Source organism: Rutidosis leptorrhynchoides, chromosome 2 (genome assembly GCF_046630445.1).
Source record: "Rutidosis leptorrhynchoides isolate AG116_Rl617_1_P2 chromosome 2, CSIRO_AGI_Rlap_v1, whole genome shotgun sequence".
In the NCBI taxonomy this organism is placed as follows: domain Eukaryota; kingdom Viridiplantae; phylum Streptophyta; class Magnoliopsida; order Asterales; family Asteraceae; genus Rutidosis; species Rutidosis leptorrhynchoides.
The window spans coordinates 27,861,513-27,933,601 of NC_092334.1; the positions used below are offsets into that span (position 1 = coordinate 27,861,513).

The window sequence follows — 72,089 nt, forward strand, 5'->3', positions numbered from 1 at the left end:
TGACGATACATATAAAGTTCATCGGGGTTGGAATTAGATTTCTCTATTTTTATGCCCTTTCCCTTATTATTTTCTTTTGCCTTTTTAAATTCAGTTGGGGTAATTTCTATAACATCATCGGAATTCTCGTCGGAATCCGATTCATCGGAGAATTGGTAATCCTCCCAATATTTTGCTTCCTTGGCGGAAACACCATTGACCATAATTAACTTTGGTCGGTTGGTTGAGGATTTTCTTTTACTTAACCGTTTTATTATTTCCCCCACCGGTTCTATTTCTTCATCCGGTTCCGATTCTTCTTCCGGTTCCGATTCTTCTTCCGGTTCCGACTCTTCTTCCGGTTCCTCTTCGGGAACTTGTGAATCAGTCCACAAATCATTCCAATTTACATTTGACTCTTCATTATTATTAGGTGAGTCAATGGGACTTGTTCTAGAGGTAGACATCTATCACATAATATCAAACACGTTAAGAGATTAATATATCACATAATATTCATATGTTAAAAATATATAGTTTCCAACAAAAATGTTAAGCAATCATTTTTAAAGAAAACACGGTCGAAGTCCAGACTCACTAATGCATCCTAACAAACTCGATAAGACACACTAATGCAAATTTTCTGGTTCTCTAAGACCAACGCTCGGATACCAACTGAAATGTCCCGTTCTTATTGATTAAAAACGTTCCATATTAATTGATTTCGTTGCGAGGTTTTGACCTCTATATGAGACGTTTTTCAAAGACTGCATTCATTTTTAAACAAACCATAACCTTTATTTCATCAATAAAGGTTTAAAAAGCTTTACGTAGATTATCAAATAATGATAATCTAAAATATCCTGTTTACACACGACCATTACATAATGGTTTACAATACAAATATGTTACAACAAAATAAGTTTCTTGAATGCAGTTTTTACACAATATCATACAAGCATGGACTCCAAATCTTGTCCTTATTTAAGTATGCGACAGCGGAAGCTCTTAATAATCACCTGAGAATAAACATGCTTAAAACGTCAACAAAAATGTTGGTGAGTTATAGGTTTAACCTATATATATCAAATCGTAACAATAGACCACAAGATTTCATATTTCAATACACATCCCATACATAGAGATAAAAATCATTCATATGGTGAACACCTGGTAACCGACAATAACAAGATGCATATATAAGAATATCCCCATCATTCCGGGACACCCTTCGGATATGATATAAATTTCGAAGTACTAAAGCATCCGGTACTTTGGATGGGGTTTGTTAGGCCCAATAGATCTATCTTTAGGATTCGCGTCAATTAGGGTGTCTGTTCCCTAATTCTTAGATTACCAGACTTAATAAAAAGGGGCATATTCGATTTCGATAATTCAACCATAGAATGTAGTTTCACGTACTTGTGTCTATTTTGTAAATCATTTATAAAACCTGCATGTATTCTCATCCCAAAAATATTAGATTTTAAAAGTGGGACTATAACTCACTTTCACAGATTTTTACTTCGTCGGGAAGTAAGACTTGGCCACTGGTTGATTCACGAACCTATAACAATATATACATATATATCAAAGTATGTTCAAAATATATTTACAACACTTTTAATATATTTTGATGTTTTAAGTTTATTAAGTCAGCTGTCCTCGTTAGTAACCTACAACTAGTTGTCCACAGTTAGATGTACAGAAATAAATCGATAAATATTATCTTGAATCAATCCACGACCCAGTGTATACGTATCTCAGTATTGATCACAACTCAAACTATATATTTTTTGGAATCAACCTCAACCCTGTATAGCTAACTCCAACATTCACATATAGAGTGTCTATGGTTGTTCCGAAATATATATAGATGTGTCGACATGATAGGTCGAAACATTGTATACGTGTCTATGGTATCTCAAGATTACATAATATATAATACAAGTTGATTAAGTTATGGTTGGAATAAATTTGTTACCAATTTTCACGTAGCTAAAATGAGAAAAATTATCCAATCTTGTTTTACCCATAACTTCTTCATTTTAAATCCGTTTTGAGTGAATCAAATTGCTATGGTTTCATATTGAACTCTATTTTATGAATCTAAACAAAAAAAGTATAGGTTTCTAGTCAGAAAAATAAGTTACAAGTCGTTTTTGTAAAGGTAGTCATTTCAGTCGAAAGAACGACGTCTAGATGACCATTTTAGAAAACATACTTCCACTTTGAGTTTAACCATAATTTTTGGATATAGTTTCATGTTCATAATAAAAATCATTTTCTCAGAATAACAACTTTTAAATCAAAGTTTATCATAGTTTTTAATTAACTAACCCAAAACAGCCCGCGGTGTTACTACGACGGCGTAAATCCGGTTTTACGGTGTTTTTCGTGTTTCCAGGTTTTAAATCATTAAGTTAGCATATCATATAGATATAGAACATGTGTTTAGTTGATTTTAAAAGTCAAGTTAGAAGGATTAACTTTTGTTTGTGAACAAGTTTAGAATTAACTAAACTATGTTCTAGTGATTACAAGTTTAAACCTTCGAATAAGATAGCTTTATATGTATGAATCGAATGATGTTATGAACATCATTACTACCTTAAGTTCCTTGGATGAACCTACTGGAAAAGAGAAAAATGGATCTAGCTTCAATGGATCCTTGGATGGCTCAAAGTTCTTGAAGCAAAATCATGACACGAAAACAAGTTCAAGTAAGATCATCACTTGAAATAAGATTGTTATAGTTATAGAAATTGAACCAAAGTTTGAATATGATTATTACCTTGTATTAGAATGATAACCTACTGTAAGAAACAAATATTTCTTGAGGTTGGATGATCACCTTACAAGATTGGAAGTGAGCTAGCAAACTTGAAAGTATTCTTGATTTTATGAAACTAGAACTTTTGGAATTTATGAAGAACACATAGAACTTGAAGATAGAACTTGAGAGAGTTCAATTAGATGAAGAAAATTGAAGAATGAAAGTGTTTGTAGGTGTTTTTGGTCGTTGGTGTATGGATTAGATATAAAGGATATGTAATTTTGTTTTCATGTAAATAAGTCATGAATGATTACTCATATTTTTGTAATCTTATGAGATATTTCATGCTAGTTGCCAAATGATGGTTCCCACATGTGTTAGGTGACTCACATGGGCTGCTAAGAGCTGATCATTGGAGTGTATATACCAATAGTACATACATCTAAAAGCTGTGTATTGTACGAGTACGAATACGGGTGCATACGAGTAGAATTGTTGATGAAACTGAACGAGAATGTAATTGTAAGCATTTTTGTTAAGTAGAAGTATTTTGATAAGTGTATTGAAGTCTTTCAAAAGTGTATAAATACATATTAAAACACTACATGTATATACATTTTAACTGAGTCGTTAAGTCATCGTTAGTCGTTACATGTAAGTGTTGTTTTGAAACCTTTAGGTTAACGATCTTGTTAAATGTTGTTAACCCAATGTTTATAATATCAAAAGAGATTTTAAATTATTATATTATCATGATATTATGATGTACGAATATCTCTTAATATGATATAGATACATTAAATGTCGTTACAACGATAAACGTTACATATATGTCTCGTTTCAAAATCATTAAGTTAGTAGTCTTGTTTTTACATATGTAGTTCATTGTTAATATAATTAATGATATGTTTACTTATCATAATATCATGTTAACTATATATATAACCATATATATGTCATCATATAGTTTTTTTACAAGTTTTAACGTTCGTGAATCACCGGTCAACTTGGGTGGTCAATTGTCTATATGAAACCTATTTCAATTAATCAAGTCTTAACAAGTTTGATTGCTTAACATGTTGGAAACATTTAATCATGTAAACATCAATCTCAATTAATATATATAAACATGGAAAAGTTCGGGTCACTACAATTCGATTCATACATATAAAGCTATCTTATTCGAAGGTTTAAACTTGTAATCACTAGAACATAGTTTAGTTAATTCTAAACTTGTTCGCAAACAAAAGTTAATCCTTCTAACTTGACTTTTAAAATCAACTAAACACATGTTCTATATCTATATGATATGCTAACTTAATGATTTAAAACCTGGAAACACGAAAAACACCGTAAAACCGGATTTACGCCGTCGTAGTAACACCGCGGGCTGTTTTGGGTTAGTTAATTAAAAACTATGATAAACTTTGATTTAAAAGTTGTTATTCTGAGAAAATGATTTTTATTATGAACATGAAACTATATCCAAAAATTATGGTTAAACTCAAAGTGGAAGTATGTTTTCTAAAATGGTCATCTAGACGTCGTTCTTTCGACTGAAATGACTACCTTTACAAAAACGACTTGTAACTTATTTTTCCGACTAGAAACCTATACTTTTTTTGTTTAGATTCATAAAATAGAGTTCAATATGAAACCATAGCAATTTGATTCACTCAAAACGGATTTAAAATGAAGAAGTTATGGGTAAAACAAGATTGGATAATTTTTCTCATTTTAGCTACGTGAAAATTGGTAACAAATCTATTCCAACCATAACTTAATCAACTTGTATTATATATTATGTAATCTTGAGATACCATAGACACGTATACAATGTTTCGACCTATCATGTCGACACATCTATATATATTTCGGAACAACCATAGACACTCTATATGTGAATGTTGGAGTTAGCTATACAGGGTTGAGGTTGATTCCAAAATATATATAGTTTGAGTTGTGATCAATACTGAGATACGTATACACTGGGTCGTGGATTGATTCAAGATAATATTTATCGATTTATTTCTGTACATCTAACTGTGGACAACTAGTTGTAGGTTACTAACGAGGACAGCTGACTTAATAAACTTAAAACATCAAAATATATTAAAAGTGTTGTAAATATATTTTGAACATATTTTGATATATATGTATATATTGTTATAGGTTCGTGAATCAACCAGTGGCCAAGTCTTACTTCCCGACGAAGTAAAAATCTGTGAAAGTGAGTTATAGTCCCACTTTTAAAATCTAATATTTTTGGGATGAGAATACATGCAGGTTTTATAAATGATTTACAAAATAGACACAAGTACGTGAAACTACATTCTATGGTTGAATTATCGAAATCGAATATGCCCCTTTTTATTAAGTCTGGTAATCTAAGAATTAGGGAACAGACACCCTAATTGACGCGAATCCTAAAGATAGATCTATTGGGCCTAACAAACCCCATCCAAAGTACCGGATGCTTTAGTACTTCGAAATTTATATCATATCCGAAGGGTGTCCCGGAAATGATGGGGATATTCTTATATATGCATCTTGTTATTGTCGGTTACCAGGTGTTCACCATATGAATGATTTTTATCTCTATGTATGGGATGTGTATTGAAATATGAAATCTTGTGGTCTATTGTTACGATTTGATATATATAGGTTAAACCTATAACTCACCAACATTTTTGTTGACGTTTTAAGCATGTTTATTCTCAGGTGATTATTAAGAGCTTCCGCTGTCGCATACTTAAATAAGGACAAGATTTGGAGTCCATGCTTGTATGATATTGTGTAAAAACTGCATTCAAGAAACTTATTTTGTTGTAACATATTTGTATTGTAAACCATTATGTAATGGTCGTGTGTAAACAGGATATTTTAGATTATCATTATTTGATAATCTACGTAAAGCTTTTTAAACCTTTATTGATGAAATAAAGGTTATGGTTTGTTTAAAAATGAATGCAGTCTTTGAAAAACGTCTCATATAGAGGTCAAAACCTCGCAACGAAATCAATTAATATGGAACGTTTTTAATCAATAAGAACGGGACATTTCACTAGAACCTAGATATTTCCATGGATATATAAATATCTAGATATTTCTACAACCTACAAATATCTAGATTTTTCTTTTACATTTCAATTTCTAGATTTTTCTCTCATATTCTAATATCTAGATATTTTCTTATACATATTAATATCTAGATATTTTACCCATATACATTTACTAATTCCATATTATTCTAAATTTGCATTGTATTTTAACACCCCATGTCGATTTGTTAAGTACATTTGCTACCAGGAGATCGAATATCAATCAAATCAAAGTAGCGACTCCATTCCATCGTATTTGTTACACATTCCCCTGGCATTATACTTGGATATATCTACCACTAGCCAAAAAACTACAATCAGGAAAACTTTCTATTAATAACAGAAATTTATTTATTAAACAACTCCCACAATTTATAAAGAATTCCATTCATATAGAACAAGCAGAAAACTATGAACTTTATTTAAGTAAAAAACCTAACAACTCCCACAATGTACTCCTATATACACTCTACTAATTAGTACTACTAATTAGTACATATTTAATCATTATCTTGAAATACATATAATTGCTCTAACAATAATTTTGTTTAAATATGTCACATTTGTTTGATACAATAATATATGGATGAAATCAAAGTAATTGAACAAAAAGAAGAAACCAAAAAAGTCTAACTTGATTATGTCATTGTTTGGTTAAAAGGCTTGAAAAGTCAATAAAGTTAAGTTTACATATATTTAGGCTCTTTGTAGATCCCCCGCGTTTTCATGTCATCATCCCTACTTAATAATTTTTTTATTCTTAATTTCAAAGATATACAAACCATACATATATGATATCTACTTTTATTAAATTATATTCATATTATATTAGTAGGTTAAAATGATTTTGATCATAGAGCTAATTTTTTAAAAAAGTAATTAACAATGTCGCTACTCACTATTGCGGATAAACGTTGACTTCTTACCATTTTGTTTGTCAAAAAGAAGATTTTTTCTGCAATGATTTCAGGGTCAAAGACTCCGTACCCCAAGTCAAAAGGTCAAGTACATTTGTAATGATGAAACTAATAAAAGATGCTATTACTATTATATTAATCTTTTATGTTTTAAATTTTTTTTTATAAGTCACACATTAGCTCCCCCCTTAGAATCTAAAACTTTGGGTAATCAAGCCTCCCGAACGCGAGACCTGGTACCGGGTGAATTGCACATTATGCGCACCCTCTAGTCACACTCCATTTTTGAACAATTTGGTATAGTCACGAATTGAACCCGAATGGTATCCTTCATTGAGCAAATCGGTGGCTACTCAGGCAAGTCTGCATGGTTTTTTTAAAATTTATAATACTAATAAATTAGGATTGTTTAGTAACAGCTTAAAGATTGTCGTTAAGATGCAACTAAGACTTTCATTTTCTAAATCGTCATGTAAAAAGTCAATAATCACTTTAACAACAAATTAATGACCAACAATAATTTTAAGGGATGCCGTTAAATAAATAATAGTACAGTAATAGTAATAGTAATAACAATAATAATAAATATTAAAGGTTGTATGAGATGCTAGTGAGAATTGTAAAGGTGTGAATGTTCTAGAAAAATAGTTGGTTTTTTTTTTTTTGTTTTTTTTTTTTTTTTTTTTTTTCCCTGATACACGTTCCCTTAATGTCAACATATCAGGAGCTTGTCCGTTATTAAGAATTGAGTCAACCCATTTTGGCTGATCATGTAAGCCCAATAGAATGCTTGATGTCTAATAATAACTTCTGTATAACTATTGTATAATGAAAATTATAACTTCTGTATAACTATTGTATAATGAAAATTACTAAATACTATCGGCATCAAAAGCTCCATTAATCAATTTTAACACTAAACTATTTCCTATGTGCAAAGGGGTCAAATAGTGTTATTTATTGACAATTAATAAAATGTTCTATATTTATGTGTACAAAGAATTCCTTGAAGAAGACAGCAAATGAATAACTAATCTCGTCGGTTGTTTTAGTTAAATTTATCAACTTCTTTGTATCTTCTCAATTAAAATAGACTATTTTCAAAATACTTTAAGCCCTAGTTAATAAATAAAGTATCTATTAGTCTATCTGTTTAGTATTCAATTAATTCATGTCTTTTGGTTATTAAAATAAATAATAATTGTCAACACTCGTCTTCTAACAAATCCATTTGCCTTGAGGATCCAAGAAAATTACTTTGCCCTTACCTTTTTTAAATTAATTTAGACTTGTGATGAAGTCAAAGTGGCAAGTGACAACATTGACATTTTATTGATAGGTACGAAGGAACAGGGCAGTTGGTGGACAGGGATAGGGAGGAGTTGAGCCGAGCTCACCATCGACCGACATCGACTCATCCCCATCTTTAAGGAAGAGATCAGTGGCCCTTTTTAGCTAATTCGCTTTCCTCCTAAAGGGTCAAAAGGGCCTATCCACTGAACTTGTTAGAAGCTATCGTTACGGGTCGTAGCACCAAAAGAAAAGGACCAGGAAAGGTGGCGGCAACACTTGATACAAGATTTATTTTATAAACAGCTACAAGCAAAAGTATACCGTTATAAAGTTTATATAAAGTTGTCACCAAAAACACAATATATTCAGAAAGTAATCACTGGGATGTTTAAAAAAGTTAATACCAGTAACGCTATAACGAATATTATTCCAGTTGATGCAACATTACATTGCTTTAAAACGAATTAAATCGAACATTGCAGTTGGTATACAACAATATAAGGCAACTTTTTCCTCCTTGTGCCAGAAGAGCAAGTCTATAAAGTTTTGTAATTTGAGAATTATAAGATCAACAATGATCATCTTAGTTTTATGCAGATATGCTTAATATATATTATTGCCTGCTAAAATAAAAGACAATAATACTTTCGTGAGTTATTATATACATACGCATTCCATAACGGGCTGCAACCACTCTCACGTCTCAACCTGCAAATCTCAAGCAGTATTGTAAGTGATGACTGATGACCATGTTGGACGATGTCCTTGTAATTTTGGATCGATCGATGTGGACAAAGTTGTCATTTTACGTTGATGGCTGCAGCCATAGTTCTCAATTTCTGAGAAATTTCAGAAAAAGATGGTCTTTCTGCAGGATCAGCAGACCAACAACTTCCCATTAAAGCTTTCCATTCAGGGTCACACCATGTCGGGATTGTTGGGCGTAATGAGTTGTTCACAATTCCGCCTACAAGATACAGACAACATCATGCTTAAAAAAAATCATTTTAAATTACAACCATCCTTTTTCTCCAAACATATTGTAAATATAGCTTATGAGCCGGTTTTGTGTTTAGTTATCAGTTGCATTACAAGTATCTCATACTGTAATATCAATTCTTATACAAAAAGGCGTACCAATTATAGAAGCACAATGCATATCTCTGTAAGGCTCATCTCCCGTGAGCAATTCCCACATGACAATCCCGAATGAGTAAACGTCAATCTATAAAATGAGGGATAAAAATTTGGTCTTGTAAGAGCCATATTATTATTTTGAAGGTAAAAATTATTATAAAGTGATTAGGGACTTGATTGTATACCTTTTCTGATACCATGTGACTTTTGCCACTAAGCAACTCAGGTGCCATCCAAGGCAATGTTCCTCGAACGCCTCCGGACACTAAAGTGTGTTGTTTTACCTTTGATAACCCAAGATCTCCAATCTAAACAGATGAATACATACATAAAGCTCATAATATTCTCGAAAGAAACATAAAAGCGAAAAGTGAATTAATCGAGCAGTATCGAGACATCCAACCATAACGTTGTGGGGTCATGTGCCGGGGTTGGACAAATGTATATATTCATGGAAAAATATTTATATGTTGGCGAGTTCGAGTTATTGCCTTTCTACAGAAAAAAAAAATTTATGTTAAAGCCAAAATGGGCCACGACAGACTGAACCAACCGGACAACGTTTTGGTCAATTATATTATTTCGTAAATCGGTGATTTATTCAACATTCTACAATAATAACAAATTAATAGCGAAATACCCTTTACTATAAGCACTTCTGCATACTTTAGGAGAGTTTTGACCAACTCCATTTTTAGCCAAATTTTTTACATTCCGCCTAAAAACATACAACCCTTATAGAATTGCTACAACTAAAGTACTAAAATAAACACCATTACATCACATACCTTGCAAATTGGCCGATGTGGATCTCTCATATTGACTAGTAGGTTTTCACATTTGAGATCAAAATGCACGATATTTTTTCCATGCAAATATTCCATTCCGAAAGAAGCATCCATAGCTATGATAAGTCTCTTACGACGATCAATAGTTCTGCAACCAAATCAATTCCATAACAAACACAATGTTTAACTGGACACCAGTTTGATAAAAACTAACAACGATAAAATAGAATAATCTTGTAGACCAAAAGCGACAATGTCAATGCTTTTGAATCAAAATCATTACTATCAATGCTTTCAATTATTTTTATATTAGCTTTTGTAAAGATGAGAGCATGATCTACAGAAGATGATAAATGGTACCTGTCCTTTTTCTGTAAGAACTGTTTAAGAGATCCGTTAACCATGAACTCTGTTACAGTTGCCAAAGAGCCATCAGGTCCATCTCGGACTATACCATAAAAAGAAACAACATTTGGGTGGTGCAATGAGCTTAGTATCAGCGCCTCCTTCCAGAAATCAGCAATCTGCACGTATAACCAAAATGCAAAAGTGAAATAAAATGGAGTACCTACAGAAAACAGTTTTTTTTTTTTTTTTTTTTTTTTTTTTTTTATGAAATAACGATAACTTTTATAAAAACTGAAAACACTCACGAAAAGAAAACAAATTCAACAAGTACAAAAGAAACACCCCGGGAAGGCTCGTAACTAGAAAGCGGCTACCAACAAACTATTTATACCAAGCCTCACCTAACTAAACCGAATGAACCAGAACCAAAAAGACGATATAAAACAAACACCATATACTACAACTAATTTAAAAACATGAAACCGGAAGGAAACTCAAATGTCTTCAATGAAATCGCCGAATCTAGCCCTTTCGGCGCCTTGAAATCAGTTTGTCATATCAAACATTAAAAGAACTGATACATTCAGTTTAAAGACTAATATAACTGAAGACACTTAGTTATAGACAGATGACGAACTTGTTATAGAAAGACGGTAATTATGAACGTGCAGAAAAAAATTACCCTGCTTCATGAAGGTATAGTTGTCTTCTTCGATATTAATAGGATTTGATTCATCGGATATTTTGATAAAAATGGTTAATGGATACCCTCACTGATAGCATCTTTTGAACAAATAAAGATGGGTAGGTTATTAAGCTTCTAAATCATAAGTGCAAAGACCATAGTAGTTACTTGTTGTACAAGTTCACGAGACGCAAGAAAATTAAAAACAGTAGCAGCATCTCCATTCAGAAATCTTTTCAAACTTAAGTACCTATTTCCTCAAATCAATATCAATCACTATTAAGGTAACTACACCAAATTCTCGTCTACAATAACTTTTAAATTTCGATTTATTAAGTCGACAGCAAGCGTCGATTTATTGGCGACTTGACTGACTCTTAGAGCCTAAATTAAATTTCGGGTAGGATTTAAAACACATGGAAATTTGATTTTACCATTTTCATGGCGTCTCAATTTTATTTTTAATTTTAAATTTTTTTTTTCCTATTTATTGGCCGGAGGTCCACTCGGAAGCAATCTCTCTATCCATCGAATAGAGAGAGGGATGACTTTCTCTATTTTGAGAGTGTTTTCACTCTGGGTGGAGAAATGACTTGTCTTTATTCTCGGATAGGGGAAGCATTGTCTACATATACACCACTTATGTGGTATTGGGTTTTGTTGTGGTATTGGGTTTTGTTGTTGTTGTTGTTGTTGTTGTAATAACTTTTAATTAATATGCAAGGGTACTTTAACACTTAAACTGATAATCAATTACTTCAGCTAATTGAAGGGAAAAATTATGAACCAAGTGCGATCAATTATGAACACAAATATAATCCAGCAGACAGATTTCAGAATTTAAAAATAAAAATGACTGAAAAAGAGCACTAATGCAATCATACCAAACGTTCTCTTTCAGAAGGCCTCCCAGCAAAACAACTGGCTTTTATTCTTTTGATTGCTACATCTGAACCCTTCCATTTCCCATGATAAACAGCTCCATATGTCCCAGATCCTAACTCCCGTACTTCCTCCAGATCATCATTCCTTATAGTCTATAGATGAATAAAAATACAAATTTAAGATATATCATTTGCTTGTTGCAAACTCAATAGACATTATAAATGAAGCTAGAAAAGAACCTGCAAACCCCTAGAAATGGCTTCCTCCTCGGCCTTTGTGGGTTCAATCTTTGTGTTGGTTAGTGTGTCGCTGTCAGAATCCAACTCCAAATCAGCAGGTGCATCCTATAATACAAAATATAAGAAAAAAATTAACTACTGCTCAAAGTTTATAACTAGTACTAGGAGGTAGCAAAACATGGGGGCGGAAATTACCAACTTTTTTAGTATAGTCCAAAACGGGTCAGTCAGGTTGGCTAGATATCAAAACACTTTTTATCCACTTTTAGCATACAGCTAATGCCTTTTAAATATGATAACAAAAACATTATTATAACATATAAAAAATATGCATAAAATAACACTCCACAAAACTTTTAACCCAAGCCGTTCCCTTTTAACCCGTTTCAGATTGAAAAAGGTCCCACATTGATCCATTTTGTAACAAAAGGGTTGAAATTGACAGCTCCAACCAGTACATTTAACTTACCACTGCATCTAATTCCTGCACAGCATCTTCTTTGACTTGAGCATCAATCCCAGCAGCAGAAGCTGCATTCTCTTGAGCTAAAACTTTCACCTCTTCAGCACCTTCTAACTCCGATTTCTTTAAAGATTCAAGAGGTTGAGGTACAAGACCCAGACCACCGACTGCAATTTTTTTGTTTTCCGGAGCAGTGGCATTGTCTTGACCAGAGTTCATATCCCCAATAGGGGAATCCATCTTTTCTCTACATAAACCATCTTTTCTGCTACTGGAATTATTCCTTACTTCTGTACTAAATGTGGTCTCAGGAGGCACTCTAACATCAACCAGAGTCGGTGTAGGATCAGCTTTTACCACTGGATCTATAGGAATAATGCTGTTCGGAAAGTCAGGACTCATTTGGCCTGCTTCGGGGGATAATTGAACAGCTTCAGGAGTAAAATGGATCGGTTCAGGAGTAATATGAACTGGGCTTGGAGTAAACTGGATAGGGTCAGGCATAAATTGCGCAGGTGCAGGCACGTATTGAACGGGGTCATTTGGTATGTGCTGTTGATTCTGATTCTCCACCCCGACTGGAAGTCTAGGACTAGACTCCATTGTAGTCCTAATGTACCCTAGGTTGTATGCACCGTTTTCTTGCAGTGGTGCACCTGATGGCTCATAAGATGGATGTCCATGCATTGGAGGACTCTGACCATTTCTCCACAAAGCGTTCGCAGGCACATGCCCTGATGATGGAGCATGGTAAAGATTCTCAGCCCCATAAGCATTAGGATAGCCAGTAGCGACAGCTTGATCGTTAATAAACTCGTTGCCAAAATCAGGGCCGTGACGAATATAGCGTGTGCGTTCATCATGATGGACATAATGCGATGCCACATGACCCCCATCCGGATATAAAGTGTGCCCTAGATTTACATTTATACCATTACCATCAACAACATAGTGATCACTAAATCTTGGTGCATTATAATAAGGTCTAGGAGGGCATTCAGCACACGGGTTAGCAACATGATGAGAACCACTTCCGTGAAGTATGTTACCAGGAAAACCAGCCTTATCGCCTGAATTAGGTGTAGGTGGTAACCATACAACGTTATCTGGTAACGCGGATGGCTGATCATATTGTGGCTGATGACTAACATTTTGCTGCCTAAAATAATCTTCAGGGGGAACTCTATCAAAACCTTTATCGATTTGATCGCCATAAGGACTGTGGTAACGTGAAGACGAAGGTGAATTCGGGAAGTCATTACCATAATGCCTTGGAGAGTAGTAAGCAGGACTCCATGGTGATTCCATTTCGCTATACCTTTGACTAAACGACTGTTGGTGAGGGATTCTCACATGCTGCAAATTACCAGGTAACATCGGTATATCAAAATTCCTATGATTAGGAGCATTACCATCAAGACTCAACTGGTTGTAATACTGTTCTATCAACTGATCATCCAGACCAGTCGGCGACTTCCCAAAATCAGGCGAATCATTATGACTATTCAAAGCATCAACATACCTCCTCTCATTATCCCTCTCATCTCGATCTACAAAATGTATCGAATCATCTTGTTCAATACTCGAGAACAAAAATATCCTAAGACGAGTAAACCCATCTCCCGAACCCAACTTCTCATACTCCTCCATCATATTCGTAACATCATCATCATTCACAACTGAAACAAGAGCATCAAGATCCTCATCAGGCTGCTGATATTTCAAAACACTTACACCATCAAACAACTCCTTCATCTTAACCATAAGTTCATCAAAACTAATATCTCGCGGCACACTAACGATCCGCGTCTCACCGCCAACGTACCTAAGTTTCCCATCTTGTGGACGTGGCAATATACTTCCATTAAAACTACACAAAAACTTTAATCTTGGTTGCTGATCCTCATTTAAACTCCGTACCGAATTAGGGCTGTCCATTTTCAACTTATTATACTATATCCTCCTCAAAACCCTAACCCTAATCTCTGAACATCTTCCATAAATTTCAAATTAACCAAACGTATAGAAAGCGTAACCCTAGAAGACGGATTAAAACACAAGATTCAGCATAAAAAAGCAGAAATTAACAAGTATTGGGACATAATAGTGATCAATTAATTCAGCGACATACCGTATAGATTTCGATTTTTGAATCTGTGATGCGAGTAGCGCGAATCATGCAATCGAATTGGGAAATTGAGGGGAAATGAGTGATGTAAAGAAAGAATATAGAAATGAAGGTGATTTAATTTTAATTTTAATTTTAATTTAATTTTAATTTTAATTTTAATTTTAATTTTAATATAATATAATAATAATAATATTAGTAGTAAAATGCCAAATTTAGTGTGTGATTGAATATGGTGTGGTGGTGGGTTGTGGCTATTTTCACACGGGTGACATCGAGTATACTTTAATTAAAGTCTCTCGGGCATCTATTTGTCGCATATTCCGTTCCTGATTTCAACAAAATTGAGTGATAAAGTACTGTATTAAAGTGTAAATTTGTTTTTACATTCTTTAATTAGAAAAGAAAAAATAAAAATGAAAAAAATTAACTTTATGTGAAAGATTTATTTGATAGCAATTAGAATGACAATTTTTCTTGACTTAACTAAATTATCATTTATCTTTTTGACTATTTTTTTTTAACTCATCTCATCTGACCTTAATGAGGTTTGAAAGTAAAATTGAGTATATAACTCTATTATTAGTAGGTAATCTTTTATCTTGTGTTGTGATGGTAGGTTACTAGGTTTGGTACCTAGGACTATTCGCAACAGCGCGTCAAATTAGATCGTCAGATAAGGTGGCGTGTTTGACAACGTTTGACGCTATTAACCAGGCGTGATTTTTTAGAGAGTGGGGTGTGAGTCGAAAAATTGACGGAAGCTTAATACTTTTACCAACCAATCAAGAATTAATATCAAATATATTTTTGTTATTAATTTATTTTTCTCCACTCTATTTCATTCAAATCTTACCACATCACACCATAAATATTTAACAGAAAAATTTATACTTTTGAGTTAACGTAAGTTAAATACATTCAAAGTTAAAACCAATTTTTTCACCAAAAGGTACACCGTTTGTCTTTTACCTCTACATAACATCAGGTTAAAAATAGTGTAAGTATAAATAAGTATAAGTATTGAGTATATGTATAAATATATAACTAAATGTAAGTTAAAGGGAATAATTAAAGGTTGCCATCCACTTGAAATGAACATTGAATCAAGTACAACCCAACATACTTTATGCACAAAGAATAATTCCATATAACTTTCTACGTAGTATAATTCACTGAAAATTTGGTTTCTTCAAGGTATAAAACGAATACCATAATCGAACAAAGTGGTGAGGAACAACTTTTTAACTTAATATGTCAAATGAACAGATATATCGACATATCATCATGTAAAACGAATATATTTTTATAAAGGAAAAAAAAAATAGCATGTTCTAGAAAACAATATCATTGGCCTTCAGAAAGACTTTGAAGAAGAATAAATTCATATGTACATATGTTGATATATACATTTATATATTTACATATGTTGTCAAAACCGGTGAATTTTAGCATGGGTCAAAATGGGTCGCCAGTTTGGGTTGACATGAAAGAACCTCTTTTCTACACTGTTAGAAAATACTTTATGCTTTTCGAAAAAAAAAAGAAAATAGTTTATGCATTACATATGATTTATTACACATTCTATCAACAATACTAAAAAACTAAATCCTTCAATTAAGCTATTCCAATAGTCTCATGCATTGAAAAACAGTTCATGCGACATCCAACCCATTTGAACCGTTCCCTTTTTAGCTTAAACAATCCTGTCCCGACCATTTGAGCCGCTTAATCATAATTATCGCAAAATCAGCCCATTCATCAAACCTTAGCACCCTTTACTTCCTAGTTTATGCACAACTTCTTCTTCAATATAGCATCATGTGACGATCGCTCCAAATCCATATGGACGAACACGTCATTCATTGATTTCATTGCGAGGTATTTGACCTCTATGTGATACGTTTTGTAACATTGCATTCGTTTGAAAAGGTATTTCATAAATGAATATATAAATTCCAGGTTTTTTTACATCTGATGATTCCTACGTATAGACAATCACCATTTAAATGGTTTACAATAATACATCTGTTGACAATACAGTCAAAATAAGATACATGGTAATGGTTTGATGAATGCAAGTTTCTTGTATATAGCATGTATGACTCCAAGCACATAACTTGTATCACGTATGAGCAAACAGCGGAAGACTTCTAGAAACCTGAGAATAAACATGCTTCAAGTGTCAACACAAAGGTTGGTGAGTTCATAGTTTTAATATTACACATAATCCGTATATCAATGTGGATTACAAAAGTTCAGTTGTTTTATTCAAAACGTTTATCATTATGTTTTAAATAAAAGGTGGATCACAAGATTTCAGTTGTTTCATCCGAAATGTTTATCAATCGGTTCTACAAAGTTGAGAACCCTGGTAACTAAACTTTAACGTTTATAATAAGTACCCCTCGTTTAACATGCAACCAACATGTACAATACACGCAATCCAACGTGTACTAACTTCAAATAGCATACGTCTGTTTTATAGTTCAGGCTAGAGTTTCTTTCTATACCTGGAACAGACGGGGATGTCAAGCCCTATGGATCCATATATAACTACTCGCGCCTACCAGTTCTTATAACCGGCAGTTACTAGTTACCAAAGCTAAGGGATTTTCGGTTCAAACTCGGTGTAGAATTTAGTATGTACTTGTATCCATTGCGTTTAAAATAAAGTGCATGTATTCTCAGCCCAAAAATATAGATTGCAAAAGCAATTAAAAAGGAAGCAAATGAAACTCACGCATATAAATCTAGTATTTTTAGTATTTATAAACAGTCGCATGTATTCTCAGCCCAAAAATATATTGAGTAAAAGGGATCATATGAAACTCACTGTTTAATATTGATATACAATATTGCAGGAAAGCACGTAGACGCATCGGAGATGATAAACACGAGGTTTGATTCACAAAAAATACCCCCGAACATTACCCATAACCTCCTTGGCAATAACCCATAATTTCCTTAGCTCTAGCTTGCTCGAAAACTCATTTTAAAAATTACTTGGACAGCACTCCGTCGTAATATTTGATGTACATTATTATTTTTGTATCGCAAAAATAATAACACTAATAATAAAAAAAATAATAAGATTAATAATAATCTTATTAATAATAATAATAATAATAATAATAATAATAATAATAATAATAATAATATAAACAATAAATAAAATAAATACGGAGTAATATGTATGTGTGTGTTTTTTTTTCTTTCTTTACTCGGCAGAAAATGTTGCAATTTATAGAACCTGGCCTGAAATCTGGAGTCATGCGACTCGCATGGAAATGGCCTTCTGGCCATGCGACTCGCATGAGGACCAGGGACAGCTCACATTGTTTTGGCTCCTAGCTTGTCGACATAATATAAAATAAATATAAATATATAAATAATTAATATAATTATTTATATATTATATTTTATTCTTGTGCATAGTAGACTAGATATTTTTGGTCCGTTGCGTCCGGCGTTTCTTCTTGACTCGGGTCCCGGTTCCGGATTTTCAGACGTCCTTGCGTACTATTTTATATCGTGTACTTTGCGTTCCGCAACTTGTACTCTTGTCATTTTTAGACGTTCTTCATCAATAATTTGAACCTTTTTAATTGTATCTTGTACATTTGAGCATTTTGGACCTTTCCGTCTTCAATTCTTCGTTTTCGCCTTTTGTCTTCGCACTTATTAAATATAAACGAATATTACTTGAATATGGAACAATTACAACTAAAATCCTGTCTTTCTTGGGGGATAATGCTATGAAATATATGTTCCTTTTTAGCCTTATCAATAGCCTTAAATTATCCCTTAATTATATCACTCAAAGTGTATCTTAAACTTTCGAGTGTTTTGGTCATTTACTTCTATAAATCATCGTCTCGCTATTTGTTAAAATACATTTTTATAATAGCGTTTACTGTAGCAAAGTTACTGTAGCAAGTCAAATTTTACTGTAGCAATTTACTGTAGCAAAGTCGATTTCACTGTAGCAAATAGTGATTTTCGAAAACACTGTAGCATTTTGAGTAATGTGGCAATTTGAAAACACTGTAACAAATTAGTGTTTAACTGGTTCATCTTAAACGCTTTAGTTAACTTATCTAAATATCAATTGAATCAATAAACGAATGTTACTATCGTTTATTATATATATGTATATATCTTTTTAATATACATAAATCAGTTTTTAAATACACATTGGAAGTTATTTATAAATAAATTGTAATAATAAATATTTCAACTTATCATATACATTCAAATAGATATTTAAACCAATAAGTTTAATGTACGGTATCAAACAATTAATACATTGTTACCTTTTCATGTTATAGTATATATGTATCTATTTACATATAATTGTTCGCGAATCGTCGAAAACAACCGAAGGGTATTTAAATATATAAAAGTAATTCAAAAATTTTGAGATTCAGTTTTTACAGACTTTGCTTATCGTGTCGGAAATGTTAATCATACAAAGATTAAGTTTAAATTTAGTCGAAATTTCTGGGTCATCACACATCACTTGCAGCAGCAGAAGCTACACTTTCTTGAGCTTCATCAAATTCTGTCTTTCTTGATTGATAATGTCATATCGATCTTGATTGGTGAACATCCGTAATCTTAATCTCATTTCAGTGTCTTAATCTTCCTAATCACCCACTTAAACAACTCGTTTCATCAACATTGAATTCTTGAATTCCATCATTATGTTCAAGCCAACTGTATCCCGGACTTTTTACAGCCTGCGCCTTAATCATTAACTCTCTTATATCCCTGACGTCATCCCATCTTCCCAGTGACGTATACATATTAGCTAGAAGCACATACGGTGCAGAATTATACGGGTTCAACCGAAAAAGCTCGTCTGCAGCTCTTTTTGCTAAACCTACATTCAAATGCACTTTACAAGAACTAAGAACAACCTCCCATAAAATTGGATCATCCACATTCACCATTTTATCTAATATCACTTCTATTTCATTAAACCGACCCGCACGTCCCAAAGAATCAATTACACAAGTGTAGTGATCAGAAACTGGGTCCACTCCATGTTCTTGTAACATTGACTTAAGAATCATAATCCCATAATCAATCAACCCCGAATGACTACACGCAGTTAAAACAGCAATGAACGTTATAACATCTGGTTTTTCACCCGAAAGTTTAATCATTTTTTCATAAAGTTTAACGCCTTCTTCACCACGTCCGTTTTGTGCGTACCCATGAATCATTTCGTTCCACGTAATTGTGTTTTTAACAGACATTGTGTCAAAAAACAATCTTGCTTCATCTACTACACCACATTTAGAATACATATCGATTAAAGCACTACCAACAATGACATCATTTATGACATCATCTTTTAAAGCATGTGCATGTACTTGCATACCTTGCGATACAGATGATAATTTCGCACAAGAGCTTAATACAGTAGCATAGGTGAATTGGGTAGGACGCATATTGTTACTCAACGTTTTCTTGAATAACATAAACGCTTCGTTATCAAGATCATTGAGTGATAATCCTGATATCATCGAATTCCAACAAACTATATCATCTTGTTCTTTTACTTTATCAAATACACGTGTAGCCGAATCTATCTTATTGCATTTGGAATACATCCCGATAAGTCCACTAGCAACATAAACATCATCAACGAAAAAGTTCTTCACCGAGGCTGCATGAACTTGTTTCCCGCCCTTTAAAAGCCCCATAACCGCGCATGAACTAAAAATAACAGCAAAAGTCGTTCGATCACCCTTAACATTACAAAATTGCATCTTTCTAAAAACCCTAACAGCCTCCTTATCTTTCCCAATTTGGGCATAACCAGAAAGCAAAGCATTCCAAGAACTTAAATTAGGGTTTTCCATTTTATCAAAAATCTCGTGTGCGGTTTCGATATCTCCCGATTTAAGACACAAGGTCAGCATATTAATGTACGTCACTTCATCTGGCTCAAAACCAAAAGTTTGCATCTTTTTCATACAATCTATCGCCTTTTTCGTTTGGTATGTCTGACCATAACCACCAATCATCACATTCCATGAAACAACACTAGTTTCTGGCATATTATTGAATATCATTTCAGCACTGTACATATCTGCATCTTTAGCATACATATCTAACAACGAATTACTCAAGTGTAAATCTTTTTCGAGCCCAAGTCTAATTGTGAGGCCATGAAGTTGTTGACCGTTCACTTTAAACCTCGACCCATCAATCCCACTTTTAGTACACACACCAATGATACTAGACAACGATATAGCATCAATATTGATACCAATTCTACGCATTGATGAAAACATTTGAAAAACCTGTTCTACATTATCAGTATCACCTAACGCCCCCATCATCGCTGTAAACGAAACCTCGTTAACCTCAGGCAAATTCTCAAAAGCCTTTACCGCATTCGCAACATCCCCACACTTTGCATACATACTTAACAAAGCGTTACCAACATAAACGTTCTTATCAAGCCCAATCTTAGTCGTAAACCCATGACACACACGCCCGAATTTCAAATCCGTCACCGCCCCACACGCACTAAAAACACTCGCTAGCGTAAAATTCGTAGGCAAGAAACCCGCTCGGTTCATCTCGTTATACAAACTCAACGCTTTCCACTCCAACCCGCCACGAACTAACGCGCTGATCAAAGTGTTCCATGATACGTTGTTTCTCTCAGGCATTTTATCAAACAGTTTATGTGCTTGGTCTATATCACCGGCCTTGCAATGAGCACTTAACATTGCGTTCCATGAAAAGAGATTTTTGTTTGGCATTTTATCGAACAGGTGGTGTGCGGTTGTTAAACGGCCACATTTATGGTATAGTTCGATCAAGCGGTTTGATAAAAATGTGTCGGTAAAGAGACCGGTACGGAAGATATAAGCATGCATGAGTTTGCCATGTATATGGGATTTATTGTCGATGCAAAGTTGCAGGAGATTTGCTAATTGTGTTGTGGTTTTAGTTTCCATTGAAAGGTGGCACCCCACCACCCAGCAGGTAGTTTAAACTTGTAGTCTTCAGAGCGGTAGTGCTTGGTTTTCAAAATACATACATGATACGTACATTATAAAATACTTCCATTTTCGTTTCTCCTCACTGCTATCCGAATTTCATTTCATCATTTCCTTAGAAAAGATGGTTAAATACTGTACAAATTAATTATTTCTTAAGTTAGCATATTTGAGTAATTTTTTGTGAATGACTAAAAGTTTATAACCGGTATCTAGAGTTTAATTTTTAATTTGTGAATGGAGCTTACAGAGTACGGAGTATTATTTTTTTATAAATATTTAAAAAAGTAATAAGGCTACAAGCTTGCACAAACAAGTAAAAAATATTAATGTAATTTATCATTTCATAAGTTAGTTAATGACTTAATGTACTTATTTTAAAAGCGTATTCAAAACAACTTATATTTAATCCAAATGATTGCGCTTATAACAAATAATTTAATCTCTCAGGCCATTCCCAACGCTATGCTCGTTCTGGTCGTCTAGCTACTCGCCTAGGAGGACTCCGATGGGAGTGAAGGCACCTTCGCCACCCTCCCAAGCACCGCCCTGCATCTCGTGGTGTTTTGACAGATTTGGACGAGAGTTGAGTTGTATTTCATGACTGTTTTTGCGTATTTTGTATTACTCCGTATTGTTAATATTTGTTGTTTGCATATAAAAGTGGATTTCAGGTTGTTGAAAATGGGGTTTGAAAGGGATGTTTGAAATACGGTTTGAAAATGAGGAATATGAAAGATTAGGTTTTTGTTTATTTGTGGTCTCTAAACAAACAATAATAAACTTATCAGATTAGGCTTTTGTTTATTTGCTACATGGGCCATGACTATTTAACCAAAGGAAAATTAATGAGTTTGTTTTTATAGGAAAACTTAACACGGATAAATAATAATAAATAGTTTTTTGGCCCGCGTTTTCGCTGCGGGTTGGTTTCGGAAGGAAAAAAAAAAAGGTACTGTAGCTACAGTAGCGGGTATTCGGGTCGGGTTGATGGAGCGAGTCAGGGGATCCGGATGGTATTGGGTTAGTGGTTTGGGGGTGTTGGGCAAATCATGTTTTGGAAAAAAAAAAAGTTACTATTAACGCATGGTGTCAACCAATCATAGGTTGACACCATTTACCACAATTAAATATATGTATAATTGGAGTAATACTTAATAAAGATAATAATATAATAATTAAATGTGGGTTCTAATTATTTTGAGGATGTATGTCATGATTGAGAGTGTTTAGTCTCGAGTTAGCTCTAGTAAGAAAATATTGATATGGCGCTGATGTGGTGGTTAATCCTGGGAAGAAGTATGTTATGGTTGGAAATAAACTCGCAATATCTAAAAATATCTTAATAATTTTCTTTCCTTACAATAAAATCTGTCATTTTTGTAATAAAAAACCCATAACATATATATTGGAGACATATTGAGATGTTCTTATTATTGAAATATGAAAATCTCTTCAGGAAACGATACAATTCTTGCATACATGAATACCTCATACCTTTTTTCACTTCGACTGACAACTATATGCAGAATGTAAGTAAAGGTATACTCCATATATTGAAGAAAACAGAAGTAGACGCATTACACCTTGGCCATAGAGACATGGACCATAGTAGTAACGCCATATTCAGAATAAACTGTTACCACTAACGAAATAATGAAATATATTGCTTGCCAACCAATTGTATGTTTAGTTATGAATATTAACCACAACACACACACACGTTACAATAAAGTAATGCAAAATGGTGTGGATACTTATGTCCATGTTCTATGATCTACTTTTCATGAGTGTGTTAGTTGTCACCTTTACTTTATTAGGTGTATTAGTTGGTGTGATAATCATTATGTTTGTGATCTAGAGTATCTAGTATTTAAACATGTCCATTGTAACCATTTGATGTACCTTTGATTAATTATCTATTACACATTACAACTTAAGGTTCCATCATCTCATGTCATTTCCTACACTTCTCATTTATAGCAAATAGCTTTTTCTACAACACACACACACACACACACACACACACATCAAAATAATATTCCCATGGATATTGTTTCCAAAAAGTCATCTACAAATAGAACAAAATATAAAAAAATTTAAACTTCTCATACACATGAAGTCAACATAAACATCAATGGAATTGTTAGATAACTGAGTTTGTATGTACTGTATGTATGAATGCATGTTTGATGTGTTATGAACAAAAATTTGAGTTGCAACATTGCAACCCTACCAGAGTACCGGCTCTAATAATTTTAACTTTGAAAACATTAATACAAGTACCCTGATAATCTTTCTATACATCGAAAGCCTGCAAGGTTGGTATATACAACAATCATCGTCGAAAGCTATCTGGAAGTGTAGATTCAGTGAAGTACTCTTTTCTCACATCCTCCGCCGAGCAAAACCTTACCTTTAAGAGTTAATTAATAAGAATCATACACAAAGAATAAGGTGTTTATTCATGTAGCAATAAAGGTGGATTTGTTATGGATCATTTTTCCATTTTATACTAAAGGTTTGGGCGGGTTGACTAAAAGTACGTTTTTCACCATTTAAAAACATAAGTACATAACAAACATGATTATATTACATGATAGTCTAAATCTCTGTATAAAAATAATTTAGGAGGTTGTATGCAATATAAATAGTAGATTCAGACACTTTGACCAGTTTCCTTCTTAGCTAAGTTTTTTATTCGACCTTACTGGAATAAAAAGACAACCCAACTTGACTAATTCATAAGTGACTGGGTCAATAGTGCAAACTTTAATGAACATAAATAAAGTATAAAAGGTATACCAGGGAAGCATATGACTTCACTAAGGGCTTGGCGAGCTGCCATATCGGTTGAAATACAAAAGGAGCATCAACAAACAGAACTTGCCCCAGCCGCCTTGGGTAATAGTAGTATAACACATCAAACTGTCAATATTCGAGAAAATATAAGTTTGTAAAGTACATAATTCTACTCGCATTCTGCTCGTCTCAGTTATATGACGAAATATTTTAAATAATTATAAAATGCCCAAATAGATGCTTTAAATTTAAACAGAAATTTTCTGGTTTACCAACCATTATATGTCCAATCAAGTTACAGATCAACAAATTGGGTCTTTGGATAATAGGATAATATGGGTGAGTTTTTGGTCCAGTTCAAAATGTATGAGAAAGGTGAGATTTGCCGACGCAGATAGATTTTTTCAATTTATAAACAGATATGTGTTTGAGTTTGATTACAAAAACTCTGCCATCACAATAATAACCTAAACCTTTTTTTACTAAAAGAAGTTGGAGGTTGTATTTGAATACAAGTTAGATGACTTTGAACCTATTTGAGCCACCCAACCCATTTTGACCCATTTCCTTTCTAGTTAACGTCTTAGCCTAGCCCATTAGAGATACAAAAAAAAAAAAAAAAAAAATGTGCATTTGAATGTAAATGGGTCAAAATTGTCACCTCAACAACTAAAAAAGCAGCTCGTGCATAACTTACCAAAAATGTCAAGAATTTAAGGTCCGAGTTCTTCACACCAAACCCACGAAGATCAAATATTCCAAGTATCTCTTCTTTACCGTCCTGGAGTTTACTTAATGCCTTCTCTAGTGAATACACACACAACCTCTCATCCTCTGACGGAGCAAACATCTGCGGAAAATCGTATAATGAGGCACTGATGTTTAAGGTACCCCTTTTCTTCATTTTACACATTTGACATATATTCAAGATAAAACATAACCCGAATGGAACCATTATAGTTAACCGGATAAAAACAGTAATCGCTAATGCACTAGTTACATATTTTACCTCTGGAATATGTTTTGATGGCACTACTATTAATACTGGCCTGCCATTAACATCAAGCGAATCGTGAACAAAGGACTTTCCAGTTGCAGCTACTCTTCTCACTGATTCTTCTGTCAGTTCCGACACACCAAATTCTTGTCGCCATTTCTGTAATTACCATACAAAAATAATGTGATTCATGCTGAAAAAACAAGTAATGAAAAGTTTTGAGTTTCCTTCAATAAATGGATGTGTATTATATGTATTTTATAGATATACACACAATTGCTTTGGTTAGTTTTGAGATAGCTTCATCGACTTGAAATCGCCGGTCTTTTAAAAACCAGAGAATCATCTCCTCATCGTCTCTTCCGTTTTTCCCTGTAGGAAGACTGTAATGATCTTTCTCAAGCTTCTCTTTCACCTTCATTACTAGCTATACAGTTCAAAAAAAAAAAAAAAAAAAAAAAAAAAACTTCTGTTAGGTACAATCCACTTCATTCATCCGTCATAAGTGTAAGATGGACAATTAAATGTGCATAGCTCTTAATACTGTTTTCATAATCAACATCAACAATTACTAGCCAAAAGGCTCACAAGTTTTATACATTTGAAAGAAGAAGAAGCATTCATGGCAGATAGTATACTATTGAAAGAAGCAATATAAGTATACAAATGAATATCACAATTATGTGGACATGAATGTTTTATACAAAATACAGTTCAAAGGTTCAGTAATCAAATTAATTGAAACCTTAAAACCTAATCGAATTGAATAGAACAAAATGAGCATACAAATTAACCTTGCGTGTATCAGTATTTCTGTCAGGAGAGCAATTCAGAACGGAGAATTTAATCGGTGGACTGAAGGATGTTGAATTAGTAAAGAATAGAGTGTTGGCCGTCGTTGATTGGGCGGCGGACAGGCGGTGATAGAACGGAGAAGGAGGTAACCGGAGGGACATTTTTTAAAAATGGTAGACTAAAATATAACGCCGATTAAATAAATTATATTTGAAAAACAAAATAGTATTAGTAAAGTAAACACTTGTCATTTGATGATAGGTGATGTGTGATAACGTATAGCCGTAAACAAGTCGGGTATCTAAAACGTAAGGTGCTAAAATTGACAATATTCTAACTGTAATTACTTTTCAGTTTGGCAACTTGTTACTACTCTATCCCATTAAAGTTTAGATGAATTTCAGTTTAAATACAATAACTTTGATTGATAGACTTCATTAAAAATGATAAAAGTAGTAAATCAATAAAAGTAAATTTAAAGTTAAATAATTTTAAATAGTTAATGTAAACGTATTAAGTATATAACACGCAAGTGTTGATTGATAGAAGACAAAATTACTCACGTCGTCCTTGAATTTGTATCTAAATCACTAGCGTCGTCCTTAAAGTTTTTTTTTTGCTGAGGTCATCCCTTTACTTTCAAAAAGTAACGTTCGACGTCCTTCCGTCTACTTTCCTTCCATTTTTCCGTTAAGCTGAAGCATGTGCTAGACATGTGAGGGTATTTTTGTCTTTTTCTTGTTTTTTTTACTCTTTTTAATATCTTTTCTTCCCCACCTAATTTTGATCATTAAATTAAAATCCAAAATACAACATCATCTTATCCATCACCTACAATCAAACAACAACATATTCAATATCGATCATCTCTCTCATCGTTAATCATCAACATCATTCAAACTTCTTCAAATCTTACAAAATCTTAATAAACTGCATCAGATTTATAAACAAAAATGGAACCATCATCATCACCTTCGTTCTTCATCTTCAAGCTCTAAATTAGGCATCTCCTATTTTGAAGATCAAAGTTAAATCTGAGATCAGATCCGTTTTCGTTATCACTTGTTCGATCTATTTGATCGTTCAACCGAATCAAAAAGAAGCAAAAAATTCCCAGATCTGAAGTTGTTCGCTCAGAAACGAAGATCCAGTCGTCCAAAATCATAAACCACCACAACCAGATCCGCCTAGCAAATTCTAGACTCGTTATTTGTAATTCTAACTTCCGTTGCACTTTCCATCACTGTTTTAGTCATCGATTTAGATCCAGCTAACGCGTTTGTCGTCACTCTGTCACGGAAGTTGCAGTCGGATGAACTCCCTATATTCTTTTGTTTCAGGGAAATACGCATGTTGTTTATATCATTAAATTAGTTGCTAGGTATCTCCATTATTGTTACCTATTACTGAATTACTAATATACCTTCAAATATGTATGTGTATATTTTTTTGTATATAAATTTTTAATGAACATTAGTGGATGAAAATGTGGCTAATTAATTGTGTTATTGAGGTGCATCTGATCTCAGTTTAGTTAAGTTAAAGTTAATAAGACTTGTTGCAAGTACTACCTCTTTTTTTCTTTACATTATATAGTTCTAATCTACAAGTGTTTGCATTTTAGTGTTTGAATTTGGTGTTCGTTGGAATTTACTGTGTTAATATCAGTATTTCTCCCCTTTTAAAATCTGAGTAAGTGAAATAATAGGTAGGAAATATGTGATTTGAAGAATTTGAGTAAATGAAGTAACAAAGAACTAGTGAAGTGATTTGGGTTGATTTTTTAAAAATAATTTGGTTTCTTGTCTTGATTTTGAGCAAGTGAATTTGGGTTTGTTATTTAATTTTGTTTTAATATTTTAAGTCAGTGAAGTGAATCTGGGTTTGAAATTTTAAGGAGAAGATGAAGTTTGCAGATGAAATGGGTGGGAAAGGGTACAAAGGATATAACATGTGGTACATGTCTTCTTTCATGGAAAACTAAAAAGGAGACTAAATGACGGAATTACCCTCACATGTTTGGCACATGACTTCAGCTTAACGGAAAAAGAGACGGCAACTATACGGAAGGACGACGAGCGTTATTTTTTTAAAGTAAAGGGACGACCCCAGCAAAAAAAAAACTTTAAGGACGACGCCAGTGATTTTGGTATAAGTTTAAGGACGACTTGAGTAATTTTGTCTTGATAGAATTTGCCAGTATATTTAACATTTTTTAAAAAATAAAATGAATATCCACTCAATCTACTGAATACGAGTGTAGATAGATAATTTGTAGTATAGACATATAGTATATGGATAAACAAAAATAAATGAATTAAGACATAAATATAAAGTCAACCGATTCAAATCTGATTAATGTGAGCAATAGATAGCCACTCAATCCACTGAATATGCGTGTAAACAAATAATTTGTAATTTTAGTACATGGATGAAAAATCAAATGAATTTGGATATACATATACAGTCACCCAATTCAAATCTATCCAATTCAAATTCGATTCATTGACGTCTATAGTCTGGCCATTGAACGGCCCTTATACCTTCTCCGAACCTTGTAAAGATGTATATTCAAGTGGTTAAGAGAGTAATGCAGTATAGTAGTACTTCACAAGTTGATAGATACATACATTGTTTGATACCAAAATGAAAAAGCGATTATATAATCAAATTTCAGTAAGCAAACTCGTCTAACACAGCCACATAGAGTATTTAAGACAAGGCCTCAGCCATGATTGAACGATGAGAAAGCTGTTGTTCATATAGTTGTCTGAATATGCGGTATTTAGCATCATGATACTTCTTCAATTTCGGGTCTTTTGACGGATGGATGACCTGTAAATACAAGAAAAAAGACACATTCCTTCAGTTTTTGTAGGTGGCTAATTCAACCCATTTCAATCTTCACATCATTGATCGCATATATATTCTAAGCTGCTGATAATTACATACCTGACCAGCTGCATTGAGCGCCTTCATGGCCCCTCTGAGACTAGGATATTTCTTTGCAGCAACAGCACCGATAATGGCTGCACCTAATAGCACCGATTCACTTTCTCGTGGAAGGATTATAGGACAACCTGTATAACCAAGTCCGGATAACCATAACAGGTTCAGGTAAAAACTGGTTACTCTTTCGTATGACTCAAAATGAGGTCAGGTCAGATCAAATTGAGTTATTGACCCATTAACACTTGATATATCCATTTATATTTAATTTTACAAATTATTATGGTATTAACTATGATTACAGATACTCCGTATAATTATTACAGGAGGTCGTAGCATTTAAAATTTTGAGTGAAACTAAATACATTTGGCGCATGTGTTTTTTAACCCATTTGACCCCTTTTCTTTTCTAATTAGATCTTTAAGCTATCCGACTTTTTTGAGAAACAATTAATGTGCCGATTAAAATTTACACAAACAATATTGGTAGGATAACAATTTATAACTGTTGAAACTAAACATAGAGGTCATATGAATTAAACATAGGTAAGGCAGCTTTGAATCCGTTCGGCACAACTGACCCATTCCCCTTTTAACTGATTTCATTTATTCGACTCGTTAAATTGACACAGTCCTGAGTAAATAGGCCGTAAAAGCCACTTCTACGTGATTGTATTAGGCTTCAATTTTATTTCCTGAGAGAGAGAGAGAGAGAGAGAGAGAGAGAGAGAGAGAGAGAGAGAGAGAGAGAGAGAGAGACCGATGATGTCAGCATGCTCTTGGACGAACAATTGATTCTTTGAAAGTCCACCAGAAGCGAACAGCGTATCAATCTGAAAACAAATACACAAGGAACGGGAGAAAGTGCATCAACAGCTTCGGAATTATCTAATCATTTAATCAGAAAACTTTAATGAATATATATAAACATAATGAAATCATTCTTACTTTGTGCCCATGCTCGTTACAATGCTCTATGATATGACGTGTACCATATGCAAGACCCTGTACAGTGGCCAAGTATTGAAGTGCTAACTGTCGTTCACTTGTATCAAGATTTAAACCGCAAATCATTCCTTTTGCATTTGGGTCAGCAATGGGTGACCTAAGAAAAATAGTTAAACTTAGAGACCAGATAAAGAAACAAATATCTGAACGTGGTTATCTCGAGCAATTTATCTGTGGATTGACCGATTCTGGTTATATCTATCTGAAACGGGTCAAACATTGATATAAGATGACTAACTTGAAAGAAAAATGAATTGCAAGTCATGTAAAGCTAATTATTAATGCATAAAACCTCCTAAATCATTTCAACAAAAAAAAATTATTCCGATACTGAAATATAGCTTAATAGTATCAAATTTGACACACTATTATTAATGAGATTATTTTTGGGCCGAACGTGTGTAGTGCCCACTATAGCTGTTATCCAACCAGTACATATTATCACATCTAACAAATATGCTCTACAGCTATAGTTACCTGTTACCATGAAAATCTGGAAGAACATGTAGATCAGCCGTTAAAGCAGCGATAAACGGAGTGCCGATGCGAACCATCATTTGTGCCAGTAGGTCATTCAACATTTGAAAGAGAGAAATATCTGGTAGATTTACATAAATTGAGAAACATCTTATATGAAATAGATTTCCTTCAGCAAAACATAATTAAATATAAACAGAAACATAACAGTACGAAAAAAAGGAAAGCACTCACATCCAAATTGAACAAGCGTGACGGCATTCAAATATCAGAACTTACATATTTCTCGTTTCTTATAAGTTAAAAAGACGCTCAAGTGCTCAATAGAAAGTCTATATTCTTTCTTGCCAACTCTTATCAAATACATCATTAACTTTTGCTAATTAAACGAGTCACTCTAACTAACTTTAGCATCAAAATTACATTACCAAGTAACATAAAAAATTCAACTTTCTAGTAAATAATCAACTCTTACTTTGGGAAGCAGCACGATTTGCTAAATGTGAAGACGCAACATGATTATCAACTATATAATCCAATAGAGCCCCAGTCGCACTCTGACCACCTTCAGTTAGCCAATACTCAGGAACCATAGCTGCATATATTCATAAACAAGAAAAGAAAAACTATTATTCCGTATAAATATACAAGAGGAACAATAATACATTATTGTAATGTGTTATGACTTTAACGAATTACGTTCGGAAAAAATACCTGACCAAAATGGCCCCCAAACACCTGGTATAAACAATTTGGTTCTTGAGACAGCCATATGACAGGTAGAAGTTCCACATACTAAAACCATACGCCGGCAAATAGCATCATCATCAGACTCTGGATTAAAATATAGAGTCAGAACGATAAAACATAATAATTGCATTTCATTAAGATCGAACAAGCGACAACGTAAAAATGAAGGAGAACAACCATTAGTTTCATCTTTAGGAACACTTTCCATCACTCCAACGCCACCAGCATGAGCATCAATAAGTGAAGTCCCTACTGGAGTACCGGCTAAAAGACCCAACTCCTGAAAGTTTTTGGGGGCCGATTTTGGTTATGTATTATCTCTAACAGGTCAAACGGGTAAAGTCAATAAATGAGCTTGAAAGGCAACAATCAAAACTGGTTGAAGGCAACTCAATTTGTATATTTCAAATCATAAACCCTTCACAATGATTAGATAACACAAAGAAAAAGATCAGTAGTGAATCTAATAACTTCAGCTTGTGTTTGACAGACCAATTAACTACTCTGCAAAAGATATAACATCTTACATATGGCGCCAATCTAACCAGACCTACTTCAATCGATTCAAATAATCCATTAGACCACTTACCCGACCGGCCTATTTTGATATCTTAATAATTTAAAACATATTTTAGGAGTGGAAATACATCTAAAGCATCATTCGAAGCCTTTAGAAATCAGAGCAAGAGCATTTATATTCTTCTAACTGTATATTTTGTTTACTTAATTAATGAACCTCAATTGAAACGCCAGTTGAAAATCAATGTGAATTCTCCATTACAAAATTTCTTGCCTTCGCAGCATCGGGTGTCAGACCACCGCCCAAAGCATGACCAGGGAAAGCTACACTCCTTCCTGTACATCAAACAATCAAACAGAAAGATCAGCTTTTCAATCGGAGAGAAATATTAGAAGAAACATACAATGTGCTTTCATACCGTAAGTCTACAAGCTATCAAATGTGAACATAAGTTTCCTAATCTATCTAGAGGGTATGGGTTCAAATCCCACTCCTGACATATAATCCTCATATTCCTTTAACCTCGGGTTACACGATTTACCTCTCCTGCGTTGGTTGTGGGACCAATCGACGGGGGGCTCCACAGGGTTGGTTTTACCCTTTGCTAAAAGTACTTTTAAGATTATGAAAAAAAAAACAGAACAGGACACATAAGGTGTAGTTTCCTAAATTATATACTTCCATAATCTCACAGAATTTCAAGATGAAATTTGAAAGTAATAGAAATGGGTTTAGCTTGAAATCGGGTAACCATGGAACTCATTTGATCAATAAGGATCGTTCATAACTTAAAGTCCCAAATCAACCCATTTGAATATAAATGGGTCAAAATTGCTACCTGTACTCTAATTAAAACATACCTATTTTTGAATGATGACCATCCACAAGATCACTTAAACCAATCTCTTCCCAAAAATCATCATCCCATCCACATGCTTCCATATTCCGGGAGCTGTTCTCATTAATGTTCTGCATATGTGCATGACCCAAATACGTCCATTTGCACACTGTTGTGCACATACTACGCGTGTCATCTCCTGTTGCTCTAAAAAAATACATGAAACCATTAAAAGTTTTTAAAACTTCTTTACATAAAAAAAAAAAAGATGTCTTGGTTGGATTAGCAAGAGAAAAAAAAAAAGATTCATGATTTTACCTATATGACAACCAATCACTCAAGTCCATCCACCTCCACGTCATCGACCAAGATTCTTGCAAATTCTCTTTCACCCACAAAAGCTACAATAGCAGGAATATAAGTATATAACCATCTAGAACTGTTTATCTGAATCAGTTGTATAAACAGATTTTGCTTATGATTTAGCTTGACTTAAATACCTTGGGTGGCTGCATTTCAGGAGAAATTGAACCACCACAGTATTGTAAGACAGGTGATTTACAGGAATTTATTTTTTCGGCTTGTTTTACAGCTCTATGGTCCATCCATACTATTACATTTCTTCTTGTATCACCACTCAATGAAACTGAAACAGGCTGACCTTCAGAATCCACAGCAACTGCACAAGGGATCAACTCAGAAATTACAATAATATATCCAAGTAATAAAAGTGACAAATATGGGAGCTTTGTGCAGGTTGCTAAATGGGTTAAAACAATTTCGGTTGGATGATTCTCAACTATTGGTCAAGATGGGCCGAGTGAATCTTAGGGTTTACCCAAAGAAACTTTGAAAGTCAATAGAAATTAATGATGATACTAATAATTTTACTGATATTATGTAAACAAACTTATTGTATTAGTTAAGATTTATAAGATTGTAGTATCAATCTGAATCTTTTATATAAAAGTTAATATTCTTGCATGCACAAAAACAGACTTCGGTGAATTTCATATGTTTGACTTGTTCACATTTTAGAAAAACTTTGTTTATATATACAAGTTTGACCGGCTAGAGATAAAACAAGACCCACATCAGCTCATCAATAAGTAAAGTGGTTCAAATTGTCACCTAACTAGCTTCATATATGACAAAATTAGCATGATCTAACCAAGAGAACATGTAGCTGCGAAACCCATCCCAGTTACTTCTTCACCAGCAACATCCCCAAGAGATAACGCCCGTTTAACAGCAGTGCAGATTGCAAGCCATATATCAGTTGAAGATTGCTGGACTTGCAAAATTTCCATATAAAAAATAAAAAAAAATTATTATCATGTAGAGATGTAATGATATATTGAAACCAAAGATCATGTGTATTATTTTTTTAGCATACAAACAATACAATCACTATTTTGTTTTCTACTTCAACATATAACCAGCTAAATTTTAACAATAAAATGTGACATTTAACAAAGTTATTGAAACTTTTATCGTTGTTCACAATAAGTAGAATTCTTTCTACTGAAGCTAGAACTGCAAAGCATAAATCCAAATTAAACACAAACCAATTTGAGAACATCAATTGCAGCATTATAAAATATATGATACTAGATACGATCTCGTAAACATCTATGCATGATACTTTCACGATTAAATCAACAATCAAGAAGCTATCCCTAATCACCTCAACACAATCGCCTTCTTTCCAAATTTGTATCGGGCTACTAGCAGAGCCCAATAGTTTCCCCGCCTCGTCAAAAAGACCTACAACAATCAAAGTATTATAAATACTGCAGTTAATACCACATACCAAAAAACTGCACAGTTGCCATTCTAGACCTCTTTTTGTGGTGATTTAAGATTCAATAAGAAGCTGAATATGCATATCAGTAGAGGCTCAGGCCTTAGGAACTAATAAGAAGCTAAATATATATGAGAACCATGAGAAGAAAACGGATTCACCGCTTAAGTTACGTTAATTTACTACTTCAAATTACTGACCAGACTCGCTAAAATTCAGAATCAACACTACAAAAAGTAGTGAATTAGTTTGCTACTGAAGTTTCTCACGGATATCATTATTTTTTTTTTTTTTTTTCCCTAATGCAATCTACACATGCTTACTATACATTAATAAGCTTATAATAAACATAAGAAGTAAACTAATTCACTACTTTTGTAACGTTGATTGATGATTTACAATTTTTGTGAGCATGTTAAAATATGTAAAGTAGTGAATCAAACGTTACAAAAATAGTGAACCAAATTTCTTATTAATTTGATCCTGATTCCGTCCACACATCTTTAGGGTACAGTAATAAGCTATATATATACTAGTTTTTATATAATTGTAGAGATAGAACATGCGATGTAAATAGTAAATAGTTTGCTTGACTTAGAAAATCATTAGAATTCTCTATTTTATACAACAGATAAATAAAAGGCGAAAGAGGAGACCTGCGCGAGCGCTGCCAGTGCCAACGTCGACACCGAGAAATACGGAACGACGGGGACGAGAAGAGAGTGCGACGGATGCGGTGGTGGTCATGGTGGAGGAGGATGAGGGATGGCGGTCGTAGCTGAGCAGTGAAGCCGCATCCGGCCCGGCTTTTTGTAGACCATATATTTTACTAATATTTTTTTTAACATTATTTAATTTTAATTATTAAGTACTGTAATAATTAATTAAAACTTTTATTTCTTTCATTGAAGATCTTTTTACTAATTGTGTGATGTGTGATGTGTGATTGCTCATTAAAAGAAGAGGGGTAATTGCCATTTACCTAACTTTAAGGAAGTTAAAAAGAATGGTTCATAAAATGTTGGTTCTTCATTTTTTATATTAAAAATAAAATGTAGTCACGAGCAAAATATTCGAAATATTAAAACTTAATTGATATTGAATATGTATTGATATCAGTACTTAAAATCGAACTAGATTCGATTTCGGTGCTTGATTTGGAGAAGCTCGGGTTCGGTATTATTCGGTTCAGTAACGAAAATCGAACGTGAATACTGAAGTAATGAATGTGTACGGCTTTTTGGTCTACTTCACATATGCAAGTGAATTTTTCGAGATTTAATGATCCATGCTTATATTCGTTAATAAATACTAATGAACGCAAACTGTTTTCAAACTCATAGTCAATTGTATAGTTTACGAATGAAAAAAAATAAAAAATAAAAGTTTCACATGTAAGTTAACGAAAGCTAACTTTATGGTTCCATAGGGTATAATATTGATTAAATCGGTACCGAAGTAAAACCCGAACCGGTAATGCTTTCATAAATCAGTTCAGTACTCGATTTAATAAAATTATACATTTTTTGTTTGAGATTTTTGGTTTGATGCGATACAGTTTTTCAGTGGGTAGTGGTTCTGTACAAATTCAAAGTCGTGGAGACGACACTGAAGGGTGATGTTGAGCATTAACGCCAGAGTCATCGACGCTGGTGGCTCGGCGTCGGATTTTGGAAAAAGGCGAAAGTATCGACTGTGTGTACTCTTAAAAGTAGCATTTAATTCATGATGTCTTTCTTTGTGAATTGTGATCATACATAAACAACTGTATGGGATCAACCATACTAAAAACTTACATATGCGGGCTCATGTATCCTTTTAACTTCTACAACCTCAAACACCATATAGACACACAAAACATCCATAGAATAACAACAAACCCCCTGTAAACCATATTTCGTCCTAGGTGCGCGGCGTCTTCAATGATAGACACAAGGGTCACGTTTCAGCAATTAGGATTGTACTTCACGAGCATTTTGTATCTTTCCTTGCCAAAACTCACCAAGTCTTGCGTAGAATGTATTCAGCATTCGCAAACAAACCTGAGGGGATGCGCATGGCCCACACATGATGTAAATCACATCTCCCAGGGGCCGCATGTATATCCCATCTTCATGAAGCTTTTCAAGTAAAGACGTTGCACATCGTGATGTGTACCTATTATATACACATCGATTAAAAGATTCAGCATGGGCGAAATACTAGATATCAGATGCATCAAGCTTGACCCATATAAACTGATTGTTACTATACTATTTTCAAACAGATGTAAAATAAGATACAGTAAAAATCGAATAATAGGGGAATCAGCTAAATGAGTTGATCGTCACATGAATGAATACAGATTCTTATATATTTTCATTCAATTCAAAGTTATATTACTACTGTAATAATATTGTTTTCTAGTAATAGTTCAATATTAAAAGAACGGGAAAATTGGTGTTAACAGGCCATCCCAACCCAAAGTGTTTCAACCCATACCCATTTTGACCATTAACCTAACCCATCTGACACATCCATCTTGCCACCTGCAAGCTTCAACCATAGCATAGGGACACAATTGACAATCCGCTTACATATTTCTATGCGAGTCTTATAGTTCAGTCTTCTTATGCCATCCTACTTGATCAATTATATCTATATTTCAATTATTATTTCTATACCTGTCAATCAATCTATGAAAGCTTTATAAGTTATATTGCAACTTTCGCAAATTTTAAATTACATTACTCAACACATCTTGGATCTACAATATTACTGATTCTTTTAACTTAATAGTAGTTTGTATTTTACATGATTTGGAAATTTCACGAGTGAGGCGCAAAAGAAAGCAACCCACCACAGCCATACATCGTTACACATTATATAGTATCTCTCTCTCTCTCTCTATCTCTCTCACACACACACACACACACACACACACATATATATACAGAAAATAAAGCAAAGGTCATAAAAGTACACACCCGGCATCATCGTCTCCTACTTGAAGCTCTACAGCAAAGAGAGTTCCCAATGAAACTACTCTTTTCACTGCTGGATGAAATGAGATCATTCGCACTACCTCTGTATCCCATAACTGCATGAATAACCAGATACGATAAAAAAAATATTTTATGATATTTAACAGCATTAGTTATCATAAATCTTGTGAACTAAATTCAATGACAAAATATGTTTACGGAGAGTAATTATGTAATTGTCGACAGGTTAATTGAGCTTCTAAGTACCTCTCTCAAAAACTTTTGTTCTGGAGCTAAATTAGGGTTTGTTTGAGGGTCCTTGAACCATTTAATGGAATTACAAGCTGCTGCACACCCTAAAGCATGCGCTGAATACGAGTGTCCATGCAGAAGAGCTTTTAGCTGCCACAAAAAAGGTACAGTTGATCATTTTTTCAAGCAACGAGCAAAATGAAGTGGGAATACGAGATCAATAAGTACCTTTGAATCTCCAACAAACGATTTAAAAACATCATTTGTTGCCAAAGTAACAGCCAACGGTATCACGCCACCTGTCATTAACTTTGCAAAACAGGCTATATCTGGTTTGCAGAATAGTAACTCTGCAGCCGACTGAAACAAAACATATCATTTACTGCTCAATTATAACACAAACGAATAGAATCAAGGCTAGTAAGTATAGATATAAGATGGACACTTCTGGCGGGTCGGGTGACGAGTCTAAATCAGCAACTTTTAGTTCGGTCCTGGTTGACCAGTAACTATTTTTCCATTTAGTGATTACTCAACAATCCAAATTATCAGTTTATCACACAGATAATAATCTAAGCAATTAAATAAAGCGATTTATGATGTCACCTGGGTTAAAAATACACTTTGGGTGACAACTGACTCTGCCCCGTACAATCATTTGACCTGTTCCTTTACCAAACCTTTTTAACTCACCCAGTTTGACTTCGATCTTTTGAGATAAACACAACCGAAGAAGACTCGTACTATTACTATGTATACGAGTCAAAATTGCCACCAATACTGTTAGAGTGATGATATTTCCACCAATAATTTATAAATCCAACAACTTTGTGCATTAACCGGTTGTACTATACACTGATTTAATGCACACCTTAATGGATTTATCAAATGTAATGGTGGGTATATGACTACCCATACAGTTAAGCCTGGGGCCCACTAAAGAAAAATAAACCAACCTCCACTCCTAAGCGCCAGAACCCGGTAAAAACTTCATCGAAAATAACTGGAATTTTTCTAATTTTACATTCTTTCGCAAGTACGCGCTGAAACAACGGATCGACCATCAGCATGCCACCAGCTCCTTGTATCACTATGAAGATACAAATGCCGATGTTATGCAATAAAAATATCGCAATATTAGGGTTCTTTGGATGTGCATATTGAATGTGACGTTGAATAGTTTAAACCGGAATTTACCTGGTTCTATAATTAACGCGCCGACATGAGAAGATTTTGTTGATCCTGAACTTAGCAGCAACTCGTCTGATATATATGTTGAATATATGGAAGCGAGACTTGAATCATCTCTGCTCTTGTTAAAAACTTGTTCATGAGAGCTAAAAGCTATTGAAAAAACAAGTCGTTAAAAAACAAAAGAATGAAGATTATCGAACACAGTAAAAGTGACGAACGAAGACTTTACTTAATGTATCTTCCAAAATCACATCTTTAGCATGAATGTTTCTAGGAACAGTTATTTTCCAAACTCCGTTGCACATAGAAACCAATGGTGGGTCCAGAAATAAGCCTCTTCCAGTATACCTGCAAGTTTATATTAATAACATCTTTAAAGCGACTATTGAAAACTAGAGTTCGGCCCACTTAAGAGATTTTAGCAAACAAGTCAGAAGATTTTAGCAACATCAATAATAGTACTGCTTTCGTAATCATAAGTCATAACTAACATATAATTATTTGTGAAAAAAGTTAAATAAGGGACCAAAAAAGTGTTTAGGTCACCCCATTTCAGCCCAACCTGTTTTGACCAAAACTAAAAGATGATCTGTCTCAACCCGCATCTTATTTTGACCTGTTACCCAACCTGCTAATAGTGCAATAACTACATTTAATGTATGAACCTGCCCACAAGTAAGTAAAATATTAACGAAACTTCAACACTAGTACTTCTCAAACTCAAAAAGAAGTACTTGACTGATTATAAAGTTATAACTGATCCTACGAATGGTAATATTAGTTATAAATGTAGTAATAGAAGTTTCAACTTGTAACGCAACCGTTCAGTAACAAGATGCCAATGAAGGTCCTACTTGACCAAACAACACGGTGTAACATAACAATAACAATAACAATTATTTAACATACAATAGTAGGTACTGCTTGACCAAACAGCACTTTGTAACAAAACAATAATTTAACAAATAATAGTATATATTATATATAGTATATTGAAAGAAAAACAAAAATAAGTAAATTTACCATGGCTGTTGCAGAAAACCAGTGTAGGGAGATGGGGCCTGTGCTTCCATAGCACCCAATGTATCTCCATGATAAGACCCTTTAAGAGCTAAAACCTAACGTGTAGTATGATTACCAACACGAGTTTAGTTGGTTAGACGAGATTCGAACCGTGAATAAAACGGTTAAATACGCTGAGAAAGTATAAAGATATACCTTAAGCTCGATACGGCTATCAAGAGTGTTATCCTGAGGAATATTCAAAAGCAATTCATTATCGACCAAGAATTTTCTAAATGCCATCTTGAGTGCAATTTCAATTGCTGTAGAACCATTGTCTGAAAAGTATACTCGAGAAGCCCATCCTAAAAAAAAATTAATTTAAACATAATTTGTAACAATTACATGAGTAAATGATGTCATCGCAGACGCATATGTAAGATTATAAATATAAATAAAACCAACCTTTTCCTACACTTTGAAGCAAGAGCTCGGCACATTCGAGGGCTGGCTCGTAAACATTCTCCGGAAACATTACGTGCCCAAACCTCGCAGCAGTATAACCCATATCCCGTGCCAGCTTAATCTGAACCCACCTAAACAAGTAAGCACATTTAAGAAAAACTTTAAAGTTGCCCTTTAACCAACTAAATATATTTGAATAGAAGTGATTAAGTGAAAACTTAATTGATGATTCAAGTTAGATAATGAACATTGATATAAACTTAGCAAGTGAAAGATCTTGATATAACATTGTTTCATAAAGAAACGATTAAATGATACACAAAAATCATAAAATGACCTGTAAAGCAGCATTAGGTCCCTGTGTCCACCAGCTTGCACAAGCATCAAACATTTGAGTAATACAACCCTCATCCTCCACCTGCACAGGAATAAGAGTTCAGATTAGACGAAATTTCCCAACATTACTCATAAGTAAGAACGAAATTTTAAAGAAAACATAACATGTACAGTAAGTAACCTTGTGAACTGCAAAGTTTTCTCCACATCGAGAGTCGATGACTGTGACCTTTTCTTCTGGTATAAGTTTGTGCTGAGTAAAAGGCCACCAAAAGATCTCCTGTGCCTTCTTTGGCATTTCATGTAATCTTTCCGTTCTTTTTTGAAATGATGATATCGTTATCTCCTTCAGGGAGTCAAAAACACTTTGTGATTCGTCAAACCACTCCATCAAGTTGTCTAAGGGATCTTTAGGGATTGATGGAAGAACAAGAACCGGGACCCTTCAAATGAAAAAATAAAAATAAAGTTAAAATTAACTTAAGTTCTTAGCAAGTTTAGAGCGAATAAGCAGGGGTATCAAAATGGGCGGCTAGGCAGTTTGAATAGTTGGTCAAATTTGTGTACAATGTGGTATGGGTTATAACAGGTTGTGCTGAGTCACTTCTAACTTTTTAGAAATAATTGGACGCCAATTTGACTTAAATAACCATATAACAAATTGTCCAAAATCACAAAACAAAATTAGAAGGTTTTATCATTATACAGCATGGTTGGCGACTTTCGACCCTGTTTAATCGATTTGAGTATTTACCCGTTTGACCCACTAATGCATAAGTAAATGAGTCGGGATTGACATCCAAATAAACAAGAAATATACACACAGAGAACCACACAGAACATAATGTGTAATCTATATATCAAAATATATAGAGAGCTGAAAGTTTTTTCACCTGTTTCTCAGATAAGACAACAATGGCACTTCATTTTCTAGGCCATGATCTTCAAGCACGATAGCATCAACATCATAACCTCTTAATGTAAGACTTTCATACGCAGAAATTGTTCCCGAAATACCCCCTAATCTTCCATCACCGACAAGAATACAAGGCAACCGAAATGGCCTACAAACATCATATAACAACTTGAGTACATTATATTAAAGCATTAAAAAATCATTATGAAGTTCATATAACATAGTGAGTCACAATAATTTGCCCATTTCAATTTGTATAACAACTAAGTTGAAATAATGGGGATACAATACATGTTATCAACAGTACCTACACAAATGCAAAGGCCAATTGTTTTTATCTTTTTACATTTTTTACCTTGAATATCTTCACATGTAAATATTCACTCATTTATTTTAGCCTAAAAGAAGGCAAACATGTCAACAATATAAGGTACCAATTCCATTTTGGGTAACATTTTCAAATTTAATAAAGAATAAAACTTTATATAACAATGAAACTTTTTAAATAGCTTAAAAAAGCAGTATAGAGGCCAATTCTTTTTATCTTTTTTACATTTTTAACCATGAAAATCTTCACATGTAAAATATTCAGTCATTTATTTTACTCTAAAAAGAGCCAAATATGTCTGCAATAAAAGAACCAATATCCATTTTTAGGAAACATTCCCAAATTTAATAAAGACTAAAACTTTATACAACAATGTAACTTTTTAAATAGCTTAAAATGCAGTATAAAAGAAATCAACAAAATTCACTCATTCGCTCACCGATACAAGTCACACTGAAGCGAACCAGATGATCCGGGGCTCGCAACACCGCCGGCTGTCTCAACCAAACTCAAAACACTACCTTTATTACTACCTCCCACACCAATTTTCAAACACTTTTTTAACAACTCCAACACATCCGAATCCGCAACAACCGCACCTTCTCGCTCTGCAGCCAAATGCGGCGAAATCGCCTCTTCCCACGCATACATTGTCTTACATATCAACTCACACCCATTTTCACCACCAACTTTCCGCTCTTCGGAAAACCCAATTTCACCAAACCCATTTTTAGTAGACAGTTCATTTTGGTTGAAATCGTTACCAAGTTTCGATTTTGCAGCGGGTAGGGAGGCATTTAGGGTTTGGTTAGAAGCTAGGAGGGATAATTGGGTGTTCCGGTGGTGTAAAATTTGGGGGATTTTGCGGTAGACGAAACCGGCGTCGGAATCGAGAGGGAAACCAGTTTGTAAGGGTTTGATGTAGATTACGGTGGATGGGGGATTGGTGATGGCGGAAGCGGCGATACCTGTGGAAACTAGGGTTTTGCCGAGACCGGTGTTGGCGGCCCAAATGGTGTAGATTGGGTGTGAGAGAGTGTGTGAGATGGTGGACATGAAACGGTGGCGGAGTTTGTGGTGGTGGTGGTGGCGGCGGCGGAAGTGGCGGAAGTGAGTGAAGAGAAGAGAAGGGTTGCGGAACATTTTTTGGTGGGTCTGGGTTTTGCGATTAACGGCTACCAATTTGAATTCTTTTATCTTCTTCCATCTAACCATGGACCCATTCATACTCACATGTTTAACCTCCATTTTCACATTTAATTTTGACCAAACAACAACAAGTCTATGCGGGTTTGTAAATCCTCAGAAAATTTGATGGAGATGGCCTGGTTTCTCTACGGTTTGATTCGAAGCCCGGTGCTGTTTGATTGCTGCTTGTCTGTTCGTTCATTCCATTTAACTCGTCGTTGAGTCTATTCGGGTAGGCTCGGTGTCGTTGCCGACGTTGTTGACGTTGTCGACATCGAAAAATTGATGTTTGTTGGGGTTTTCTCTCAGGGTCTTATTGTCTGCCCGGACGCCAATTTGTATTTACTTGGTGGGCTTGTGTTTCTCTTGTGTCGTTGGAGTTTACATGGGGTTTATCGGTTACGAGAGGTTGCCTCGGCGTGCAGGCCTCGGGTTAGGTGTTATTGGGTTATCCGATGAGCGTTTCGGGTTGCGGATTGTAATACCTCGTCAGAGTCTACTAACGGTGTATTAACTCTGGTCTCACAGTTTAGCGGTCACGCCCTCTATATGAGACGTTTCCGAAAATTATTCGCATTAAATATGAAAGTAAAGTCATTTATTAAAGAAAATGTAACTATAAAGTAGTTGACATAAACCCAAAGTATTATTTAAAATATCGTTTTCAATGCGAATATGTGTTCTCGAAATAAAAGTGATAAAATATGCTGGACACCATCCAGTTTTAGTAGCAAACAAGCATGACAACTTTTGTAAAGCGGAAGCACTACCTCTATGGACCTGAGATAAAAACATGCAAAACGTCAACGAAAAACGTTGAGTGAATCTACAGGTTTAGTAAAGCATTTCGTAAGTTAGGCCACAAGATTTCTGAAAAACATCATAAAGATTATACATTAGCATGAGCACTTGATTATAAAACTTTAACCCGCGGATAGCTAAGCGCTACACGTCTTCCCTTTACCCTTTCTAAGCATACACCGATCAAGTGTACAAAAAAACAACAAAATAAGCACCTGCTATGTTTAGGCGAGGTTTGTCAAACCTAACGGTACCGTCCCTATAAGTCGAGCTTACGTAAAGTAATTAATATAATCAAGCTAAGGGATTTTTTATCTGAACTCATATGTATAGCGTTTAAGTTACTTGTGCTCAATATGTAAAACATTTGTAAAAAGCATGTTATCTCATCCCTGAAAAACGTAGTAGGGACTGTAGACTCACCTTAGCAAATGCACTGAAAGATCTTAGCAAAATCGTACTGTAGTTGAACAATCTCAACTGAACAACGCAACCTAGTCAAATAGGTCACCTTAAGTATACATATAGGTCACACTATGTCAACCCATAGTGTACGCAAAATCCTAGTGCTCAGACTGACTCAACATGTAATTAAAAGTCAACTAGTTCAAGCAAGTCAACAAAAGTCAACCAAAGTCAATTCAAAAGTCAACTCGGTCAAAGTTGTCAACTAAAGTCAAAAATCTTAGTAGGTCATTCAATCATGGTCAACATATCAAACCTAGGTCATACAACATGTTATAGCTCGTAGTTTAGCAAATTGCACATTCGCAGTTTATCGCATGTCTTTAAAATACGTACATCGTAGAAAGAATCAAGTATAACGTTGAGCACATAACTCCTAAAATCATGGAAAACTCCAAATCACAACTAGACTCAAAATTGATTACAAAAAGTCCTTCCAGGACCTCATACGATGTTTAAAAGTCAGGTTTCAAAAAAGGTCTAGTTACAGTTTACCAAATCAGTTTCAGCATGCGCATCAGTTTTAGAACATTTCTTATAAAATATTGAAAATAGCTTTTAACGAACGACCAATTGGATATGACTAAAAACACTCCAAAGTTTTAGTGATAAAATAATCAAAAACTTTCCTTTAGCCAATTAGTACAGATTATCCAATCTTTACAGACTCTTCAATTTTAATCAACAAACAGACATGTCATTTGACCAAGCCTATATCTCATGGCAAAACACGTTTTCAGAAGTTAGAATACAAATAAAATACATCAAGAAACATATAAAATAGCATAATCCAGAAGATCAAAGCCTCAATCAATTTCTAGATCACACAAGGTTATTTCTTTCACATTCGAAAACATTTTCAGCTCTCTTTAAAACACGAATCTTCGTTTTGACATAACGGGAGCATTACAAAAGCTTTTGACACAAATCTTGAGTCTAACATGCATGATTTTTCACAAAGATGCCAATGGTATACAATTCATTAGAAAAAACACAAAACACACAAATCAGAAAATTCAGATTACGAACATAACCTAGTCAAAACTTCGATTAAGCATATCTTGAGCATACGATAACGAAATCAAACGAAATCAAAGTCCAAAATTAATGGTTTCTCGATACCTTTTCATCTAAACACATTATAAGATCAGATCACAAGTCAATTTTATCAGTTCATTAAGATACAAATTCGTTTTTCAAGCAAACAACATCAATTGATCAATCAAACGATAAACGACAACACAAAACATCATTAATTGAGCACTAGACTTGATTACACTATGTAATTGACATAAAAACTTAATTATAGAAATTAGGTTTATGAGTTATACCTTAAAAACAAAATTAATCGATACTAGTGCGTGTAGAACGATCAAAGCAACAACTTTTAGCATCAAGACTTGTTCCAATTTTGAGTGGTGATGGTGGTTGTGGGTTGGGGATGTCGACGGCCAAAGGGAGCAAGGGGGAGAGCAAATTGTTGACTAAACAAATGGGGAGGATGAGGGTTTATGATTTAATTCTAAATATATATAGTTATGGCCTCTAATTAAGAAAGCTAATGACCCAATTAACAAGTCCAAAATTACAAAACAAGGAGCCCACTAGGGGGATTCGGCTTATTGGCCCTTTTATGGGGTCTCAGGCTCGGTTTTCGTTAATTCTTGGTACGCGCGTGGTCCGTTTCGAGTGCCGTTAACCGTACCGGGTTTTTGGAACGTTAACTAGTCGTTGAAACGCAATCACCGGATTTAATTCATTAAATAAATAATAAATTAAATTAGTTTTTCTTAAAGTCAATAATTATTAAAAATAATTATTTTTTCGTTTTTCTGAGTTCCGTAAACTGAAAAGCTTTCTAGACGATTAACTTAATCGTAACGTTTTCTAGTTATTTCGCTACCCGAAATAAGTTCATAAATTAATATAACATATTAATTCAAGTAATCCACTAGGATCAAGTATGCATTTAATTCTGTTAAATACACAAAGTCTAAGTAAACACCGTTAAATACTTAACGGACAAGTAACGATAGTAAACGGAAAAAGTCGGGTTGTTACGCAGATGGTGAGGAGTGTTGGCTTTGGATTGGATACGGGATCGGGTATTATTGTATGTTTTAGTTTGGATTTGGTGGACTTTGTTTCACATTTTATTTCAAGTGTATGTTTCAATTGTGCTCGCTCTGCTTTCAATGTTAACGTCCACTACTTGTCGTACGCACATAGCGAGTATCATAGTACTTGGTCACTTGTGTCCTTGTACTCCCGCAACGGATCATTACGATCTGCTCTTTGTATTTCCACCGGATCTTACGATCTATTTATATATATATATATATATATATATATATATATATATATATATATATATATATATATATATATATATATATATATATATATATATATATATATATATTCGCCAAAAAAAACAACAACAACAACAAAATCCAATACCACTGTAACGACCCAACCCGTCGATTACCGGCCCATAAATTTTTTTTCTTTAAATTACATTAATATTGTTAACATTTAGGTCCCATTTATATTTTTGAAACACTTCCATTACAATAATAAGTTTAGACAACTTTAAAACGTTTAATGCATAAGTTTAATTATCCAAACGGGTATACACGACCCGACTATTTTAATGTCCAACAAAACCGAGCATGGTGATTGGGGATACGCTACCCAATCCTAATCGAGTACAAAAGCAAGATCTTCTAACGCAACCTAGCCAAGATCTCTAATCCCCACGCTTACCCGAGCCGCCATCATGCGAACCTATAAAAATATCAACAACGAGAGGGTAAGCTAAAGCTTAGTGAGTGAGAATATACTACATACATATATATGCATAAAATGGACATGCCACACGATAATAAACAAATAGCACATACCGGAGTATCGAAGCATAAAGGCAAGCTAAACTAAGCATACCGTACGATCTCTATACAACAATCCAAAGTCAACAATAAGTACACCAACAACGATATGTACAACACCAATAAGCTACACCCGGAGGGTTAGCTACAACACAACAATATAATAACAAAGCGTAAACCGCCTAAGGTTAACCCCTTAACCCAATACCAATAAAGATTACCAAAATGAAGATTGGCCGAACTACACGAGCCTTAGTAAATCCGCATCCACACGAGATTACTATCTTCAATAACACAACAACATCGAGGTTGGCCGAACTACACAAGCCTTAGTAAATCCGCATCCACACGAGATCACTACCTCAATAAGATGACCGAACTACACGCGTCATCGTGAATCCGCATCCATACGTGATCCACTTCCCAAATCAAAAACCCACGGTCCCGGGGATTATACAAATCCACATCATCGGGGTTATCCAATTCACAACTCAATATCAACCCTTCGCCATTTGGGGTTATATAATCCACATCACAAGCACATGTGATAACGTACACATAAAGTGTGCACCTCGCCAAAGCTAGTCAACCAAAATGCACAACAGTGCCAATTGGACCTATACACAAGTCCATCAAATCCGCCTATATGTGAAGTGGGCTCTATAACCGAGAACCACTTCACCCGACCCGCACCCATCCTACACATACATATGCACATAGGATATTAACACTCACCTTGTCGCCTTGATGAATGCCACCGAATTAATCCACAACTCGCCGATGGAATGTACCTATTCCATTTTCAAAAATACAACAACACAATTAGGGTGGACTTACAAACCAACCCAATTGACACTTAGTGCAATTTCGACCCAAATGCACTTCCAAGCACCAACCGCGCCCAAACTAACCAATAATCACTAACACAAATGAAAATGGTCCTAATTCACCAATCAAACCGAATTATAAGTGTTAAACATCTATCTTGCCCATTTTAACACCTAAACCCTAATTTTGACCCGTTTTAAAATTAGTCAACCAATCGAACCCAAATGGTCTCCAATACATCAATAATCACTAATACTAGTGATTACACTCATTTGCAAGTCTTACAAGCTTACACTTGCACACCAAACCCAAAACCCGCCAACATCAACAATAAACCCGAATCTTGGTGTTAAACTTCCATTAACAACTAATGGGGTTTCATTATGAACTCACAATCAAAAACCCCTAAAATATGAACATGAACACAAAAACGAATTTCGGAGTTAGAGCTTACCACTAGTATCACCTTGTAGCTAAGAACGAGGAGAACAAGGTTTGTTCTTACTCCAAAGATTGAATCCCGCTTCTTCCCTTCCAACTCACTCCTTGAATCAATTGAAGTATTTAAGTTTTGAGAGAAAATAAAGAAGAAAAGGAAAAAGAAATAAAGAAAATGAGATGAGCGGATGGGATTTAAGATCCCAAATCTGGCACACACGCAAAATGACCAAAATGCCCCTAAAAACTCTTAAAATCACGAAATCCGGAACCAGACTGCCAGAGGTGCCGCGCCGCGGCCCTCTTCCTCCGCGCCGTGAGATAACACTTGGTCTGGGGTCCATTTTATCGAGCTCCTGATCCTAAATCCCGTTCATTGCCGCGCCGCGACCTAACATGGGTCTCAGTCCATTTCTCGCGTACTTGAACCCCAACACACGAACACGTCTCAAACCCTTCATACACTAGTCGTACATACACGATACACCTATATATATTCATATATATATATATATATTCTTGAACGTTTCCATAAACTCGCCATGCATACACACATTCATGACTTCACGTCACATCTCGAATAATATCTCGTCAAGTCCATTGTACGCCCTATATATATATATATATATATATATATATATATATATATATATATATATATATATATATATATATATATATATATATACATCTGTTATACGTCGTACGAATAAACGGATCTTACAACTCTCCCCCACTTATTTCGATCACGTCCTCGTGATCCTAGTCACTCAACCAATCCGAACCTACATGCTATGGTTCTCAAACAATCGTTCCAATCCGACTTCCAACACATTTCCCATTAACCCGAAGATTAATCCATTAACTAAGTACACACTTGCACGCATTCCGAGACGTGCAATTCACACAACATCCGATGTCTATAACCATCACTTAGAATACGCGGAATCGCCACGTATTCTTCCAACTCCTTTAGGCAATTCTTCTCAAAGAGTTACCCTTAACAACTAAATCGTCGACTGCGATTTATTAAAATCCACAACCCAACCACTAAAACTTGCTCAATCCCTCACATCGGGAAAAACTCAACCAATATCTTACCGAAATATCAATCCCTTAGCGTACCCTTGCCAAGTACAATGCTAATAGCAACCAAGTCTCAACCTAAGGTCAACAACCCGAACGATGAAGACCGAACAAAACGAATCCTTACGGATAACACTTATCACTAAACATCCCTTGTAGTGCGCAATACGACCCATACGCAACTATCGTAACATCATAAGCAAACGGTTAAAACCGATAACGTCCCAAACGACTATGGCAACGCAAATCCCAAGGTGTAAAAAATCGACTATTGTCACACCCGTAACAACTTATGAGCGAAACATGGTTATTTCATCACTAATCACATAACATGGTCCTCACGACCCCACCATTGGCGTATAAAACAACCAATACTTCTCAATACTAACCACATGAAGGCTGGCCGAAACTACACGCGCCTTAGTGAATCCGCACCACACGCGACTCACCACCTCCACCGCAACAACAATCGGGATTGGCCGAACTACACGCGCCTTAGTGAATCCGAACTACACGAGAGTCACTATCCCAAAAGAATGACCGCATCCACACATGTCATTGTGAATCCGCATCCACACGAGACTCACTTCCTCAATAAGATGACCGAACTACACGTGTCATCGTGAATCCGCATCCACACGCGATTCACATCCCAAATCTCAACACAGGAATGGTACTCGAATTTCCCATCGGTGTTCATAACAACCATTAATGTATAACAACTTATATCACTAACCCTTGGGCAGAACGACAACACATATCCGTTCATAACCACCGTTAGTGTACAACGACATATATCACTAACTCGTGGGTGGTAAGGACAACACATATCCATTCATAAAATCCGTTAGTGTACAAGGACATATATCACTAACTCGTGGGTAGTAAGGATAATGCATATCCATCCCACACAAATAAATACATTATATACATACACGTATACTTATTCCACTCACTTGGAATCTTTGCACACGCATCAATACGTACGCGTACACAACGCCACCACAATCGAGCATGAACCACCTATATCGCACATAGGCACAAAATAATAATTCTCTAGAAGAGAATCCGACACACACATCCCTTAACCGAGGGATCTCACCTTGCTCGTCAAACACGTCCATTATCTCCAAATGAGATTTACCACATTACCACCTCGGTGATAATTTAAAATCTAAAACCATAAGTACAATTTACTCCAAATCGTACTTTTACCACAATCGACCAACGTAGATCTCAACGCTAGCTCCGAATCCATACGAGCATCGTCCAATATCAATACACTAGAACATCTTCGTGCGAGAGTTCAAACTCCCCCACTTAGAACTCCGTTCCATAACCACGTCATCGAGATAAAAGTATCTCACAACCACACACATCACAATACCTTGCTCCAACCTCGAGCATACGAAGGATTTCGGATTATCCTTCGCTACTTCGACCGACGTAATTACCAAACCGTACAAGTATCACTCTAGCAATCATCGAGTTTCTAACACTTGTAACTTCCACACCGTCACTCAAGCACCTAAGGGTTTCTTACCCTAAGTACAAAGTAACCGCAATACCATCGGAGTCGAATACCACACTAGTAGGTATGAAAGAGGCACCTAACACCGCATCACGTAGACTCCATTATCAACATACATCGAGATCAAACACTCGATCTTTAGGGTTTTATCCACCCGTCGAACCTCATGATTCATCAACTTCAACACAAAAGCGAACACGCTTTTAACAACCGAATACCAAAGCCCATTCCCATGGCTTGGTAGAAACATTTCCCAACACTAAGGAATGCTTGGTTGCACCAAGTCTTATCCCTTCGTCCGTCAATCCAAACGCCACCGTAGGATAATCCCATTAGGAATGTCACCCATAACAATAATACGCACAACACGATGCAATTAACAAACCCGAACGCATCGGCACATAAATAAATATTCAAAGGACATATTTATTAAAACGAAAAGTACCTTAACGTCTTCTCACCACACCCATCCCCGCTAACTCGGGACACTCTGATTTACGATGTCCTTCTTCTTGGCAATTGAAGCACACCGTGCCATCCCCCTTTGGCACCGAACATTCTCAAGACTTGTGACCCCTCACGCCACAATTGTAACACCTAGACGCACTAGAATCCGATATACTCATCCGTATACAACCCGTGCTTGCGCCTTTAGTTCTCTTACTTGGAGCACCATACGAAACAACCCTTCTCTCACTTGAAGGTTCACCAACCTTTGATCGCGAATACGATTCGAAACCCCTAGCCTCCGTGAATAACTCCGCAAACGACTTCGCTTGACTAATGCTAATCTTGTTCTGCAAGTCCTCATTCAAAGTTCGATAGAAATCTTCCATCAACATACGATCATTTCCACTATACTCCGGGAAAAAACGAGCCTTCGCCATAAAGGTCGTCTTGAGAGTATTCAAGTCCATAGATCCCTGTCGCAAATTTCACAACTCATCGCGCAATTTCGCCAAATCGGCTTGCGTCCGGAACTCCTCGAAGAATTCCTTCTTAAAATCGTGCCACAATAACCCCATAAACGCTTCACCACCAACGATGTCAATCTTACCATCCAACCAATCCTTCGCCCTACCCCGCAACTAGCTAGTAGCGAGTCTTGTCCTTTTCTCGGGAGGGTATTCAATAGTACGAAAACACCCTTCGACATCCGAGATCCAAGTTGTGCTTACCTAAGGATCCAGTTTCCCGTCATACATAAGGGGTTTAGTCCTCATGAAGCTCTTAAGACAACGCTCCATTTCACTACTACTCTAAAATTCGGAATACTTAATATCCAGTTCTTCTCGAAATGCACCCATTTGCTCCGCAACAGCGACCGCAACTCTAGTGCTAAACTCATCGTCATTCGTCTCGATCTCGTTTCGCGTCGTCAATCTAAAGAATGCAAAACGATTAGTCCACGAACGTATAAAACCACACGCACAACACCGCCCCATCTTGCTAAACACTCTTCGTACATCACTTGTAGACACGATTTGCACCCGTAATAAGGTTTGCAAGTCCTTATTACGCACACATGCCGTATCAACTTGTTAGTACAACGACCGCCTCGCTCGATGATATGAACCAACACAACAAAAATTCTACGCGATATAAACACACGCAAGAATTACATCACAACACAAGCCACAATCCTAGTTAGTTCACCTACACGCTAAGGCACTAACCAAGTTCCCATTCCGACCCGTTCACCTACAAGTCCCGCAACAAATAAGCACATACAAAAGTCTAAGTCTAGGCACCTATCTCAAGTCGCATAAATCCCTTAGACCATTCTCTGATACCACTTGTAACGACCCAACCCGTCGATTACCGGCCCATAAATTTTTTTCCTTTAAATTACATTAATATTGTTAACATTTAGGTCCCATTTATATTTCTGAAACACTTCCATTACAATAATAAGTTTAGACAACTTTAAAACGTTTAATGCATAAGTTTAATTATCCAAACGGGTATACACGACCCGACTATTTTAATGTCCAACAAAACCGAGCATGGTGATTGGGGATACGCTACGCAATCCTAATCGAGTCTAAAAAGCAAGATCTTCTAACGCAACCTAGCCAAGATCTCTAATCCCCACGCTTACCCGAGCCGTCATCATGCAAACATATAAAAATATCAACAACGAGAGGGTAAGCTAAAGCTTAGTGAGTGAGAATATACTACATACATATATATGCATAAAATGGACAGGCCACACGATAATAAACAAATAGCACATACCGGAGTATCCAAACATAAAGGCAAGCTAAACTAAGCATACCGTACGATCGCTATACAACAATCCAAGGTCAACAATAAGTACACCAACAACGATATGTACAACGCCAATAAGATACACCCGCAGGGTTAGCTACAACACAACAATATAATAACAAAGCGTAAACCGCCCAAGGTTACCCCTTAACCCAATACCAATGAAGATTACCAAAATGAAGATTGGCCGAACTACACGAGCCTTAGTAAATCCGCATCCACACGAGATTACTATCTTCAATAACACAACAACATCGAGGTTGGCCGAACTACATAAGCCTTAGTAAATCAGCATCCACACGAGATTACTACCTCAATAAGATGACCGAACTACACACGTCATCGTGAATCCGCATCCACACGTGATCCACTTCCCAAATCAAAAACCCACGATCCCGAGGATTATACAAATCCACATCATCAGTGTTATCCAATTCACAACTCAATATCAACCCTTTGCCATTTGGGGTTATATAATCCACATCACAAGCACATGTGATAACGTACACACAAAGTGTGCACCTCGCCAAAGCTTGTGACGACTCAGAAATTTCCAACCAATTTTAAACTTAATCTTTATATGATTTCGACACGATAAGCAAAGTCTGTAATATTGAGTCTCAAAAATTTTGAACTGTTCCATGTATTCAATTGACCTTCGACCATTCCCGACGATTCACGAACCATTGTTGTAAATAAAGACGTATATATAAATATAAATTGAAGATAAGTATATATAATAATGTAAAAAAATAAAATACAAACTTAATCATTAGAAGTAAAAATGTAAAATAATATATAGAATCGATAGTTGTTATTATTTACTATCAATATTAAAATCTGTATTATTAATATTATATGTATATATATATATATATGTATATATATATATATATGTATATATATATGTATATATATATATGTATATATATATATGTATATATATATGTATATATATATATGTATATATATATATGTATATATATATATATATATATATAATTGAATACATTTAATTACTAATGTTATTGATATCATTATCGATTTCACTATTATTAATATTAATATCAATTAATATTAGTAATATTAACTATTAAAATTTTAATAAATTTAAAGTTATGATTATCACAAATTCACAATAAATACTTAAAATAATAAATATTACTATTAGAATGATTAAATTTATTATTTAGTTGTAACTTAAAAATTATTAGCTAATATGATTAATACCACTATAATTATTATTATTATTAATATTATTGCTTTTATAATTATAATTACCATTATTATTAAAATCATTATTAATATTATCAAAAGAAAACTACAAATTATTATAAATATCATGAATAATATCATTTTGGATTATTATTGACATAAGTTGTTAAAAATTATTATTATTATTAATTATTAATTATATAATTATTATTGTTATTATTATTAATATTATTAATATTAATCTATTTATTTATTTATTATTACGGATATAGAAAACAGATATATAAAGTTGAATTCAGTTCTCCATCCTTATCAAACTGTATTAAATTGATGCTTCTATATCTGATTTGATTATAAAATGAATACAATTGCAGAAACATGCAAATTCTGTTAGCTATTATTATCGTCTTTATTTATTTTATTTATTTTCGTACATGAGGAATAATCTATGTCGAGCAATTCAAGATACAAAACAAAGGTAAAAGAATCAATTATGTTGTAATGATATCTGATAATTCCCATATAACACGCCACTAATGCAGTTCCAAACAAAAAGAACAAAAATCAAATTTAATTTTAAAGAACCTGCACAATATTCTCTGTTTTGCTCCCATTTTTCAAATTGAACAATTTCGATTTAGATTTCAAAATCTGTAAATGCTATTGTGTTAGGAATATTTCGTTTAATCTTTCTGTAAAATATTGTCTTCCAATTCTTTTTATCGAACCTTAATTTTGAGGTCAAAGTCTAGGATTAAAAAGTCAAAGAATTTGTTTATAGAGAAATTCGATCCTGTTTTAATGATTTGGATTAAATTGAGGGTCCAGGAAGTTTATATGATTGATTTAGGATTTTTTTTTTCATGTTTAAAGCATAGGCTAAAACTTTCAAAAACTTCGAATTTGATTTAGAGTTCATACGAACTCTACAGTACCTGTTTTCCAGCTTCTGATTTTCGTTCTTTATTGTTTGAAAAGATTTCAGCAATCGTGTAAATCATCTGTTTACATTTTTAAATCCAAAAACAAATTCCACAGGTTATGTTTGTGGGTGAATCAATCTCTGGTCGAATTGGACAGTTGAAGAAGAAAGGAAATAAATAAGTTCGGTTTATATAAATTAAAAGGGGTTTTTAAACTAAAAATCGGGTAACAGCCCACTGGTTGAGGTGTTAAGAAGTATACGGGAGGTTTCGGGTTCGAGCCCGGTCGTGGGCATCAATTTCTTTTAAAAGCTTGTGAGGTAGTTTTTCTTATCAATTTTCTTTTCATTATTGTTATTGTGATTATAATAATAATAATAATAATAATAATAATAATAATAATAATAATAATAATAATAATAATAATAATAATAATAATAATAATAATAATAATAATAATTATTATTATTATTATTATTATTATTATTATTAATATTAGTATTATTATTGTTATTGTTATTAGTTGTTGTTATTATTATTATGATAATTGTGTTACTCCTAAGATATTAGAAGTATCATTATTATTAATCACATTAAGAGTTATCATTTTTGTTATTATTAATATAAATATTATAATTACAATTAGGATTATTATTATTATTATTATTATTATTATTATTATTATTATTATTATTATTGTTATTACTAATATTATTATCCTTACTATTAATATCATTAGGTAGTATTATTAATATGCATAATGAAAATTAGGGTTATTATTATGATTATCATTATTAATTAGTGTTATTATTACAAGAATTATAACTATTATTATGAATGTCATTTCTAATGTATGTATGTATTATTATTATTAACATGTTTAGGATTACTATTATTATCATTAATATGAAAACAATAAAATTTATTATTATTTTCTTTAATTGGTATCATTTTATAATTATTAGTATTATTATTATCATTATTAATAATATCATTACTATTATTAGTATTATCATTATTAATAAAGTTATTATTATTAGTAACTCACTAATGTTAAAAACTATCATTTTTAACAAATAAATAATTTTGTATATAAAATGTATTTAGTACATATATTATAACTATATTAATATTTCATATAACTATATAGATTAACATTATCTAGATAAATAATAACAGGTAACAAACTATTGAATTTCAAACATAATAATAATAATGTATATATACATACATGTATATATATGGATATATATATATATATATATATATATATATATATATATATATATATATATATATGTATATATATATATTAATATAACTAAATGAATAGATATTAATCATTTTAAAATATATATATATATATATATATATATATATATATATATATAAAATAAATATATAAAACATATAATTTAAGATATAATATAAGTATATGTTTTTAAATGGAATTTAAAATAAATCCTATATAACTACAAATATATATATATAAAATATATATTAATAAATAAAATTATGTGATTTTCATTATATGTTTTAATATATATACAAATGATATAGGTTCGTGAATTCAAGGCCAACCCTGCATTGTTCAGTATCGTCGTATGAATATTTTTACTACAAAATATTGTAGAGTGAGTTTCATTTGCTCCCTTTTTAAATGCTTTTGCAATATATATTTTTGGGACTGAGAATACATGCGCTACTTTTATAAATGTTTTACGAAATAGAAACAAGTAATCGAAACTACATTATATGGTTGAATGATCGAAGCCGAATATGCCCTTTTTTGCTTGGTAACCTAAGAATTAGTAAACCAGTCTACTAATTGACGCGAATCCCAAAGATAGATCTATTGGGCCCAACAAACCCCATCCGTTGTAGCGGATGCTTTAGTACTTCGATGTCGTTTTATCATGTCCGATGGATGTCCCGGAATGATAGGGGATATTCTTATATGCATCTTGTTAATGTCGGTTACCAGGTGTTCAATCCATATGAATGATTATTTTTGTCTCTATGCATGAGACGTATATTTATGAGAAATGAAAATGAAAATCTTGTGGTCTATTAAAATGATGGAAATGATCGATTATGATAAACTAATGAACTCACCAACCTTTTGGTTGACACTTGAAAGCATGTTTATTCTCAGGTATGAAAGAAATCTTCCGCTGTGCATTTGCTCATTTTAGAGATATTACTTGGAGTCGTTCATGACATATTTCAAAAGACGTTGCATTCGAGTCATTGAGTTCATCAAGATTATTATTAAGTCAATTATAGTTAGATATATTATGAAATTGTATGCATGCCGTCAACTTTCGATGTAATGAAAGTTTGTCTTTTAAAAACGAATGCAATGTTTGTAAAATTGTATCATATAGAGGTCAAGTACCTCGCGATGTAACCAAATGTAATGTATTCGTCCTGATGGATTAGCACGGGTCGTTAGAAAGCTGGTCAACTAAAACGCACAACCGTGCCAATTGGACCTATACACAAGTCCATCAAATCCGCCTATATGTGAAGTGAGCTCTATAACCGAGAACCACTTCACCCGACCCGCACCCATCCTACACATACATATGCACATAGGATATTAACACTCACCTTGTCGCCTTGATGAATGCTACCGAATTAATCCGCAACTCGCCGATGGAATGTACCTATTCCATTATCACAAATACAACAACACAATTAGGGTGGACTTACTAACCAACCCAATTGACACTTAGTGCAATTTTGACCCAAATGCACTTCCAAGCACAAAACGTGCCCAAACTAACCAATAATCACTAACACAAGTGAAAATGGTCCTAATTCACCAATCAAACCGAATTATAAGTGTTAAACATCTATCTTGCCCATTTTAACACCTAAACCCTAATTTTGACCCGTTTTAAAATTAGTCAACCAATCGAACCCAAATGGTCTCCAATACATCAATAATCACTAATACTAGTGATTACACTCATTTGCAAGTCTTACAAGCTTACACTTACTCACCAAACCCAAAACCCGCCAACATCAACAATAAACCCGAATCTTGGTGTTAACCTTCCATTAACAACTAATGGGGTTTCATTATGAACTCACAATCAAAAACCCCTAAAATATGAACATGAACACAGAAACGAATTTCAGAGTTAGAGCTTACCACTAGTATCACCTTGTAGCTAAGAACGAGGAGAACAAGGTTTGGTCTTGCTCCAAAGATTGAATCCCGCTTCTTCCCTTCCAAATCACTCCTTGAACCAATTGAAGTATTTAAGTTTTGAGAGAAAATAAAGAAGAAAAGGAAAAAGAAATAAAGAAAATGAGACGAGTGGATGGGATTTAAGATCCCAAATCTGGCACACACGCGAAATGACCAAAATGCCCCTAAAAACCCTTAAAATCACGAAATTCGGAACCAGACTGCCAGAGGTGCCGCGACGCGGTCCTCTTCCTCCGCGCCGCGAGATTACACTTGGTTTGGGGTCCATTTTATCGAGCTCCTAATCCTGAATCCCGTTCATTGCCGCGCCGCGGCTACCCAGGTCGCGCCGCGACCTAACATGGGTCTCAGTCCATTTCTCGCGTACTTGAACCCCAACACACGAACACGTCTCAAACCCTTCATACATTAGTCATACATACACGATACACCTATATATATATATATATATATATATATATATATATATATATATATATTCTTGAACGTTTCCATAAACTCGCCATGCATACACACATTCATGAATTCACGTCACAACTCGAATAATATCTCGTCAAGTCCATTGTATGCCCTATATATATATATATATATATATATATATATATATACATCCGTTATACGTCGTACGAATAAACGGGTCTTACAACCACTTAAGTGGTGTATGGGAAGCGAGATGTAGACAATCCTTCCCCTATCCGAGAATAAAGACAAGTCCTCAACCCAGAGCAAAAACATTCTCGAACGTAGAGGAAGTCATCCCTCTCTCTATTCGACAGATAGAGAGATTGCTTCCGAGTGGACCTCCGGCCAATAAGTAGGAAAAAATTAAAAAAATAAAAATAAATAAAATAAAATAGAGATGCCATGAAAATGGTAAAATCAAATTTTCATAGGTTTTAAATCCTGCATGAAATTTACTTTAAACTCTAGGGGTCAGTCAAGTTGCCAATAAATCGACGCTTGCTGTCGACTCAATAACTAGAGCCGTAGCAAACACGTGTGACTTATTTACTTTTTAGATAAAATTATTTGAAACTGTATTGAACTTTTGTTAAATTTCTATTGTATGTGTAACTTTCAAATTTATTATAACTAGTTTTCGAACTCTCGCTTCGCGCCGGAGGTTCGATTTTCAATGTATTTTATCGCGTTTAGTTTGTAAAATCATTTCGTGGCTAACGATGATGTCGTTGAAGCGCAAGTCGAGTCGAACTAAAAGGTATAACCCGTGAAAGATTTAAATGTTATTTTAAATTAACAATATATATGCATATCCGTGTTTCGCTATGAAATTGTTTACTTTTAAAAATTTAACGCAAAATCAACGTATATGAAAAGTACTCCAAATATTTAGCGTTTTTTAAAAAGAATCCGTTTTGCGTATAGTTAGTGACATTGTGTTCGTAAAATTATTTCGAGTTTAACGATGATGCCGGAAAAATTTAACTCGTTGCGAGCGAGAAAATATGACCCCTTGAATATTTGGGTGGAATTTATTTAAGATTTTTTTATGAAAATGTTGATTTGACACTTTACCCCCGTTTGGGGGGTTGGTTTTAATGTTTCAACAAAGTGTGAGGGTTTTTTTTGGCAAAGTGAAAGTTAGTAAAAAAAAGCAAAATGACGAAAATACCCCTGGTACTATTCATCATTTTTGTCTAATAGTTAATACGGTAATATGCATTAAACTATTTAAATTGTTCTATTATATGTTTTTAACTTGTTATAACAAAAACCTTCTAAATCATCTTAATTTTACATTTACATTATTAGTCCATCATATTTATAGAACCTAATTTCATTGGTTCATCATCGTTAACCTTTCACCTAATGCTTTTAAAAGAAAATTTGGATATGTAACTTTTCAAAGATAAAACCAAATATACGTATAATTGGTGGGTTTCATTTCTTCCATATCACTAACAATTTCATATTTCATTTCTTTACTCCATTTCTTAATCTCTGTTAGCGTAAGAACCATAACTTAAAAGAATCATTTCATAATCAGTTCTGACGGTATTTTAACAAACACAAATTCATAAGAACCAAATTCTCACCGCTTCTAATTTGAAATCGATTTTACTTCATCCATTTTCACTAACCAGCATCTGATTTCTTTTTTATGTGTTTAGAATTATTTTCATTTTTCATATCCAATTTGTTGAATGTTTGGTTGATTTTGTTTTTCAAATCAGGATTTCGTAACGGTGGTGTTCATCGGCATTCTCTTTCAACGAAAGTGATGGTTCTTGATGTTCGTCGGACTTCTCTTCCGACGACGGGACACGATTGTTACAACATATTTTGGGTTATTTAATAGTTTAATACAAAGTATCTGATATTGTTTTTTTTTTTTTTAATATCTAATGTTATGCAGATTATGTCAAATAGTTTTGTTTTTTTTTTTTTTTGTTAATCATATCATACGATGGTGAGATATTTTGTGGCGATTTGATGATATGAAATGTTGCTTGGTATAGGTGATGATAAGATACGGGGGAAGTTAATATGATGAAATGGTGATGATGTATGGATGAAGATGAATGAAGATTAAGATAGATGAATGAAGATGAATAAAAAAAGAAGAAAATGTTTTGTCTAATATAGGGACTAACGAAATTAGAATTTATAAATATAACGGACCAATGATGTAAATGTTTAAAAATGAAATTGAGGTGACCTGGAAGGTTACCTGTTATAACATGTTAAATACATACAATAGAACAATTTAGATAGTTGAATGTGTACAATAGAAGATTTGAAAGTTGAATGCATACAATAGGAATTTAGTGCATTTTTAAACAATTTCCCCTACTTTCTACTTGATAATTTATTTCATATAGCCCCTAATTCTTTAGAGAATTTAAGGAAAATTGTTGTTTTTTATCACTTAATCTGAAAATTAATTTCTTTTTAGAAGACATAGAATCAGACAACCATTCTCATTAAGAGTCAGACAACCATTCTCATTAAGAGTCAAATGGAAACATAACTTAATACAGAAAAAAATAAACAGCCATTTATACTGGTATTAAAGCAACGTCAAAATTTGAGCGTGAGTTGATGTGGAAACATTTAACGGATGGTGACGAAATTAACGCAACATGAGAGATTGACTAAACAAGGTGTTAGTATTGATTCTCACGAAACAAATTAAGACGTTTGATTTATTTTGTCCAATCACAATTTAGCAAGGATATAATTATATTATTAATTTATTTACTTTTTCATATTCAGTTTTCAATCAAAATTTTTTACATCACCAAAAAAAATTTCACTCAAATTTAGAGTTGAACATGGTCAAATTTTGATTTTACCACGTCACATGCAGATTTTTACTTTATGACTAAAAAAAATATCATGAGTGCTCCACGTCAAAGTCATGAACTCATGATTAAAAGTACTCTTATACAAAAAAGTTTAAGCTGTAGCTATAACTTTACAACTTCTTCTAGCTATAAATTAAATCTATCAAGCACGCCTTATACCTTTCTATGCTACATGAATGTATCAATGTCAAAATCAATATATTCTAGAGTACAATTTGACTATAGATGCAGAAGAAATGTCTAAGAAATAAAAATATTCTATTATAAGCAAAGTATTACCATTATTATATTTTGTTATAGAAATCATATACGGAGTAACAAATATCGCTGACTAATAAAAGAATCATTATAACTAATCATAAAAAATGTAACACTTATTTATCTTTTATAAAATTATTCATGTTTAACCTCTTTAAAATCGCAAGTATTATTACCATATGATCAACTGATAATTCTCTATTATCTCCCTCACCATCACCATCACAAAATAAGCTGCTAATCATGTTTGAAACCAAGATTACTTATATTAAGATATAAACCATGAATTCTGGACTGTGATTGGTTGTTTTAAACTCAACGGCTAGTTTCTTTGTTGTTGGTGATATCCGTAAACAAATAAATAAATAAATTAAATTAAATTAAAACACTCTTCTATACTTCAAACATATACACTTTTTCACAACTCAAACACTTCATCTCATATTCATTTTCACACACTTTATCTCACAAAATAATTAACAATGTCAACCCCGAATGAGTGGTCGGTGTTTAATAACATTTCATCCGGCAGTGGCGAGCCGACAATACCCGGTTCGTCATCTTCAAACCAATCCTGACATGAACTTGGTTTTGCCAATTATGGAACTAGCTCGTTCAATATGAATATGAACCCACAAGAAGTTGAACAACAAATCCATCAGCTACAACAATTTCAAAAATTACAAGAAATTCAAAGAGAGCTCGGGTTATCCCCACATCCACGTTTTCAATCACAAACACAACCACAAACACAATCGCAACCCGAAGTAGAACCGGAACCGGAACCCGAACAAGGCGGTGGTGCGAGGAGAAGAAGAAGTCACCAACGTAAAGATAAACAAAAGGCACGTGAACCGTGTCAGAAAAGAATTTGGACATCGACCGAAGAAGTTTGATTGACGAAATGTTGGCTTGATGCGTCCGAGAATTCGATTGTCGGAAACTCTAAAAAATATGCATCATTGTAGGGTAGCGTTATGAGAAAATTCAACAATAAGGAAGAAGGATGGTATCGAAATGACAATGCGTTATCGGGAAAATGACGTTATGTGGACAAGGGGTGCAAAGTTTTTCAAGGCTATTATGAGGCAGAAAAACGCAATCCAAGGCGTAGTGGAAAAACTAAAAAATGTCTTTATGTTTAACACCCCGCCAAATTCTCATCTGACGGCGTGTTAATCATAGGTCCCACAGTTTACAGTTACGCCCTCTATATGAGACGTTTTAAAACAATCGCATTTAATTTTATTAAAAAGTTGACTTTCAAAACATTAGTCAATAAACCCAAAATAAGTAACACTATTGTGATTGTAACCACAAGCCAATAGTATTAAACATATGCAAAAAGTTTAAATGCGAAAGTAATAATTGTATTTATTAAAATAAAAAAGTTTAAATGCGAAAGTAATAATTGTCTTTATTAAAATATGCTGACTCCTCGGTCAGACCACATCATCAAACACAGCGGAAGCAAATACCACTTAAAGACCTGAGAATACAAACACGCAAAACAGGTCAACAACAATGTTGGTGAATTCACAGGTTTAATAACTTAACAATGCCTGAAAAACAGTTATCAGAAAATAGTTTAATTCCGTTGACCACAAGATTTTAATATGCACAACCTGAAGTTGTAAATTATTGCATAATTCCTGAGCACCTGAATACTAACAATGACCAGAGTATAGAAACCACTACACTTCCTTTACCCCATAAAAATGTTTACACCTGTCCGAGTGTATCAAAAGTTCAAAGTAAATACGCCACAGTTAATATTGTTTGGGTGAGGTTTGTCTAACCTAACGGATCTGTCCATCTAAATTGTGCTTACCCGAAGGTAATAAAAGTATTCAAGCTAGGGGCTTTTTGGACACAACTCAATATGCAATAAATAATAAGTACTCGTGTCAATCATAAAAAGCATTTATAAAAATGTGAGTAATAAGCGTGTATTCTCATCCCAAAAATAGTAAGTAAAAAGTGGGACTGTAGACTCACCTTTGAATAGCTCTTGAACAAACGTAAGCAAATAACTTGTATAGTTTATATCCGAGTAAAGCAACCTAAGTATACGTATATATGTTGGTCATTATTTATGTCTTATAATATAGTAGTTTCATAGTGTAAGTTGTCTTATTGCTCGACTCGACTCGTTTCAAGGTAAAAGTCAACTAATTCATGCAAGTCAAACAAAAGTCAAACCAAAAGTCAAATTTGGTCAAAGTGGTCAACTAAAGTCAACATCAGTAGGTTCATGTCAAATGTTGGTCAACATGTCAAACCTAAGTCAACTAACACGTTTCAGGTCAAAGTTAGTCAATTACGCGATCACCGTTTATCGTCTAGCATAACGTCATGTACAAGTTGCAAACAATGCACAATATCATATAGCACATAATACATGGTAGTATGAAAAGCACCGGATGTTAAATAGACATATAAATGTTTCCAAAAAGCAATAGCAGGGTCTCATACAATACATATAAGTCGGGTTTCAGAATGGACGCATTTATGGTTCTCTAAATCAGTTTCTGACTGCGCACCAATCTCGTTTGGGCTATAACCGAAGCTAGGGACATGAAAATCAAGCTAGGTCAATGGCCATGGTTCAAGAACAAATCAAATTACCACATATTCAAAATTTAGCCATTTTTGTTTAGCCAATAAGTACAGTTAATTCAATCAAGTTGGACATTCTGTTTCAGCTCAAATCAGAAATCACCGAAACTATGGCCTTAGTGTGCACAACAGATCAGTTTTCACAATTTGACATAAACTAGACATAAGTCACATAATATACAAAGTTTCATTATCTCTAAAGGGTAAGGTCTCAAAAGGTCCACAACTCATACTATAAGACTGTAGGTGCATACGTTACAGATTTGGACTGAATTGAAGTTACCATTTCGATTCACATATTACCCAAGTTTCACAATTCCAATTGATGCAAGGCATGGAAAGTTAACTACAACATATGAATTTTCCAGAAATGCAAAGACCTAAATCACTAACTCATGGCAATTGAATTAAAAAGTCAATTTCAAGATAACGAGCAAATCAGTTTTTCAAGAATGTTCAAACAAACATAGCGTGAGCTATACAAATCCAAATCGCATGATATCCTAGTCTAAATTGAGTGTTTTTAAATCTATCCATTTATGATCAATTCACAATTCAATTCCATGTTCGTTTTTCCAGAATTCGACATAATCACAGATTCATAACAAAAACTTCAATTAATCATATCTTAATCATACAGAAATGAAAATACGCCAATCCAAAGCCTAAAATTATTAATTTTTCGATTGGATTTCAAATATATCAAAATATTTAACATTCAAGAAAGTCAAGTTTCTGTAATCATGCAAAACAAATTCGCGATTAACCCTAATCACATCAAACGATCAAATTAATGACAACAATCAACAATAATGCGTATCGATTTGAGCAATAGACCTCTTACTCTATCAAACACTAATAAAATCAGATCTAGAATAATTAGGGTTTAAAGAATTATACCTTAGATCACTAAATTGATTACACTAATGCGTAGAGAACGAAGAGAATTGCACTTTTCGTGTAGAACGTTTAATCGATTGATCAAGTTTGATGGTGGTTTTAGGGTGGTTGGTGGTTGACGATGGGGAGGGGGATGGGAGAATCGACTGCCCAAAATTTGTGTAGGGGATTATGATTAAATTAGGTTATCACTTTGTATTTATACTAATCCCTAATATCGATAATTAGCAACCAAGTCCCTCAAGTATGCAAAAATTAAAAATAAAAGGGGTGGGGTGGGGGTTTCGCCCGGTTGGGGCCCATATGGGTTTCCCGGGCTCTCGTTTTGCAAAAGCGTTTACTCGTGGTGCGTTTCAAGAGCCGTTTAAACGTACCAAAGGCCCGGAACGCTAATCGATCGCTAAAACGCAACTAAAAGTTTAATTTAATAAAAACCCAATAAATTAAATATTTTAAAAAAGTTAATAATTATTAAAAATAAACCCGAGCATTTCGTTGCTCGAAAAACAATTTTTGTCGCTATTCGAATCTTAACGTTTTTATCGTATTTCTTTATCCGAAATATTTTTATCGATTAATATTAACCTATATTAATTTAGATAGCCCTCCAAGGATCACGTATGCATTTAATACACTTAAACACACAAAAAGTCAAATAATCACCGTTAAATCAATTAACGGACAGTTAACGGAAGTGACGGAAAAAAGCAGGGTTGTTACATTATGAGACTGCGGTAAAAGCGTATTGTAATACTGAGTTGAAAACTTGGGCGATTAAAGATGCATGGGAGTTTTTGAAAGACAAACAGAAGTGGCTTGTGTCTGCTGCGGTTGGTGGATTTGTTTATGGTAAAGGTGTGCATGATGAGGATGATGAAGACACAGTCCAAACGATTGATATCACTGATGATCGTCATGATAATGTGCTTTTAGGTGATGACCCGATTGAACAGCCCATTGGAAGGAATCGAGCAAAGAAAGCAGCTAGGACTTCTGCATCTTTCGCTGCCTCACAAAGCTCTCATTCTACAAACTCTTCAGAATTTGATGAGTTATGTGAATCGGTTAACGCGTACAAGAGCGAAGTTGCAAAGAAAAAGCTTGAACAAATGGACACAATCACTAAGGCGGAACGTATGAAATCCGCACTCGAAGCCACAAAATGGATTTCGTACTTGGACATCACAAACATAAGGAACCCGAAGGAAAAGAAACGATGCTTGAAGATGATATCCGCATGGATGATAAAATACATTCCATTGAAGAACCGATAGAGGTTATGGATCGTGAGGTTAAAGGCTTGAAACAAAGCACTATTCCTATTGTTAAGATCCGTTGGAATTCACGAAGAGGCCCCGAGTATACCTGGGAACGTGGAGACCAGATGAAGCGAAAATATCCCCATCTCTTCTCAACCACAGATGCATCCGAGAAGTCCACCTAAAACTTCGGGATGAAGTTTTCATTAACGGGGAGGTACTATAACGACCCTCACTTTTCCACTGTTAAATTACTATGTTCCCTTAGGATTTTGTGCTCATAAATTTCTCTTTAGCAAAACGTTGACTACACAGTAAACTTTTAGTCGACACTCACTGCTAATTAAAAATTTATGTTTTTCTGTAATATTATACTATACTAGTAACTATTAATCGATAGTAATAAATAAAAAGTGACATTTATATAAATAAAAATAAACATTTGGGAAATAAATAGAATAAATAAAAGTTAAGATTTAAATAATACTTATCCTAAATAAGTGTATTTATAAAAATATATATATATATATATGTATAGGCCGAAAAAAATATAATAATAATAATAAAATAAATAATATTAATAATATAAATGAGTATTCGGCTAGTAAAAAAAAGAAATAAAAAATACAATTAAGTGAAAATTATCATGCTTGAATCCTAATCTAATCCCAAATCAAGTTAATCCTAATCTCTAAGGGATAACACTAATCCAAAATGTATTCTAATCCTAATCCCTTTTTCTAGACTCATCCATGAATAATTATAATTAGACTACAACTCTAATTTTCTACTCTATAAAAGAAATCCCCTAGCTCCACAATTTTCATTCACAACTTGCTCTCAAAAACACCCCAACTCTCTCCCTTCTTCTTGTGATTTTCGGCTCACAACACCATCACCCAACTCCCATCATTTGGCCACCACCACCGAACCATCATCACCACCTCAGGCCACCCCAATAGCCTATCACCACCTCCTGCTACTACTGCGTTTTCTGCAGCCAACCCGCCACCCACAACAGCCTTTTTGCTGCTGTTTTTGACGCCCAAAATAGCCCCCACTTGCGGCTTTTTGCTGCTGCTCCTATCTTCTGTTCAACTGCCACAAACATCACCCATAATCGCCATCAATCTGCAGCTTTGCCAGCTATTTCTGCGCACTCAAAACAGCCCCAAAAAACCCGCCCAAATCAGCCCCTGTTGCTGTATTTTTGAGCTGCTGCTGTCCGCCACTTAATCGCTACCAAAATTGCCCGCCACTTTTGGTGGATTTTTGCTGTTGTTTTACCATGCTGCTGTTCGGTTTCATCACCATCACCAAACACCACTTTTCCTTGTTAAAAACTTACCTAAAGTATCCCTAAAAATCATGAACTAATAATACTTTTCTTTTTGTTTTAATTCATTAAAGTTATATGTTTATATTATGATTAAAAAGAAAGAAGTTTATGAACACTAATAAGTATGTATGTAATTTGAAGAAGATTTAAAGAATATGTTTATGAATATAGAGTATATGAATATGATTGTGTAAAAAAAATGAGCAAAGAAGTATTGCATGCATGCATGCATCGTGTATATGTATAAGAAAATGTATATAAAAATTTTAAACATGTAAGTATGATTAATTTTATGAAGATTATGCTAAATGTATCATGTTATAATAATTGTGATAATTAAAAGTATTATGATGATTATGAAACATGTATTGTGATAAAGATAATAATTAACTAAAATAAGTAAGGAATAATTAAGGGATAGAAATAATAGGAGGATAATTATAAAAGTTTAAAAGATAATGGTAATTAAAAACAATTAAAGATAATAAAGAAAGTGATAATAATATAAGAATAAAGAGTATATGTGTGATAACCCGTCCTAATCCATCCGGATGAAGTCCATATTGATTATAAACGATTCACAACAGTTGATTACATCGCGAGGTACTTGACCTCTAAATAATACATTTTATAAACATTGCATTCGTTTTTAAAAGACAAACTTTCATTTCATCGAAAGTTGACAGGTATACATACTATTTTATAATATATCTAACTATAATTGACTTAATAATAATCTTGATGAACTCATCGATTCGAATGCAACGTCTTTTGAAATATGCCACGAATGACTCCAAGTAATGTATCTAATATGAGCTAATGCACAGCGGAAGATTTCTTTCATACCTGAGAATAAACATGCTTTAAAGTGTCAACCAAAAGGTTGGTGAGTTCATTAGTTTAACATAAATAATCATTTCATAATTTTAATAGACCACAAGATTTCATATTTCCATTTCTCATAAACATACGTCCCATGCATAGAGACAAAAATATCATTCATATGGATTGAACACCTGGTAACCGACATTCACAATATGCATATAAGAATATCCCCATCATTCCGGGATCCTCCTTCGGACATGATATAAATTTCGAAGTACTAAAGCATCCGGTACTTTGGATGGGGCTTGTTGGGCCCGATAGATCTATCTTTAGGATTCGCGTAAATTAGGGTGTCTGTTCCCTAATTCTTAGATTACCAGACTTAATAAAAAGGGGCATATTCGACTTCGATAATTCAACCATAGAATATAGTTTCGATTACTTGTGTCTATTTCGTAAAACATTTATAAAAATTTCTCATGTATTCTCAGCCCAAAAAAATATAAAGGGTAAAAAGGCAAATGAAACTCACCTAATGTATTTTGTAGTAAAAATACATATGACAACATTGAACAAATGTAGGGTTGACCTCGGATTCACGAACCTAAATCATTTGTATATTCATTAATACATATAATCGTATTCGAATGAATATATATATATAAATTTATTAATGTTATTATTTTTATATTAATAATATATATTTTTAATTTGTATGTTCATTCAAATGGTTAATATTTTTATAGTTATATTAATATATTGATATACGTACTTGTTTGATATTATATTTAAAAATCGATAATTTGTTGTTTGAAAGTGTTTATATAAATTAATTTTAGTAGGTTATATATATATATATATATATATATATATATATATATATATATATATATATATATATATATATATATATATATATATATATATATATATAGTTATGTGAAGTTTTAATATAAGTGTAGTATATATAATAAATATATTTTATGTACAAAATATTTATTTGCTTAAAAGTGATAGTTTTTGAGATTAATAAAGATAATATTAATAATCATATTATTTAATATTAATAACTATATTGATAATAATAGTATTAGTAATAACAATAATAATAATGATTATAATTGTAACTAGGGTTATGTTAACGATAATAATAGTTAATAATAATAACCAACTTAATAATGATAATGGTATTAATGTTAATAATAATAATAATTTACTTATTAATAATAATGAATATAATTAATAATACTAACAGTAATAATTATCATAATTTCTATGTCAATAATAATAATAATAATCCTAATAATAATAATTAAATTGATAATAATGCTAATGATAATAATTATAACAATAATAATAATAATAATAATAATAATAATAATAATAATAATAATAATAATAATAATAATAATGATAAAAATATTAGAATGAAGTGTATACCATTTAGCAAGCCATTTTAAAAAGAATTGCCTGTGACCGGGCTCGAACCCGCGACCTTTCACACACCCGACACCACACTAAACCACTCCTCTGTCTCAAATTATCTGTTTAATTTTACACCTAAATTTATATATCCCATGTTCTTTTATTTCCCTTATTCATCGTCATCTTCACAAACTGAATTGGCCAGGGTACCATAACAGTAAAATACTTATTTGTTTTAGGATTTTTAAACGACTCCTAAACTATCTGTGATGATGTTTGAATTAACAGAAAAGAGATTAAATAAATAAAAAAATTTATAATACCTGTAACAGCTTCGTTTTAATATCTATGAACACAATTTTTGATTTTTAAATTCAAACCGTTTTAGCTAGAAATTTGTACATGAAATAATTTTTAAATCGTCCCTAGAAACTTTAGGATTCATCAATTTGGTTTAAAACATCACAGAAATTTTGAATTTCACCAAGAACAACTTCGTTGACTTTTCTTACAAAACTTTGACTCTTCGAATTCGACTTCAATTCGACGAATTGAAGTCTGAAACTTTCAGGATAGTTGAAGTATAATTTTCCTAACATAACCACATTACCACAATTTGAGATTTATTAAGAAATCATTTTAACTAAAAAAAAACGTACGAACAGGGCAGGCGCCTGTTAATCTTGAATTTTTGATAAATGTGATCGTATTTAAGCTGTGAAAAATGATGGTAAGTGATGATTGATGGTATGAAGTCGATTGGTATCATTTACTAATGACTGTGATTGAGTTTTATATCAAATAGAGGTCGACAACAAGAATAAAAAGGACAGAAGAAAAATAGAAAAAAAATAAAAAGTCGATGAAGACTTCTAATTGAATCGTACTGTAATTTATTTTTGTAATTGATATATGAGATTGATGTTAACATATTAAAGATAGAAACAATTTAGTGATACAATTTGATTACACCCAAAACGAATTTTGATTCCTTTTTTGAATAATTCTGTGTACTTTTATTATAAATTAATAATTATATTATTAATAATATTAATAATAATACAAATATTAATAATAATTAATAATAATAATAATAGAATTAATAATAATAATAATATCAT

The 72,089-nt window shown here is 33.7% G+C and overlaps 5 protein-coding genes across 6 annotated transcripts; all 5 read right to left on the reverse strand.

Moving 5' to 3' along the window:
• Nucleotides 1–8,451: 8,451 nt before the first annotated feature.
• On the reverse strand, nt 8,452–14,846 carry LOC139890655 (uncharacterized). The gene is made up of 9 exons (XM_071873558.1): nt 14,743–14,846; nt 12,618–14,648; nt 12,149–12,253; nt 11,909–12,061; nt 10,352–10,515; nt 9,992–10,139; nt 9,389–9,511; nt 9,204–9,291; nt 8,452–9,033 (listed from the first exon to the last, which is right to left on the reverse strand). The coding sequence occupies exons 2-9, from the start codon at nt 14,547–14,549 to the stop codon at nt 8,867–8,869; spliced, it is 2,880 nt and encodes a 959-aa protein (XP_071729659.1). The 5' UTR covers nt 14,550–14,648; nt 14,743–14,846; the 3' UTR covers nt 8,452–8,866.
• A 4,545-nt stretch (nt 14,847–19,391) lies between these two features.
• LOC139887738 (pentatricopeptide repeat-containing protein At4g20770) lies at nt 19,392–21,844 on the reverse strand. Its single transcript, XM_071870799.1, has one exon. It carries the CDS (start codon nt 21,720–21,722, stop codon nt 19,392–19,394), a length of 2,331 nt encoding a protein of 776 aa, XP_071726900.1. The 5' UTR covers nt 21,723–21,844.
• A 2,056-nt stretch (nt 21,845–23,900) lies between these two features.
• LOC139890656 (uncharacterized) lies at nt 23,901–26,519 on the reverse strand. Its single transcript, XM_071873559.1, has 6 exons — nt 26,358–26,519; nt 25,838–25,990; nt 25,576–25,722; nt 25,264–25,416; nt 24,570–24,692; nt 23,901–24,180 (listed from the first exon to the last, which is right to left on the reverse strand). The coding sequence occupies exons 1-6, from the start codon at nt 26,517–26,519 to the stop codon at nt 24,103–24,105; spliced, it is 816 nt and encodes a 271-aa protein (XP_071729660.1). The 3' UTR covers nt 23,901–24,102.
• Nucleotides 26,520–28,689: 2,170 nt separating this feature from the next.
• LOC139890657 (uncharacterized) lies at nt 28,690–35,494 on the reverse strand. 2 transcript variants are annotated; one of them, XM_071873560.1, is made up of 15 exons: nt 35,361–35,494; nt 34,588–34,667; nt 34,072–34,189; nt 33,401–33,579; nt 33,219–33,301; nt 32,923–33,107; nt 32,336–32,397; nt 31,720–31,822; nt 31,507–31,626; nt 31,268–31,387; nt 30,793–30,913; nt 30,256–30,412; nt 30,068–30,140; nt 29,311–29,438; nt 28,690–29,193 (listed from the first exon to the last, which is right to left on the reverse strand). In XM_071873560.1, exons 1-15 carry the CDS (start codon nt 35,449–35,451, stop codon nt 29,071–29,073), a joined length of 1,743 nt encoding a protein of 580 aa, XP_071729661.1. In that variant the 5' UTR covers nt 35,452–35,494; the 3' UTR covers nt 28,690–29,070. The 2 variants fall into 2 exon arrangements, with proteins under 2 accessions (XP_071729661.1, XP_071729662.1); XM_071873561.1 differs by lacking the exon at nt 35,361–35,494 and having other exon boundaries at nt 34,072–34,194; nt 34,588–34,605.
• A 946-nt stretch (nt 35,495–36,440) lies between these two features.
• On the reverse strand, nt 36,441–43,303 carry LOC139890658 (bifunctional dethiobiotin synthetase/7,8-diamino-pelargonic acid aminotransferase, mitochondrial). The gene is made up of 14 exons (XM_071873562.1): nt 42,600–43,303; nt 41,810–41,980; nt 41,098–41,359; nt 40,918–40,998; nt 40,581–40,701; nt 40,332–40,480; nt 40,137–40,231; nt 39,343–39,461; nt 39,117–39,263; nt 38,876–39,009; nt 38,148–38,279; nt 37,935–38,069; nt 37,671–37,783; nt 36,441–36,861 (listed from the first exon to the last, which is right to left on the reverse strand). The coding sequence occupies exons 1-14, from the start codon at nt 43,301–43,303 to the stop codon at nt 36,657–36,659; spliced, it is 2,568 nt and encodes an 855-aa protein (XP_071729663.1). The 3' UTR covers nt 36,441–36,656.
• Nucleotides 43,304–72,089: the final 28,786 nt, after the last annotated feature.

Coding starts and splice junctions, on each gene's coding strand:
- LOC139887738 (XM_071870799.1), bottom strand. CDS start 21,722: ATGGAAACTAAAACCACAACACAATTAGCAAATCTCCTGCAACTTTGC.
- LOC139890655 (XM_071873558.1), bottom strand. CDS start 14,549: ATGGACAGCCCTAATTCGGTACGGAGTTTAAATGAGGATCAGCAACCA. Junction 10,140..10,351: donor TTCTTACAGAAAAAGGACAG/GTACCATTTATC, acceptor ATTTGGTTGCAG/AACTATTGATCGTCGTAAGA. Junction 9,034..9,203: donor GCATTGTGCTTCTATAATTG/GTACGCCTTTTT, acceptor TGTATCTTGTAG/GCGGAATTGTGAACAACTCA.
- LOC139890657 (XM_071873560.1), bottom strand. CDS start 35,451: ATGACCACCACCGCATCCGTCGCACTCTCTTCTCGTCCCCGTCGTTCC. Junction 33,108..33,218: donor AGTGATTGGTTGTCATATAG/GTAAAATCATGA, acceptor GTATTTTTTTAG/AGCAACAGGAGATGACACGC. Junction 30,141..30,255: donor GTAACGAGCATGGGCACAAA/GTAAGAATGATT, acceptor ATTTGTTTTCAG/ATTGATACGCTGTTCGCTTC.
- LOC139890658 (XM_071873562.1), bottom strand. CDS start 43,303: ATGTTCCGCAACCCTTCTCTTCTCTTCACTCACTTCCGCCACTTCCGC. Junction 40,702..40,917: donor GACCTAATGCTGCTTTACAG/GTCATTTTATGA, acceptor AGGTGGGTTCAG/ATTAAGCTGGCACGGGATAT. Junction 39,010..39,116: donor CGCGTTAATTATAGAACCAG/GTAAATTCCGGT, acceptor GTATCTTCATAG/TGATACAAGGAGCTGGTGGC.
- LOC139890656 (XM_071873559.1), bottom strand. CDS start 26,519: ATGTCCCTCCGGTTACCTCCTTCTCCGTTCTATCACCGCCTGTCCGCC. Junction 25,723..25,837: donor CAAAACTAACCAAAGCAATT/GTGTGTATATCT, acceptor TGGTAATTACAG/AAATGGCGACAAGAATTTGG. Junction 24,693..25,263: donor TTAAATTCTTGACATTTTTG/GTAAGTTATGCA, acceptor GAATATTGACAG/TTTGATGTGTTATACTACTA.